This window comes from Ipomoea nil, unplaced genomic scaffold (genome assembly GCF_001879475.1).
Source record: "Ipomoea nil cultivar Tokyo-kokei standard unplaced genomic scaffold, Asagao_1.1 scaffold1770, whole genome shotgun sequence".
NCBI lineage: Eukaryota > Viridiplantae > Streptophyta > Magnoliopsida > Solanales > Convolvulaceae > Ipomoea > Ipomoea nil.
Window position 1 is genome coordinate 1,131,712 of NW_017618198.1, and position 69,815 is coordinate 1,201,526.

At 36.0% G+C, this 69,815-nt stretch overlaps 8 protein-coding genes and 1 long non-coding RNA gene across 10 annotated transcripts; 4 read left to right on the plus strand and 5 right to left on the minus strand.

Moving 5' to 3' along the window:
• The first annotated feature begins 10,111 nt into the window (after window positions 1-10,111).
• LOC109192482 (ras-related protein RABF1) lies at window positions 10,112-13,661 on the plus strand. The gene is made up of 8 exons (XM_019343139.1): window positions 10,112-10,366; window positions 10,585-10,661; window positions 11,513-11,596; window positions 11,774-11,868; window positions 11,947-12,052; window positions 12,770-12,859; window positions 12,945-13,031; window positions 13,302-13,661. The coding sequence occupies exons 1-8, from the start codon at window positions 10,342-10,344 to the stop codon at window positions 13,344-13,346; spliced, it is 609 nt and encodes a 202-aa protein (XP_019198684.1). The 5' UTR covers window positions 10,112-10,341; the 3' UTR covers window positions 13,347-13,661.
• Window positions 13,662-14,654: 993 nt separating this feature from the next.
• On the minus strand, window positions 14,655-21,794 carry LOC109192480 (vacuolar protein-sorting-associated protein 33 homolog). Its single transcript, XM_019343137.1, has 22 exons — window positions 21,642-21,794; window positions 21,511-21,550; window positions 21,232-21,312; window positions 20,730-20,924; window positions 20,533-20,643; window positions 20,375-20,440; window positions 20,124-20,231; window positions 19,982-20,026; window positions 19,693-19,749; window positions 19,467-19,564; window positions 19,104-19,155; window positions 18,886-18,942; window positions 18,476-18,538; window positions 18,271-18,377; window positions 17,539-17,661; window positions 17,319-17,400; window positions 17,159-17,229; window positions 16,587-16,667; window positions 16,116-16,173; window positions 15,964-16,025; window positions 15,510-15,603; window positions 14,655-15,043 (listed from the first exon to the last, which is right to left on the minus strand). Exons 1-22 carry the CDS (start codon window positions 21,692-21,694, stop codon window positions 14,954-14,956), a joined length of 1,794 nt encoding a protein of 597 aa, XP_019198682.1. The 5' UTR covers window positions 21,695-21,794; the 3' UTR covers window positions 14,655-14,953.
• A 1,726-nt stretch (window positions 21,795-23,520) lies between these two features.
• Window positions 23,521-26,119, minus strand: LOC109192481. Its single transcript, XM_019343138.1, has 3 exons — window positions 26,004-26,119; window positions 24,997-25,065; window positions 23,521-24,526 (listed from the first exon to the last, which is right to left on the minus strand). Exons 2-3 carry the CDS (start codon window positions 25,002-25,004, stop codon window positions 23,734-23,736), a joined length of 801 nt encoding a protein of 266 aa, XP_019198683.1. The 5' UTR covers window positions 25,005-25,065; window positions 26,004-26,119; the 3' UTR covers window positions 23,521-23,733.
• Window positions 26,120-27,423: 1,304 nt separating this feature from the next.
• Window positions 27,424-31,036, minus strand: LOC109192485. The gene is made up of 8 exons (XM_019343143.1): window positions 30,782-31,036; window positions 30,071-30,144; window positions 29,800-29,841; window positions 29,514-29,555; window positions 28,447-28,530; window positions 28,109-28,196; window positions 27,913-28,010; window positions 27,424-27,796 (listed from the first exon to the last, which is right to left on the minus strand). The coding sequence occupies exons 1-8, from the start codon at window positions 30,963-30,965 to the stop codon at window positions 27,776-27,778; spliced, it is 633 nt and encodes a 210-aa protein (XP_019198688.1). The 5' UTR covers window positions 30,966-31,036; the 3' UTR covers window positions 27,424-27,775.
• A 1,489-nt stretch (window positions 31,037-32,525) lies between these two features.
• On the minus strand, window positions 32,526-38,130 carry LOC109192483 (serine carboxypeptidase-like). Its single transcript, XM_019343140.1, has 9 exons — window positions 37,708-38,130; window positions 36,403-36,571; window positions 35,874-35,993; window positions 34,446-34,589; window positions 34,221-34,371; window positions 33,707-33,795; window positions 33,152-33,410; window positions 32,925-33,058; window positions 32,526-32,816 (listed from the first exon to the last, which is right to left on the minus strand). The coding sequence occupies exons 1-9, from the start codon at window positions 38,049-38,051 to the stop codon at window positions 32,688-32,690; spliced, it is 1,539 nt and encodes a 512-aa protein (XP_019198685.1). The 5' UTR covers window positions 38,052-38,130; the 3' UTR covers window positions 32,526-32,687.
• A 698-nt stretch (window positions 38,131-38,828) lies between these two features.
• LOC109192486 lies at window positions 38,829-40,688 on the minus strand. The gene is made up of 5 exons (XM_019343144.1): window positions 40,640-40,688; window positions 39,593-39,798; window positions 39,432-39,519; window positions 39,286-39,352; window positions 38,829-39,132 (listed from the first exon to the last, which is right to left on the minus strand). Exons 2-5 carry the CDS (start codon window positions 39,714-39,716, stop codon window positions 39,079-39,081), a joined length of 333 nt encoding a protein of 110 aa, XP_019198689.1. The 5' UTR covers window positions 39,717-39,798; window positions 40,640-40,688; the 3' UTR covers window positions 38,829-39,078.
• A 5,682-nt stretch (window positions 40,689-46,370) lies between these two features.
• Window positions 46,371-49,885, plus strand: LOC109192484 (ACT domain-containing protein ACR10-like). Of its 2 annotated transcripts, none has more exons than XM_019343141.1 (6): window positions 46,371-46,807; window positions 47,412-47,636; window positions 47,827-47,932; window positions 48,272-48,608; window positions 48,693-48,974; window positions 49,196-49,885. In XM_019343141.1, exons 1-6 carry the CDS (start codon window positions 46,654-46,656, stop codon window positions 49,346-49,348), a joined length of 1,257 nt encoding a protein of 418 aa, XP_019198686.1. In that variant the 5' UTR covers window positions 46,371-46,653; the 3' UTR covers window positions 49,349-49,885. The 2 variants fall into 2 exon arrangements, with proteins under 2 accessions (XP_019198686.1, XP_019198687.1); XM_019343142.1 differs by having other exon boundaries at window positions 47,445-47,636.
• A 772-nt stretch (window positions 49,886-50,657) lies between these two features.
• Window positions 50,658-51,456, plus strand: LOC109192595. The gene is made up of 2 exons (XR_002056132.1): window positions 50,658-50,718; window positions 50,960-51,456. It is a non-coding gene; the product is annotated as an uncharacterized LOC109192595 (long non-coding RNA).
• Window positions 51,457-55,573: 4,117 nt separating this feature from the next.
• LOC109192593 (uncharacterized protein ycf45) lies at window positions 55,574-60,169 on the plus strand. The gene is made up of 9 exons (XM_019343294.1): window positions 55,574-56,273; window positions 56,819-57,033; window positions 57,185-57,335; window positions 57,437-57,628; window positions 57,753-57,915; window positions 58,037-58,344; window positions 58,573-58,749; window positions 58,872-59,027; window positions 59,728-60,169. Exons 1-9 carry the CDS (start codon window positions 55,788-55,790, stop codon window positions 60,022-60,024), a joined length of 2,145 nt encoding a protein of 714 aa, XP_019198839.1. The 5' UTR covers window positions 55,574-55,787; the 3' UTR covers window positions 60,025-60,169.
• Window positions 60,170-69,815: the final 9,646 nt, after the last annotated feature.

A 69,815-nucleotide genomic window follows, 5' to 3' on the forward strand; every position in this document is an offset into this window, starting at 1 on the left:
CTACGTAGTAATTCTCACCGAAAGTACTAATGATATTTATCTAGACCTAAGAGGGGAGCTCATACTATGTTAGAAGGAGGTTTAGAGGGTCAAATTTAATCAAGTTTATGTCATTAAAGCGTGACACTGACTATTAAAAAAATATAAGAAAATAAAGTTACACATTTGATCGATCTTGAATTGACAATTGCTACTACATGTTGTGCAGTCTTACATTTTTGTAAAATTGCACATTCATTAGTAATATATAACTTTTGGTATAGTGGTAAGCATTTAATCTCCCCATCCTAAAAAACCAATATATATAATGGGGAATTCTATTTGCACCACCCTAATTGCTATTTACACCACCATTTGATAGGTGTAATATCTTTATAGGTAGTGTAAATAGAAAAATGTTATTTGCACCGCACCACCTTCATTAAGTGTAGTCAAACATTATATTTTTTAAAAAAATATTTATTAATTTTTTTTATTTAAAAATAAAAACATTATTAAAAAAAAAAACAAAACAAAACAAAAAACATCCCCTCGCCTTCTCTGGTGAGAAGGCAGCCCAATGGGTCTCCTTCTCCGGTGAGAAGGCGACCGTACCCACTGGACTGCCTTCTCACCGGAGAATGCGAGAAGTTTTTTTTTTTAATGTTTTAATTAATTTAAAAAATTATTAATACAATCTCGTAAATCATATTTGACCAGAATAGTGTAAATAACAATATGAACACCCATATGGCAATTTACACTACCTATAAGATTGTTGAATTTATTATCATTTTTACAATTCCAATATATTTTATACATACTTTTCATTTAACTAGAGGTGGTACAAATACAAACACCCTATATAATAATCCATTAACAACAAGACAAACGGTTACTAGTAATATTAAAAATCTAAGTTAGATTTGTAATCGATTTGATTTAGAAATTTGATAAATTAGAAGAGGTAGTAGTGTGAACATTGAACAGAGATCGATGGAGATCAATTTTGTTGCTGCTCAAAACCCTAAGTACATAGGAAATCTTTGATTAGCTGGACTTGCAGACGACAAAAAAGATACAATCAAGTTTTTTAAATCTTTATTTCTTTTTTTTTTTTTTTAATTTATATTTACATGACATCCTATGCTTCATTGAGAAAAAAATAAAGTAGCCCACAGTATTTATTACTTCTTTTTAGCGATGAAACAAACTCATAACTATATCTGATGGTATGCATTAATTGTGTAAACCCCATCATTTGTGATCTTAGCCAGAAAAGAACCACAATGAAGTAAACAAACTCATGTTGTCTTTAACTGACTGATTGAAATAAACAAGTTAATAAGTTGCTCTTACTAAAAGTCGAACTAATAATTTTATGGTTACCAACACAATAGTTTGATTACATTTTTATCAATAAAATTATGATACGTGACGAAAGTTTTAATATTCGTTTTTCAATTCAAACTAGGATGACTTTTTCAAGGGATTTAAGAGGTGGATCCATTAAGTATTCCAAACTAGGTTGACCAGTAGGCAACCTGCTACCTACTTTTATGTTACGGATTAATTTATTTGTGTTACATTTTCTTGGCTTAGCTGGCCCATACGATGTTTGAGCGGTTCAATACATGTGCAGCCGTCGAAAGTGTACTGTTCATCATAGTTTATAACTTTTTAGTACAACATTTAACTAATATTGTACATCACGCCAAACTTAAACTTATATTATTTTTCTTTAACTTTTTCCTCCAACATATTGGTTACTACCTTAAAATATGCTAAGGAAATTGTCAGAAAGTATATACTCACACAACAACCATATCTCGTGAGTAATGAGTAATGACTGATTGCCATGTTAGTAATGGGAGTATAATTTTAAAATGTGTAATATAACTCTCTCTCTCTTCTCTCTTCTCTCTTAAAATGTGTGTGTGTATATATATATATATATATATATATATATATATATATATAGGCACGCTTATGTGAGAGCAAATGTCCAAGAAAGAACTGAGAACCAATCGTAATCGTCCATGTGTCCAGACTTAACGGATCATATGTAATTAAAAAAAAAAAAAGATGCAGTGACATTTCCATAAATGACTCAAATTTTGGTGCAAGTAACATGTGTTAAAAGTACAAGTAACTGGTGTAAATGTGCAAGTAAAACGTGCAAGTAAAATCACTTAAAAGTGCAATCATTTTCACTTAATAGTGCAAGTAATTTACCTTTTTAACATTGGTGCACATAATGATAATGTTTGGTGTAACTAATGATAACGTTAGGTGCATCTAATATTGATGCTCAATGTACACTATTTGTTGCACTTTAAATACATTTTACTTGCACTTAGGTGCACTATATGAAACTGTTACATGCATTTTAATTAACACAATTTACTTACTCGGAGTTCAATTATGTACACGCCATCACCATGTTTTTCTTATAAACAAAATAAATAAATTATATTTTTGGTCCATTATATCTGTACACGTGAACAGCTGCGATTGATTCTCAGTTCTCTCTTAGTCATGTATATGGTTCTCACCTGATTTGTACACACACAAAAAGATGGGTGATCAATGGTTGATATTTTAAGTGCATAATACAACTCTATTTTATTATCACAATTTTTTGTATATATCCTTCGATTTGACAATTATTGTTGGGTAGATGCTTAAAAAGTCGAGTCTCTTGTCATTGAAACGTGACAGTTATTGAAATATATTTATATATACACGGATGGAAGAAAAAAATTGGGTCAGAAGGAAGTAAAGAAAACCGGGTATCACAAAAAGTTTTTCAAAAATAAAATGAAGAAGCAAAAAAGAAAATTTAGAAAAAAAATGCCAAGTCATCGTCCACGTCAACATGCAACCTGCTATCAGGTAAAATTACATACATTTAGAGTGTTGAGTGACCTAATTGTACTTTTTTCATTCAGTGACTATATTGCACTTTCACGTTTCGTTCAATGGTCAATTTGAACCTTATTCCAAAAAAAAAAAAAAAAATACAAGATCAAAAATATTTATCACATGTTTTTTTTTAATAAGGATTTTGGGTATGATTTTTGAGAAGATCAAAAAAAAAAATGTGTGAAAAAGAACTCAAAAGCTTAACGGGCATTTCAGAATGGCCGCCAACTATAGTTGTCACACTTGTTTTATGTATTTTCTTTTTGTTTATTTTATTTTCTTTCTCTCTCTTGATTGGCCCTCGAAATCTGACAAACCCTAGCAAAAATCCTTGTGAAAACTACAACTAATGTAATTGCACTAAGTAGTACATCCTCAAATACAAAAATAAATAAATATAAATAGATAAAATAAAAACTCTATCCAAACAACTTCCTATAGCTAGGATTTTTGTCCATAAAAACTGTGGGCTGTTAAGCTGTTAGTTAGAACTTAAATAAACCATTAACTACATTTAATTATGTTTAACAACTTTATTTAGATGGTCGGCGGACACTAATATTAATTAATTATTTTTGTCTAAACTCAAAATAAGATAATTGAGTAATTAACACTTCTTTCACTGGCGTTTATATAAAGTTAGCCCAGAACTGCTCTTCTATTTTCGGCCCAACCTTGGCAGTTCGGCCCGGTAGATTTATCAAGCCCAGCAAAATCGAAAATTAGTGTTGGGATGAGTTCATGAGACGTTATGCTATGGAATCGTGCCCAGCGTGCATCATGGGCACGGTAACGGTGCCTGACGGCACCGTTATCTTTCTCTTTTTTTTTTTCTTTTTTTTTTTTGTAAAAAAAAAAATTATTTTCAGACCGGTTCGTTATAGGAGCATATATTCACAGCTTTGTGTTCATAATTTCATAACTGTACATTCATAATTCCATAACTGTACATTCATAATTCCATAACTGTACATTCATAATTCCGTAATTGTACATTCATAATTCAATAACTGTAAATTCATAACTTTCGAAGCTCTATGTTCATAATTGTAAGTTCATAATGTCAGAGTTCTATGTTCATTATTTCATAACTGTACGTTCATAATTTCATAACTGTACATTCATAATTCCATAACTGTACATTCATAATTTCATACTATATATTCATAATTCCATACCGAACATTCATAATTTTCGAAGCTCTATGTTCATAATTGTAAGTTCATAATTCGATAAATGTACATTCATAATTCTATAACTGTACATTCATAATGTCATAACTGTATATTCATAATGTCATAACTGTATATTCATAATTTCATAACGAATATGCCGTTAACGCCGTTAACGGCGTTTTGAACAATTTTTTTTTTTTTTAGTTCAAACGACATCGTTTTCAGTGAAAACGACGCCGTTTTAGCGCCGTGCGCATAGCATAATTTGCCTGAGTTCATGTAGTTTGGAATATAATTCGGCAAAATCGAAAATTTGTGTTAAAAAAAAAAAAAAAAACATTTAAGGATAAGGAGAGATACGTGGCAGTTGCTTTCCAGATCAGCAGTTCGTAGATGAACATGTTGTAGTTGAAAAGGGAAGATTTTGTGAAGTGGTAGTTGTGATCTTCAATTCATTCATCTTTCGTACGTAGGTGTCAATGGATTCTAGTCCTTCTCTTGTTGGTGAAACTACCGAATCTTTGCTACCTAGATTTGACACGTGGCATGCTGACCTGGCGGCATGATGCTTGAAAATAGGTAAGCTACTTTCTCCTCCACGTGGTCCAATAACATCTCGCCATCTTTACGTTTACGTCGCTGTCAAATGTCAATGAACTAATCACAAGTGAAAAACTGGTTTCTAGTACCTAGTGGGACCTAGCAATTCAAGGTCAAAGTCGGTAATAACTTTGCCCTTGCCAGTTCTAAATTTAAATTTTGATATTGTTTTTTTTTTTTTTTTTTAATCTTTGAATTCAAATTTAATAGACTTGAACCCTTACTTGGGTCGTTTCTTCTAAAATCCTAGTACCAAATAAGCACACGATTCTAACTTTAGATAGCTTTTACTTCAAACTCTTTTATGTTCTTTTTTAGTTGTATCAATTCCAAGCACCATCACTAATGATAAAGACAATTAAATCAAAACTCTGATCTAACTCTAACATAAAACTCAGCTCAAAAGTGCAGATTTAGTCCCAATTAAATATCACTACATAATCTTTTATGAAATCGATATGAGATTGTAAAATCCTCATAAAGGACTAAAGTGATACGTTTTTAATAAAATGTAAGCAATAAAAAAGTTACATTATTTTTAATAATCTATAAATCAAAACATGTTATTTTTCAACACAATGACTAAAAGTAAAAAAAATATAATAGTCAATGGGCTAAATATGTAAAATTTTTGAAAAAAAAAAAGAAAAAGAAAAGAAAAGAGGTACAGTAAACCGATCAGAATAATGTCCAGCTCTAATGACCAAATATGTAATTAATGTACCTTAAAAACACTGAATATAAAAATGTAGAAAATCAAAAATTAGTTAATTATTGAAAATTACTACAAAATAATAACTTACATACATCAAAATATTATTTTTGAAATTGAAGCGCAACAACATATATTTGTAATCTTTCATAAGTAGTTAAATATACACGTTTTATTTTATTTTTAAAATATAACATCTTTATGAACCAACATCAAACATATTATAGCGAGATATATTAGCTATATATAACTACCCATAATTATCCCATATATATACCCAAAAGAGCTAGCAAGTATTGTAGGTTGTGGTTAATATATTAAATGCCATGCATTTAGTAAGCTGAGTTGGTCGAAAGCAATGGGTGAAGCAATCATCCACACAAAATACAACTAATTAATTTATTGTTTGCAATTTGATCTTCAAAGTACTGTACCATGCTACTTAAGGCAATTCAAGTGGCCTGCATTTTTCAATTAAAGTTTTGGAAAAAGTTTATGTAATATATGGCCTTGAGCAAGCTAAGCTTCCTGATGATACTACATTAAATTTGATAATATCATCATGTTTTATAATTTTGTAAAAAATTAAACACAGTTAATCAATGTAGGTGTTTGCATAAAATTAAATGTAGTTAATTAACAGCCCGACCTTATAATAGTTAAAAAATTTAATATAAATTTTGAATACTGAGACTCATATAACGACTGCATGTTAATTAATAATATCAGGCTTATATATATGTAATTAGGTAATGGCATTGCCAAAATGCAACTACCCTATATATATATATATATATATATATATATATATATATATATCCAATTAATTAAGTAGAATATATGGATGAGGTGGAAGCTAAGGAGGATTTATATATCTTTGACTTTTCCAGTATATACACTGCAGATAGTAATGAAATGCACGAGCTTCCTCACCTGCACTTCCAAAAGATACAAAACTAATAATTAATAATATTTCATCAACTCCTCAACATATCATATCCTTAGCTTGCAAGCTTAGCTGGTTATATCTCACTTTAATTTGTTTCCCTCACGAGACCCTATTTAGTATTTAGTATTTAACCCCCTCTCTCTTCCCATTCATTTCCACACCGCCAACATTATATATATTATATTAACCAAAACATAAATCCTCAAACAACAACAACCAAGAAATTAAACTAATGTCTTGTCCTTTGCTTGTCATCCTCCTCCTCCATTTCTTCCTCCTCCTAACTCCCTCCCCTTCCGCCGCTGGCCCCGGAATCACGTCCGGTGTGGCGGCCGCCGCGAGGCTACCGGGGATGAGGTACAAGGGCGGGACTACGACGGTGATGATGAACTCGTTTAAGCCGCCTGGGGTCGGGAGTGAAAAGACGACGACGGGGTTTAAATTCCGTGGCGGGGAGGGTGTGGAGGAGTGCATGCCGAAAGGGTTCCGCCGCTCGTCGGCGCCTAGTCGCTACATAAACTATCACACGCTTGGTTCCTCGGCGGCGTGTTCTTCCGGCGAGAAGAAGGGCAAAGCTCCATGAAAATTTATGTGGTTTTGCATGGCGGTGCTTAATTATATTAGTCTCCCTTGTCATCATTATGTATATTTTTTCTTCTTTAGTTTTTTTTTTTTTTTTAATATTATATCCATATAATGTAATTAATTAACGGCAATAAAATAATATATATCGAATATTTGAATCCATGCAGACACAATGCCCATTACCCACAAAATTTATTAACTTATATATTATGATTGTTTGTTTATTTTTAGATCTATTTTTACATTGACAAGAAACTTGTGATCAGATGACTGTGTGACTCCCCTTAAGAGAAGGTCACATGATCAAATCCCGGCGGTGGGTATATATCTCATCTGTATATAGTGCATGTTATTGCAGTGCACATTCTTGACGAGGCATTGAGAGGATTGGCCGGATTGCACCTGATGATAATAGTTTAGGTCAAGATTGTCATCACTCGACTTAAATTTATATAATTTGGAGTTTTTTCTTTGTATATACACAAAAGAAAGTTTAATTTATATACATGGTGCATGCTGTGTATCACATGTGTAGTGTACACCTAATGTTTGAATATAATTTCTTTTTCTTTTTTTTTTTTTTGTGGTAAAAAAATGATGTATAAATTTTAAAATTTTTGAAATATGTGGATGTAGTCAAAACAACATTTATTTATATATAGTCTTCTTATTCTTCTAGTTCTAGCTACTTCCTTCTTGTCGGATTCACTGTGCCTAATGCCATTATGCCAACACTATCTCGTGAATGTTACATTGCTGCCAAGGTCAATTGAATTTATCAAATGTTTCCATGACGTATTATAATTAATTAATTTTTTAAAAAATCATCTTAAATAAATATATATACTACATCAGATTAACCAAGACTATATGGTCTAATGGTACCCGGGTTAAATTTTCATTTGGAAGGTTGTGTGTTCGAGCCTCAATGGAGGTGTTATTGTGTTATTGGTTCTTGGTGTTTCAGTAGGTTGAGAAAGTATATGAACAGATACATTGAACATTAGATTATATGCACGATAAATTTGTGGTATGCTATAATTATTTATTTACTTTCTATATATAGTCACTTTAAAAAATGTATGTACTATACTTTAATTTTGATATGTTTTATACTTCTAGTATGCTATAATTATTTATTTACTTTCTATATATAGTCACTTTAAAAAATGTATGTACTATACTTTAATTTTGATATGTTTTATACTTTTAGCTTCGTGCATGTCTATAGAAATATTAAATTCGTAGTTTCTTCGTGCTCTGATCGTGTTCGTGTATCGTGCTATTGTATATTAAAAATTTTAATAACAAGTTATTTTACAATCTATCAAAATTGATGTTAAAAAATCTCAATGAAACTCATAGTTTCATTGTCAATGTTTTGTTAGAGTATCACTCCAGCAAAAAATTCATTTATTCAAGTCGAAGGTGACAAAACATGCCAAGGATGTCCCTCTAGAGTGGGAAGTCTCTTGTCATATCGGGTCCATGACATATGGACTATCTTTACATGTATTTTTGTCTTTTTAAAAAAAAATATGTATTGATTTTATTATTACATATATTAAAAAATTAATATTTTAACATCAAAATGTAAAAGTATTACATTTGTCTTTATAAGTGCAACATTACTTATAAAGAAAAATATGATGAGATCAGGAAGTTTGAATTTCAAAATTAATGTCACACAGTTACACCAGGAAGAGACCTATAGAGAGACTTCCACTATAGTCTCCTAAACTCTAGGTAAGACTAAACCAAAGGAAAGAGAGCCACTTATTACAAAGCATATAATAAAACATTATTAAAACATTAATAACACTAACAAATATAATACTTTTGATGAAAAAAGTAATACTTTTACATCAAAATATAAAAGTATTATATTTGTACTCAAAAGTATTATATATGTTTTTCCTATAAGTAACAAATATTTTATTCATGATCTAATATTATATTTGCTAGTATAAGTATTATATTTGCATATTAACTCGACTCGACCCGTTGTAGACTTGTAGGATCCGTGAGACGATTTAATTTTTTGCCTAAAAATTTTGATGTATATGTTATAATGATTTTCTTATGAGGAAAGACAAATAAAAAGGAACACTATATCTTTCTCTTTTTTTTTTTTGGAAAATGACACTTTTTCCTTGATTAATATGCTTATGGCGTTTTTTCCCTTGGTTATTAATGTATCAATATTTGTCCCTTCAATTATATTAAAAATGACGGTTTTTCTCTTTATTGTTAAATGAACATTTTTTACCTTAATTATAAGTATTTTATTTATTTATTTCCCCAACAAATTATTACTTATATGTAGCAATGAGTAGGGTTCGATTCGAACCTAACAAGACACTGTACCAATCGAACCAAAATAGTAGGGACAGATTTAATTTGATTACGGTTTAGAAACGAAATAAAATAAAATAATTATTGAATTTATATTATTTTAAAAATAAGAAATAGAATTTACAAAAATTAATTAATTAATTTTGAATTGGCGGTTCAAAATCAAAACTGGAACCAAACCGAACTGATTTATCATTTACCAATAGTGTTTGATCATTTTCATATTTATTCTAATTCGATATATAATTAAATATGAATGCGATTCGATTTCGATTCACAGTTCTGGGAAATGATGAATTGTAATCGGAACCTTTTAGGAAGGTTCCAATTTTGATTTGAACCGCCAATTAGGTTCCAGTTTACCGTTCTTAGAAATGATAAATCAGAATGGGAACCTTTTAGGAAGGTTTCAGTTTGGGTTTGAACCGACAGTTCAAAATTTATTTATTTTTGTAAATTCTATTTATTATTTTTAAAATGGTCTAAATTCAACAAATTTTTTATTTTATTTTTGTTGCTTCTGAATCGTAACCAGGACTGTCCCTACTATTTCGGTTCGATTGTTACACTGTATGGTTAGGTTCGAATCGAACCGTGATCATCCATTGATATAAATAATAATTTGTTGGGGAATTTAAGGATAAAAATGTCCATCCAACATAAAAAGAAAAAATTACCACTTTTAACCTAACTTAGTGAAAAAATATGAATAAATGAATAACTCATTGGAAAAAAATGTTATAAACATATATCTCGGGGTGGAAATTTACATTCCCCACTTTTTTGTCTTTATTTTTTTTCCCCAACTTCTTCTTAAAAAATTAGAAAAAGAATTTGCGCCTGGAATTCTTTTCCAATTTCCACTAACCGAATTTTCCTCTGAAAAATCAACCAAAAAAAGGAGAAAAGAAAAGAAGAAGTACGGATTAGTTAAGATCGAAAAGGAAGATCATCCCCAAACCCCTTTCTCCTATCTCATAGATCTTCTAAACCTATATCCCAGCTCATCACCGTGTATACATATATCTCTTTATAGATCGACGTACGGAATCGGGTAGGACATGGGTTGCTCCTCTTCGGTTCCAGGTAATTCCAACATCCAAACCCTAAATTCGTTGTCTGGCGTTAAATTTATTGAATTTTAGATGAAAAAATCAAATTTATCAGCTCAATTTATGCTGCAGTATCCTAAATTCCCCTCAAAGGGGGCCACTCACTTAATTCTCTGAGATAATTGAGCCTTCCTTTTATAATCAGTGAATTGTTGTTTATGGTTAAGTGGTTCTCGTTTTTTTGAGGTGCAGATAGGAGTCCGGGACAGAAAGGAGGACTTAATCCTGACAGTGGTGCCACAAATGATCCTAAAAATCTTCGGGTGAAGGTATATTTTGGAGTTTCATAATTTTTTTTTTTGGCATGTTTAACTGTTAGATTATTGATTATGAGAAAGAAGTAAAATAAGAAGAATAAAAAGATTACAGCTTTAATCTTTGCGGATATAGTGTTTACTTGTCAAAAGGTAGATGGTTTCAGAACCATGAAGCTGAGGTATCTTGAGGAGCTTGTGTTGTTTTGCATGCACTATATTGGAGAATTTATTATGTACATCTCAAAAAATTTTGAGAATTTACTAGGCAAATAAAGTAGAAAAAGGTATGGTAATGGTTCACTTGTCAAATAAGCCAGAAAGAATGATTTTGAGAACTAAGAAGCTACGTGGGTGTGGTGAATATTGATTGATAATTGTAAATTAGATGTGATGAAAACTGTTGTCTTATGGAATAGTATTCCTAAGTTATATTAAGTGATAAGTAATGCAACCCTCAGTTTTGTAATTAACGAAATATTAAAAACCATTGCTTACCTTCAAATGGCTATGATGTCGAAAACTAAAAATTAGGGATTGATCTGAGCTTTACTAAAGTTTTTATGTCTTTGTCATAATTATGTTACAAGTTATATTAAACTGTTGTCTCATGGAATAGTATCCCTAAGTTAAATTAAGTGATAAGTAATGCAACTCTCAGTTTTGTGATTACTGAAATATTAAAATCCATTGCTTACCTTCAAATGGCTATGATGGGATAAAACTAAAAATTGGGGATTGATCTGAACTTTACTAAAGTTTTTATGTCTTAGTCATAATTATGTATATACAGACAATCAAAACACAGGCTTACTAATGTTTTTTGCATTGCCACAAGTAATCTTCCCTTATCATGATCTTTGCAGCTCGTACTTTTGGGTGATTCTGGTGTTGGAAAAAGTTGCATTGTTCTGCGTTTTGTCCGTGGTCAATTTGATCCAACATCAAAGGTAAGGCTATCCAGTGATGTATGCCTGTAAGAACCTCCCTTTCTTTCTTTAGCCTCTTTTAATAAATTAGCCCTCTTTTGGTTTGGCCTCTAAATACATATTATGTATCTCTTGTCTTCTAAACACTATGGGATTGAGTAGCAAATGTTTGAACAATAAATGTTTTGATGGTTTTAGGTGACTGTCGGGGCTTCTTTTCTATCTCAGACAATAGCCTTGCAGGATTCTACTACAGTTAAGTTTGAAATTTGGGATACTGCTGGTCAGGAAAGGTAGTGTTTAGACTCTAATCTCTCTTTTAATTTGAATATCTGATAAGGACTACTTATACGTGGTTGCTTTCTTTTTAGGTATGCAGCACTAGCACCACTTTACTACAGGGGTGCTGCTGTTGCAGTTGTTGTTTATGATATTACAAATCCTGATTCATTCACCAAAGCACAATATTGGGTTAAGGTATTACTCTAAGATGATTGTGTCTGCTAAATATTTTCTTTAGTCAAATATAATAATGTGAAAGTTTCTAAGATATATGGTGTAATATTTATGTTCAGGAATCAAAACTTGTTTTTGACCACTTATTAAGTCCTAGAACAAGTACTTGTATTAAGTTTCTTTTCCCCCCTGGTTCTCCTTTGCTTCCGCATCTTCTTCATTTTGAGGCTGTAAAGAGTAAAAAGGCTTTATATTTGTCATTGTATAATTTTGGGCTGCAAACAGGTTGCCGGCAACTAGGCATTTAGACTTTTTAGACTATTTGTAAGTGTTCCATGTTTCTTGATGAAGAAAGCCATCTTCAGGCGATATTATTTTACTGCATAAAACCATTCCGCATAGATTGGTTATATTTTCATGATTTCATGGACACAGTGTACTCTTTCTACCATTTTCCCCTTCAATTTTTCCCTAACTGTGCGGTAATCTACAATGATATCTGCATCACACCTCTTGGCACAGGCAGACTTGAATACGAAGGAAAGATTTACTAATTTTCTTCTAATTACTTTACCATATTATCTTCTTAAGCACTATGACTGCAGCCAAGTCTCTATTAGCATCACCAAAAACGCGAAAGTCATTCTTGAAATGAATTGTTTTGAAACACTCTTCTCAGTTGAAATCAGAACTGTGTTTTTATTAGTAAAAGTAACCGACTTTGGCATTTGTTTATAGGAATTGCAGAAGCATGGAAGCCCTGATATAATCATGGCTCTTGTTGGCAACAAAGCTGATCTCCTGGAAAAACGAGAAGTATCTGTCCAAGTGAGCGAGATAATCCATCTCATCCTTTCTTTCATTCTGATAATTATTGTTCAGTTACCAACACTTACTTTTTGTATTCGTGAAGGATGCAATGGAATATGCTGAAAAGAATGGCATGTTCTTTATCGAAACTTCTGCTAAAACAGCAGATAATATAAACCAACTGTTTGAGGTACGTTCCTTCCCATATCTAGAAGCTCTCTTATTTGCTGAATGTAAATTAGGGGAGTCATATATTAATCACGGTTGCATTTTGAATGACATAAATTCGAAACTCAAATTGGAAAGTTACCATACCTTAGACAGTAACTTTTCATAGTACCATTCTTTATCTCTAACTTTCCATACAATCAATATTGAACGAACCCTTTCATTCCTTGCAAGGACACATTCTCACATAAGAAGCTGATGTGTGTTCTTTTTGGGTAATTTTATTTGACAGGAAATTGCTAAGAGACTTCCTCGTCCACCTGTCTCTGTCTCTTGATTGTCAAGCATGGAATGCGTGATAGATTGCCGCTTACGTCTGTAATATTATGTAAATGAAAGATTTCCAGCTTCTTCAATCTTCTCGCCGAGATTAATTTAAGTTTGACTAGATGCTCTTCAAATATGTCTTGGAGGCACAGCTATTACTTGAATCTTCTGATGGAGGCATATCTAAAATGCCCATTTCTACACATTCTGGACAACATGGATGTGTGTTTTGAAATAGTATTGTGTTTTGTCAACTGCCAAAATTATCATATTTTACATATTCCCATTTAATTTAAGATTAATGTTTGATGAACTATATGAATTTCTCAAATGTCAGTCTTTTATTACAATGCATGATTGCAACCAATTGTTATACCATGGATCAGGGTTCATATTGTATTGTGAACTTTGATACAAAAATTTTGTACCTTCAGTTAATACATTATGTACTTGCCGTTAACAGTCCTGTACATGTAAATAAGTAACTTGATAACTGTTGACACATAATATGATAGCTACAGTTTACGGGTACAAAAATTATCAACTACAAGTACAAAATGTGTTAACTACAGATACAAAATCTAAAGGGTACATAATATGATAGCTACAGGTACAAAAACTATCAATTGTAGGTACAGAATCTGAATGTTATTTTTTGCCGACTGCAACACTAAATTAGGGGTGGCAACAGGAGCAGCCAAAAGAAGTGTTTTGTACCTGTTCCACTAGTTGATACCATTAACTGATAGTCTTCCATCCAATTTATCTATTTCTCTCTTACAGTAAATATTGTCCACAAGATGTAACAGAAAAGACCAACCTAATCTATGGTGTGAAAGAGGACTACATCCATTTTGTTGCTATTTTTTGGGGTGATAGTGGGAGGTTTGGGTTATGTATAGATATATCAAGAACAAAATAGAGTGATTAATTATCATGCAAAAGTATCTATTAAGTTGTGAGCAGTTGAGCACAATATCATTGTCCAACCTTGTCGAAGTTAGTTGCGGTTCACTCTAGTTGGCTCGCACTCTAGATTCTTCTCGCTCACTAACACTAAGTAGTTCTTTCCTATGTCACATTTTTCTTTAGGCTGACACTGGACGAGTGGACGACTTCATTCTGAATAACTTTAACTCTAGACACTTTTCAGTTCCCTATGAACCTTATCAAGCACCGAATAGCCTTCTTTCAGGTAGCCCTTTTCCACCGTGAACCGGCCTCTCAACTAGGATTTCATGGGAGAAAATTTAGTTCTTTGAGCCTCCGTAATAAAAATGCAAATCCAATTCTCCTTGAGGCTCAATACACATACACATAACACATCCGCTTAAACTTGTAATACAGAGTAATAAATAAGAGCAATTTTGCCATTATCTGTGTTCTCTGTTACATAACACAACCAAAATGAACTATTATACATCCAAAACTCATAAAAACTCGCTTTTATTTTATTTGCCAACCCACACACAACACAATGATCATTGTATGAAAGCTCACGCATAAACAATATCACCAAACGTGCCTATGAGAACGAAGCAATCGACAACAAAAAGCCTCGCTTCCAGTCTCTTCCACGGTTTTCTTAGCGAATATCAGGAAGTAGATCTTTAGAAGTCATCCCAATTTCTCCACAAATGTGTCTGTCAATGTGTGCCCGTTAACTATATTTGTAGTCAATACAATCAAATCATATGCCATCCCCTCCTGCAGATTATAAACTGCATCAAGACATTGGAAAATAGACCGAGAAAACGGTGGAAGTTGTTGATGATTTGTAACTTCTGATAAAGTAAAAGTTTCATGTGATTTTTATGAACCTTTGAACATCGTCTTATATGCACACAGAATACATTTGAATAAAAGAACTGTTATGTAAAGTAGAAGTGTTTCACAGAATGCATGAATTGGAACGAAGTCTTGTATATTTTTTTCTATCCAGGATTTGGAGCCACCAATGAAGTCTTGTATATTGGGACAACTCATTAGTGTATGATTTTCATCAAGCAATATAGAATATTTAGTTTGATACTTGTAATAGTTCGAAGCACATGGGCAAGCCATTACTGTATTTTTTTAAAAAAAATCTAGGCATCTTCATAAAATTGAAATGTAATAAAAAGGAAGAAATCAGACGCTGATTCTGTTAATTAATTAAGGAATTAATGTAAACCTGGGAACTGAGGAACCGAAGAGCGTTAATCTCTGCAAAGGTCACCCCACCGATGAAGACGACAAGCACCACCGAGCGCCTTCCATCACCAACTCTGTGAAAAGGGAATACCACAAGATGAAGTTATTGTGAAGAAGCAATGGCCTCACTTATCACCCTCCACCAAAATATATATAAATAAAGAAATAATGAAGATAGATAAACAACAATAAGACTTTTGCTGTCAGAATATCCAACACTACTATGTTTAGCCCCCATCTTCTCTTCTCCCTCTCTCGCATCAAGTCCAAATTACTGTTGCTTTCTATCCGTGTTCAAATTTTAATGATCATATCAAAGATGAACAACACGTGAAATACTCTTATATCTTCTGTTAAAAATTAATCTAAAATCATACGTCTAGACCTTATGAGGATCTATGTGCACATGGTCGAGAACATTGCAAGAACCTTACTTGTCTGAATTATGTACAGACCCCAGTAGATTGTCATAGGATGGACTGCTTGCAAATCCACTCTGTAAAGACAGTTCATAAAAACACATTTCAGATTCTTATGTGGTCCTGCTATATAGAAATTTCAACCATAAACGAAAAATGAAGGTTACCCTCTTGCTATCTGAATGTGGCCCTGGCAGCATTCTTAATATTTCTTCAATGGGACGCCTGTAAGATATTTAATATTAGTTTACCTTTTTTTTTTTTGGGTACAAGCGAGGGGAATAAGGACTGAGACTAAATTGAGTCTCAAGCCAATGCCACTGGATTATAATGTTCATGACATAGGAGTTCACTTTCTACTGCAACTAAATGGAAAAAAGAATGTTGAAAAATAATGCACAAAAATTCTTCATAAATGATTAAATTGTAATCTCCTTCAAGAAGATCAGGTTTTTGAATTTTTCAAACATTAAATCTGCAAACCCAGTTTATACTTTTTTCAGCCTTGATCTCCTAGGCTTCTTCCTCTTACACTATATTACTATCAGATGAATAGAAACCAACTGTGTAGATATAAGTTCATACTGCAGTAATATGGCCAATATTATCCAACAGAGCTCTTCAGAGAAAGAGTTTACCATCCAGACCGGATCGCATGCTGAACAAGGCGAATGCTGAGGGGTGCATATCCAGAAAACACATAGGATATATCATCGGGGCTGTATTACATAAAGAATATTAAGGATCAGATACCAAACAAAGTATCATGAGTAAATTTCCAAAATGATATGATATTCAGATTATAGGCCCACAGAACATTTTGTTTCTTTGACTCATTTTTAATCCTTTAATCTCAAATGAATGCACTAATCACCCTAATTTTAGATAAAAACACTCCCACCCAAGAGTAAAAACTGTCTTTCTGCATATTTCTACTGCTCAAAAACACACATCACAATTGCAACCAAGATGAATAGATGCCCCTAAAAGCTTCATAAAGTAATATAAGTTCACAATTTCTGAAGCTTAATATCTTTACAAAGCTGAAGCTAAGAAGTATCATCTGTGGCAGAGTTTATTTTAATTGAGCCTGTAAAGTGGCTTGAACAATAATATGCAGCTTAAACAAACAAATGCTGGCAATAGATGTGAAGCACATTTGAGAGCAAAATCATCTTCTGAAGAAGTCTGAGATAAGAAAAATGCATACTTGGCAGTGTCAGTATCCTCAACAACAAGCTGGAGAGCACGTTTAATTGTTATCCAGTTGCTTTTTGACTCCTGAGAGGAGGAACAAATGCCAAATTCACCATGATGGAATTAAGTAAATACATCAAGCAGAGAAATGTAACAACAACCAAGCAACAGACCTGTTTCCTGAACAATCCCGCTTTTTCCAAATTATTCAAGGTTGCCATGTGCTCAAAACCATAGCTGTGAAGTAACTCCCGCCTAAACAAAAGACAAGAAAAACTGAAATATGCTTACTTTCCAATGATAGCCAACAGCATAGGGAACAGAGAAATTTAAAATAAAGTGACAGACAGAAAATAAGTAATTTATAGAAGATGTCATTTATATTCCACTTGCCTTAAATAGTCAAAATTCCTTTTTGGTAATCCAGAATTTGTGATTGAAAATAAGATGAGAAGGCGTAGAACATTGAGAAGAGGTTCCTGCTTATGGATCATCTCTTCAATGTACTCCATGCATCTGTATCCACATATAGCATTAGCTTTCATGTTTACCCTCAATAGTTACACAAAAATGCTAGTTTGAAATGCTGCAATTAATATTTAGATGAATTAACACTTGGACGTAAACTGAGACAGATGAAGTTACAAGGATGTCCCATGTATGTCACATATTTTCTGAGTACTAAAATGTTTGTGATGGCAAAAGAAAAACTTAGTTCCGTTTTTCAAAAATAGAAGATGAACCAAAGTAACCAAATATAGAGAATGAACGAGAAACTGTCATAACAAAAGATGTTACGGTAAATTACAAGGAAGAAAAGAAAATCAAAGAAACTCTAGTAGGGTGTTAACACCAAATAGAGAAACTTAAGTGAGGATAACCTTCATGTATACAGTATACATAACTTAATGTGATAGAAGTGCATGCTTAGACATAAAGAGTGGGCTTATTAGTAACACAATTACACAAATATGTCTTTTTTAAAGCAATATGGGAAACAGTCATCACCCCAGACCTTGGAACATTATAAAATATGATAGCCTTTATAGTAAGTAATACTATTGCATAAGACATTTCTTCTTGATTCCCAACCAATAACAGAATGAAAATTAAAATGTAACTTACATATCATAACTTTCAGACTCCACAATAGTGTGTTCCATATCAAGCCGCCCAAGAAATGAAGGTTTAGATGTAAATTTAGTCAAATGCTGAGCAAGATTAATATGCCTCTGAAAAGGAGAGAAAAAGCAATTAGTATCACTATATTTTCACACTACTGAAAATGGATGTTAACTAATCTGGAGTACATATGAACTAATGAACTTACTGTCATTTCAGGCAACGAGTTGAGTTTTTTAACAAAATCTTTCAATTCAGAAACTGATTGGTTCTGCATCAAATACACAACAACGAATTATATATGGACTTCTATAATATAGCACATCCAATGGAAAAAATCTCTTGGTATTGAATATACACAACATAGGTAAAAATGTAAACAAATTATTGAATTAGTTTATTTGGAGCTCATAAAAAGAGAACACCACTGAGGCTGCAGCCTTTGACTTCAAGTTATACATAAAATAAATAACTTAAGCATTCTCTCTTGAATTCATTTTCTAAGTGGGCTAATTAATTTTGTTGCTGGAACCAAAATGACTGCACAAGTCTTAGAAGGTCTAATCAGGTATCAAAAGTCAAAGCATTCCATGCACATTTATGAATATGTGGCCTTACAGTAGACTGCATCTCAGTGTAATCTTGCTTCATGGATGTTGCTCTTTGACGTAGAACCTGCAATTGCACTGCAAATGGCAATTAAAGGACCAAATACAAAAATAGTAGTGATGCTAGTTCAGAACAAGGAAAAAAACAGAAACTTCACAAAAATGACATGGAAAAAGGATGTTCAAATTGCCTAAATGTGTAAAGAAAGCTTAAAAAAATAGATCAACCTGGACAACAACTTCAAAGTTCTGATTCCGTATCTCTTTGAATAGCTTGTCACTGCAAGGACACACTAGGTCAACAGGCCGAAGAGCTAGACATGTATTATGCACCTATAGCATGCATAGCCAAGCATACAAGGGGGTAAAGAAAAAACATTTCTCATTATAGGCCACATTCATAAGTGCAAGTCTAACTTTGACATCCTCTAAACCTAAATACAGTACAATAAAGAGCATCTTAAGAGCTAAAAATGCCTATGAGCATTCAACAAGGTTAGTAAAGACAACTTCATTCCTGAAAGGCATATAGCAGTATCAAATGGAAATTAATACTTCTCTAGCAATTGAAAATTCAAAGAGAAAATTTACCTAGAATTTAGAGGAACCTTCATCTTCTTCCCCTCCTGCTGCTGGGCACCCATTATAGAAGCATCTAACTCCACAGCACCATTATTGATACCAAGAAACTGTATGAAACCCATTAGAGAATTCTCACAAAAGTGTGCTTATCATGTTTTCACTATCGATATAGCAATGTCTAACATTCACCTTAACACATGCAGAATAATAGTACTTTCAAAAAGAACATTTTTACCTCATCTAGTAGCCCTTCATATGTTAACTGGGAACACATAGGAGTAACCATGTCTACCTGCAACATGTTTTGAGTCTTAGAACTAATCTAACAGATTTTGTCATTTCATGCCTTCTATAGGATACTAATCAAACTTCTCTCTACATCATTCACTCAAGTTACATGCATATACAACTTTATACAAAAGAAAAGGAAGTATACTCAATTACTCATGAAGACATGAACTTTCATGGTTGTACACTTGTATGCACTAAACATGAAATATTTTTTCTAAAGAAGAAGTGGATACCTCTCTGTCAATAAGGATGAGAGTGTTAATATCTGGCACAACAACCTGCATTGGAATAATTAAGATAATGTCATTTGTATAAGTTATGGTGTATGATGCACTCAGGTATAATGTTGTTCATAAGGCTTCACGTTCTAATTACATCAGCTGTGTTCACAGGTTCTTCAGCTTGCATCCGATTTAAAATGTCAGCAACACGAACAGATGCTTTCCCTTTGGCCCTCACATTTGGTATGACACCAAAGGAACACTGCATTTATCAATCAACATACAGCAGTCAAAAAGTGAATAAAATTTATTTTGCATAACCAACTTTTCTTTATGTTTATCTCTATCCATGTCATAAAATATGAAGCTTATTCACAATGGGTGATGAAGTTCTAAAAGAAAAACCTCAAGCTTATGAATAGCTTTTGCTATGTGCCAAAGAGAAGTAGTGTCTCCATCAACTGTGAACTCCTGTCATGTAAATTGCAACTACATTTATATGTATATCATAAAGATGTATAAAATACTCTGAAAGCCAAAGACGACACAAGGACCAGACATACTCTGTAAGCAGTGTCAAGTTCAAAAGACAAAACATCGTCATCCAGTGGAAGTAGATACAAGGGATACTCGCCTATAGTCAACAAGTGGTGAACTTTCTCTTCCTCAAGTATCTGTATTGCACACAAAGTTAGGGACAAAATACACCAAGATCTCAAGCGTGAAATAATTCCAACATAAGCTAGGACAGGGAATAAACCTTTTCACATACAACTGCACGACGAGGAACAAAATACAAAAAATACTCTCTTTGAATACCCTTAGAAGTATCATGGTGAATTTGCGAGCAAATGCTCTTCATTAAGTCGAGCTGAGCTCGAACGAGAAAAACAACTTTAGTACAATCTGTTTGAACTGGTTCGCTTGTAAGATGCCGCAATTCAGCCCCAAGTTCCTGTTTATGATCACCAAAATAAAATTTGGAAAATACATATAGAAAAATCTCCATTGTGCTTATTACACATATCGGTCTCTCAACCCCTTTATTTGCACCTAATCATTCCAAGTAGCAATTTTGCAATAACAACCCCCCACCCCCCCAATTAACAAATTTAGCAACGAAAGACTTCATCTTTCTCTCATTTCCATGACTTGAAAGTTGAAATTACTGAAATATCACATTTATACTGGTTAAGAAAATACATAGCTTCAAATGAATGAGAAACAAAAAGGGAGTAGCAGATAGAGATAAAGAATGTTGCCTTGAGAATTGAACTCTGCACAAGAAGTGAGAGTGAGCCACTAAGCTTGGGATCGATAACTAAACACTTCTGCCCTCGAATCTGCAACCCCCCATTAAATTAAAAAAAAAAAAAAATGCATTATTAATTGAGAATTCCAAATTTGAAATAAATTCATCGAGCACTGCCAAACTCTAACAGGAAACTCAGAAATTAGGCAATGCATCAGTATAAAGCAAGCACAAGTGAAATCCATATAATAAAAATAATGATAATTTTTAAAATTGGAATTGAACTTACGTTCTTCAAGATCATCACCAGCTCCTTCTGCGATTGATCTCTGTAATATCAATACAGCAATGAGTTATCATCAAGAACAACACAGACATAAAGAAAAGTAGTAAAATTAATGATTTTTCAGATAAGTGCACCTTATGGAAGCGAGGTTTATGGGAGCATTGTCGAGGCTAGGAATTTGCGCCATTTTCCGTTTCCTCCTCTTCTCTCCGGTGTCGTTCGTTCTAAATTCTCTGTCCAGTGCACATCTTTTTGCTTGTAAAGGTGCCTACACCGGGTTCAGATTCGGGTATCCACTTTTCCCATTACGGGTCTTGTTTTGAAACCGGATTTGAGTCATTTGACCAAATTTAAAATAATATTATTTGTATTAATTAAAATTTGGGTGTGTGATTTTTATGTCACTTTTATGGTTGCAGTAGGCGCTAGGCGCTAGGCGGGCACCAAAAAAATTAAAAAAAATAGTAACAGACTTGTAGTTTGACAATTTTAATGAGGTTGTTTTCAACGTTCACTCAAATAACACATCTAAATAAATGAAATAATGATAATTTATAAGTCATAATGTCATAATAATATTAAAATCAATAATTAATGAAAGACGACATCGGTCAAAATCGAACAAAATCGGTCAAAATCGGACAAAATCGATCGACTCGGCCGAGTTGGCCGAGTTTGGCCGCCCAGGCCGCCTAGGCGGCCGGCCGAGTTTTGGCCAAAACTCCAAGGCTCGGGGCCGCCTAGCGCCTAGGCGGCTAGGCGGCCGAGTTTTGCAACCTTGCTTTTATCAAACAAATTAATTCATTAACCAATTTTGTTTGATACTTTGATTCATGGGAAAGTTCATAGTTACTAAAAGTGCGCTTTATACGAAATCATCTTTAAATTACTTTTATAACTACTAATTAAAATTAATAAGAATAGTTCTTACATAATTAAATGGTGTGGAATTTAAAACATTATGATTACTAAACCCTTTAATTAATTCTGTACTAAAGTATTGTATTATTTTGAAAAACATTTCTAACATTTATTATTATATTGACAATTCAAATAAATGTCTAAATATTATTTAGACTTGATATAATCTTGAGGCTAGGGTGTCCAAATAGGTGGGCATAATGATTCGGATCGAAGTCTAAGTAATTCAAGCTTCATAGGCTTCGCTAATCATGATTCATAAGTCAATTCATGATTGATGATGATCCAAGTTTAAGTAATCATAGCTTCATAAGCTTCACTAATCATGACTCATAAGTCAATTCATGGATGATTATCTTGTACCGACATATAAATCATCCTTATTTAATGTTGAATTTAGATCATGTGTTCATTTATAGATGTATATAATGAACAAGGAAAATAAATAGAACAACTTATACATTGAATTGAAGTGGTCATTTAATATAATCACTAAGGTGCACCCAACTTTATATGAGTTTGATGAAGCATGATTTGTTACAAAACACAACTTAACTAGTGATATACCTCAAAATTAAGTCTATAAGTTTTTGTTTTGCTAGCCCGTAGAGGTATGGAAGTTTTGATAATTTTGCTTTACCATCAATTACAAAGTGTAGGACAAGTAAATCTTTCACCGATGATCTTTAAGACAAGAAAATAGCTTTGTGCGCTTACACGAATAACAATATAACATTTACATCATGCTGTTATTGGTCAGGTTAAGTTGACGCAATTTATAGAGTTAGACTAATATTATATATACTTTTTTTTTTTGGAGTTAGAGTAATATTATATACTTCTTTTTTTAGTGTAAACCATGAGGTGTTCTCGGTCTATCTTCGTCTGTCTTACAGTCCGAGTTTACCTGACTAATTCTCGTTCGCTTCGGGAGGTATGAGAGCTAGTCAAAGGGGACGCCACAAAAAACTCATTTGCCACTTAAGCTACCCCTTTGAGTTAATATTATATATACTTCGACAATACAAATGTTAATTCATATTACACTAATTAATGCCATTATTTGAACATCAATTTGGTAGTAGCACAGAATTGAAAAACAATAATAACAAAATCTGGGAAATTTATTATTGGAAATTTACAGTCACTCTAAATTTAACCATTATTGATTCCCATCTTTCTTTCTCCGACATTTATTCCAGTAGTACAAGGATTCCCCAACAAAGATACAGGGAATCAGGGATAGAGAGACTCTTCACAAGAAACTACAATTATAACACATCTGCATCTGCAAATTTCAAGCAATTAATCAGCACTGGGATTAGATGTCCCTTCCAACCAATGTTCCAATCTCGCTTCTGAATTCAACTCCTCATAGCTCTTCGAGGACGAAAGAATCCGGTGATCCCGAAACAGGCTTCTATCCACCCGCACCTCATGTCCATCCTCGCCTATCTGACTCGACACGGGCAGGTCATCGCTGTCTGCATCTGCAACAGTCGACGAGGAGCTCGCGTCTAAAGCCGATGGTGTGTGGGCCCGAAAGGTAAAAGAAGGCTCACCCGCCTTTTCTCTGGGTTCGAGCTGAGGCCACTTGATACTGCTCGGTTTTTCTCTAACTGATCTAAACACGTTTGACAGATACCCGCCTCTCTCAACATCGGGTTTGGGAGATGAACGGCCCCAAGAAGTACTACCTCTCCCGACCCGAAAACTTGAACTTCGCATATTTATCAACCCTTTCTTCCCGTTCCCGTTCCCGTCTCTTGCTGACAGGACGGTGAGGGAATGTCGGATGTCCTTAATCATCCCTTCAGCAATCGGGAAGCCACAGTCCTTCATCGATCTAGCCATGGCGATAGAATCCTCCAAATCTTCTGCATGTAAAGTTGTCCCGTGAGATTTCTCCGCAACCTTACTTTTGAGATTGACGAGGTTGGGCACCGCGTTACGGACGTGCTGTTGAACGTAGAAAAGCCCCACACACGGTTCGTTTGCCACGAATTTTACCATGTCTGCCAAGTTATCAGCTATCTCCACGAAACCATCTGTCGTGGAAAATTCGTGCATCTTTTTGAAGGACAACGGCTCATCATCACTGGCGGTATGCAAATTTAATGACAGAAAGCGAGATCAACAAAGTTTCATAAGGATTGACATAGAAGTTGAGAATACAGTCTATATCAGATAGCAAAACTGAGAAGTAATATATCTATGTCAGATGTATCTAAGCATTTACCAAGACTAGGATGTTGTCAAGGTTGTCTTTAGAATTCTTGCTATCGCAAACAGGTAAGTTCAGTGTTGCAAAAATCGCACCTAGGCGCTCTAGGCGCCCGCCTAGGCACTCTAGGCGCCCTAGGCGGTCCCCAGGCGCCTAGAGGGGTTTTTTGCAACATTGGGTAAGTTTATGCTATTAAAGTCTCCCAAGACAATTAAGACGGGGGGCGTCAAGTTTATGCTATTAAAGTCCCAAGACAATTAAGACGTGGGGGGGAGGGGGGAGGGGGGGTCAAAGTATTATATTCAAGTGAAAAGAGAACATTTAGATATCGAATAGTATCTTACTTGAACATAGATCATATGCACAATGAGGAGCTTATTCGTAGTCGATAGATAATATAAAAATGTGCAAACCTGCAGATATTTTAGAAGCAGCCATTAGTCGTCATTGATGCTCATTTGCTAAATTGCTCGAAATTAAACCGTCTTGACAGCATGGAGAGGAAGATGCTTATAGCTTCAGCCGAAGCAGAAGCACCTTCTCATTTCACGATTCATATAGGCACCGAAACACAAAACTAATCCATACATATTGCATCTAGGGATCATATCATAACTTAAGCCAATGCATTTCCACCCAAACCATTTTGACGAAAAGAGATGTTCACTTCAAAAAGCCCTTCATGACATTTTAGTACCTGGCATTAACACATTGGGAACAACATTCCCCACAACTATTGAACAATTTACAAAACTAAAAAACACAACCAAAAAACAAAGAACTTTTAATAATTCACAAGACAAGAAAAGAAGGGGCCCCCCTTCAACAAGTTGGTCTGGCAAACTGTTCGCTTGGTAACCACAAAGTTCCTAGTTTAACTCCCCGTGGAAGCGGCCCATTGGCCTTCTTGATTTGAACTGCTCAATGGATAACCTAAACTGGTTTACATGGTCCTTTACCGGGACACAAGGCGAGGTTTACCCGGTGCACGTGACTCTGGTTTCCTCTTCACCAAAAAAGAAGGGGAGACAAAATCATACTACAGGAGTACAGGGCTAATGGAAAAATTAAAAATTGTTGAACAAGAAAACACATGAAAGGGAGACCAATTGCATAGTAAACAGTGAAACCTCAATTACATCAATAAATGGAACTCCAGGAAGTAAATCAATCAATTCCCACTATAATTCATGAAAAGCCCATTAATCAAAATGCAATTTTACCTCAATTTCACAAACAATTATGCCAGCAAGCAAGATAAACACTAAAAGCTGCTATCTTTCCCTCTCTAGCTTTGTGTGCTTGGGCATTAGTATAAAGATGAAATGGATGAGAGGAGAAATTGACTTACAGATCAAAATAAAACCCTTTTCGAATGGCGAGCTGAAATGGAGTTCCCTGATTTTTCCCACTGTATACTTGCAGATATATACACCCGTACATAAAATAAAATGTATATATATATATATATATATATATATATATATATATATATATGTACGTGTATGTATAGGCTATCTTTTTGTCTGTTTCACGCGGTGATTATTTTAGTTGTGTTGGGTAGAGCACATTATCAAGATCGGGTTAGTCAACTAACGACAGACACAGACAACGATAGTCTTCCTTCAATCCTTCTTCACTTTGTGGTTTGAGCTTCGAGGAGGATAATGATTTTGCCTTATAAATCCCACCGTCCATTGGGTAGTCGCTATCCAGCTAGTAACTTAAAAAAAATTATGATCATGGAGCAATTTCAGTCAAGTTAGTTAATTATTGATTTAATAACTACATTTTTTTATCTTATTTTATTTATCAGTCAAACCAATTATTTCTTCAATTCTTATTTTCTTTAGTAAATTTTTATTATTTTTAAATTATATTTTTTTGTGTTTAATATTTTAAATATATAAATTTTATATATTAATATTAAATTTAATATTGTTAAAATTAATTTTTATCAAGACTCATTAATCAAACCAGGCAAACAAAATAGAATAGAAAGTCTTATAACAAGACTATATTTATATTATGTGGTAAATTATCTTAATTTCTTATATCTAAAAGAGCTTTTTTAAATATATATATATATATATATATATATATATATATATACCTTATTTCCTTTATATTTTAAAATAACTTTTTGGGGTTAAATTTCAAGAGACAAATTAAATTTTTTGAAATGGCAAAAAGGTTAATTTAGTCCTTATTTTAACAAACTTCTCCTATATTTTATATGTCAATGTTTATTTAGATAAGCATAATTTGATTATTGTCAACACTCTCTTAATCGAACTTGTTGCATACAGGCCCTGTTTGGTAAATAATTGGTCTATAGGTCAATTTTGGCTTATTTGATCACTATTAATTGTTTGATTTAGTTAAAATATTAATATAAATGTTTGGTTAATTAGCTTTTTACAATTCCAAAAGGTTAAAATTCAAAATGCTAATCCAAGCAACTTTTTCAATTAGCTTTTTGAGAAAAGAAATTATACCAAACAGCTATCAGCTAACAGCTAATTTACCAAACACTTTTCTACAATCAGCTAATGTTATCAACTATTTATACCATTTAATTAACACAATCAGCTAACAACTAACAACTATCAGCTCACAGCCATTTTACCAAACAGGGCCACAATCTTTTTAGGGTGACTTATTTTTTTTACCTGTTTTGCTGACTATTACACATAAGCGAAATTTATCCAATATACACCCCTAATAGTTGTTAAGAGTTTTCCTCCTCACCTAAAAGCAATGCAAGAATGTGCCTCAAAAAGGGCAACTGAGTGGATAGAACATGATTGTCGTACCTGAAGATCACAAGTTCAATTCTTATCAACACGTCGAGTCTAGCAATATTTACGTAATGCACACTGCAAAAATAATACAACATTTTCTAGTTTTGGCTATCAACACTGGTGCTAATCGATACTATAGAAAATCCAATATATAATACATATACTAGGTAACATGGACCTATACATTAGAGACAACTTCAACCATGTTTCAACTTTTGAACCTCCCAGTAGTCCAGAATGCAGTTTATTGCAACAGCTGGGCAGGATTATAAAGGCTGTGTAGCGGTTTAACATAACGCGATATGCGACGACTACTGGCCTAGCTTTGTCGTTTTCCAGACTACGAGAAACCAGACAGATGGTATTAGTCGAGAGCACAACCAGATCGATGATAGATCATAGATGCAGAGTGTGTGGTTCATGAAAGGAAATTAAAGTTGGGTTCGTTTAACTTACCAGCGTTTCATGGTCCCCCATGATCTCATCGATTAGCTCTTCGAGTGGCTTATCGGCTGCATTAGGAACGAGAGCTGCAAAGACGGGTTGTTCTAGTCCTGCAATCACCACCAGAAACAATTGAGAATGAAGCAACTAAGCAATCTTTATTGGCAACGTGAGAATGGAAATCATCCAAATTACTCCTATTGTTTACCGCTTTCTGGAAAGGCATCTATGAACATCATCATCTCCTCTCCAGTTAGACCAGACAGGAAGCAAATCCTTGGAAGTGGTTTCGCAATCTGTAAAAGCAGAAAAATGTTTCTCGATCCCAGTAATTATATCATCGGTGTATCCACAGGACCACAACTATGCGTGAAGGGGACAATAAATACGGTCTTGGAATTGTTGCATTGTACAACTATCACTCCATCAGTAAAGAACCAAGACTCGTACGATTTCAAACCTTATCACTAGCATAGAACTTGCTAAAGAAAATTCATGTCAGGAGTTTAAAAAGAAACAAGCTTCTAAAACGTTGAGTAATTTAACCTTCAGAGCTTTCAAATCTCGTTGTTTTGTATTCACTGCTTCCCAAAGCGAGCGAGATATCATGTCTTCAGTGCAGAATATGATCTGCATTATGAACCCTAAATCAGGAAAAAGTGAAAGAAAAAGAAATTCACCTTCATAGACTAATTGTTCATTTAGCCTGCATGCAATGAGTAACGAAAAAACAAAATAACCAGCAGCAGTGAATGTCCTGTTGAAAAATGAGGCGAATACCCGAGGGTGCTTTCTGACTCTAGTCGGCAAACCAACCAAGAAGGCCAATAAAGGACCTCTAGTCGGCAAACCAGCCTAGGTTGCCCATAGCTAATTGACTCAAACCAAGAAGGACAACAGGCTGCTCCAACTGGGAGTCGAACTTGTAATCTTGTGGTTGGCAAACCAGCCAAGAAGGTCAATAAAGGACCTCTAGTCGGCAAACCAGCCTAGGTTGCCCATAGTTGACTGACTCAAACCAAGAAAGACAACAAGCTGCTCCAATTGGGAGTCGAACTTATAATCTTGTGGTCGGCAAACCAACCAAGAAGGCCAATAAAGCACCTCTAGTCGGCAAATCAACTTAGGTTGCCCATAGCTGACTGGCTCAAATCAAGAAGGACAACAGGCTGCTCAAACTGGGGGTTGAACTTGTAATCTTGTAGTTACTGGGCATAAAATGTCTACAAGAATATACAGCTAAACACAGTAGCACCCAATATGCGAGGCTTCTGCATATACAGGTCTGTCAAAGAAAGATGTACACAGTGGTAGTAGATCGCTATTCCTGTATTTGACGTTAGTTCTTTTAGGGGTCTTTTGGGACAAATTATTTGGTAGACCTATGAGTATCACACTCGGTACCCCCAGGCTTACATGGCTGATGGCTCTCATTATTTGAGTTCATCGGCCACGTAGACAAGTGATATGCAACTGAAAGGATGACGTGGCAAAACTAGGTGTATGAATCACGATAGTCCCCAGTGGCGTCCAAATACAACATAAAGACAAAGCACGAGAGGAACAAAAGGCTAGCAGAACTGTATTAAAAATCGAAAACAAATACGCATTACCTCTAGGAATTCACCATCCATTTCCTTCAGAAGTTGTTTTATCTGCAGATGAACATATTTGAATATCAGTAATGGCGGTTAAGAATTAAATTGGCCACAAATGTAAGTGTTTTCTTTCAAATCTTTGAAGACTCCACTTTCAAAAAGCTGATTGAGAGGCTCGTATAGATTTAAGGCAGATGTTCTTGAAACCTCAAGTTTTCCATTTATAGATATTCTAGTGATCTTCAAACAAAAATTTAAAAGCATTCAACTAGATCGTAATGCAATTAGAAAACGCAATTACCTTTACAGCATCCTCCAATTCAAAGCCCAGCAGCAACAAAGCCTGTTCATCCAAGTAATTTCAAAAGTTCTCTATGGATGAGTAACTAACAGAAATAAGCTAAAGAAGCATCAAAGATCGAAAAAAAATGCCAGTACGTTGAGCAAAATCATGGATTTCGCATATCAAACTACATGTTAACAATACATATCAAATTGAGAGGTCAAATCACAGTTTCTTGGAGACAAGTACTCGAGAATTTCAATTCAGAAGATAGGTGATCAGAACTTACTGGTGGGCCATATCTTGGATCTTCAGCATTTAAAGGAACAAACTTGGAATCTTCAATCAACTCAGTGGGAATGCCTGAAAAATGACATTGCGAAGAACATAATTGAAATATGTGTTTCATCACAACTAAAAGTTTAAACTGAAAAATAAGGCATTTTGCCTACTCATATGAAATTGAAGGGCGTGTAACTTAAACTGGCAATGAGACTGCACATTTATTGTTTTATATATAGGGGTGGGCTCAAATGAGAACAATCCATCCGGTAAAAAGTGAGGACCAATGTAAGCCGTCCGAGGATTCATCAATTGTTGAGAGTTTTAGTATAAAAAAATATGGGATCAAATTTATAATTATTGCAAACTTGGAATTTTGCAATATTTATATCATTTTTCCTTTATTTTTTAGGGACACTCAACTGTTAATCTACTCAAATTGATGGATGAATTTGAAAACAAAGCTCATTTCAAGTCATTAACTGAAACAAAGCTCATTGAACACTAGGAGTCTAGGACTCTAAATCGGTTTGAAAACAAAGCTCATTTCAAGTCATTAACTGAAAAGTATAATCCAACCCATATGCATACCATTAACTAATTCAACATATCAACAACCAGTTACACATTTACTGAAATTAGGGAGGAAACTAACGAATTTTAAGAATATTTCAGAAAAGAGAAAGGGAAATGATGAAAATAGGAAGAAAGAAAAGACCTTCCTCAGAGCTGGTTGCTCGTATAGAGTTGTTTTTCTTGAGATTTTGGAATTGGGTATTTTTGGCTGACAAAATTCTGGAGAAATGGGGATTACTTGACGGGTTTGACAAAAAGACTCCATTTTTACTGTGGAATCTCAGGCACGAGCTCGTGCTGCTTAAGCTCAATACTGCGGAAGCCATGAAGCCTGCCTGTCTTCCTCCCTCAACTTCCTTTATCTTAAACCTTTGCCTATCTTTTTCGCTACAATATTTTTATTTTAAGAAATGCTAAGCAACTTTACAATTACTATTCACAAAATAAAGAGGTAAAATATTATACACTATATTCTTTTTTAAAAAAACAAACTTAATATGATAGAAAATAATTGCTTGCGAGATATGGGTCCGTTTGAAAATTCAAAAAATGACTTTTGGAAAATGTTTTCTGAGTTTTCAGTGTTTGGAAGCAATAGAAAAATTCAGTCAATGGAAAATATTTTTCATTGACTGGGAAAAATGAAGCCATTTTGGGGGAAGTCATTTTCCGCCAAAATGTTTAAACATACAACTCTAGTCATTTTTTCAGAAAATAAAATAACACACCAAATTTTTCAAAAAATATTTTTCAGAAGTCATTTTTATACTTTCCAAACGGACCCTAAAAGTAGAAGTGTGTAACATGATCCTTTTATTTTAGGTTGTTTTACTTTTAATTTTAATAGGGGTTGTCATCAGTAATTATACACAAGATGCAAATTTCACTTGTGACATTGTTAAATAATAATAATAATAATAATAATAATAATAATAATAATAAATTACTCATCATCAATTGTAACAATATTGTTCTTAGGAATCAAACCCCGGCGTATGGGTTAAAAGTTAAGACCACAAGCCAAAGAACATGTTGTGGTTTAAGAAATGATGTCTAAGGAGAGAATAATGGTGCTTATTTAATATTTATATTGTGCAGGGATTGTAGATAAATGTACAGCTAATTTTCAATCTTGGTTATACACATGTTTTCTCACTACATGGATGATATAGTGTATATGAGTAAATAGAACATCCTACATAAAATGTGTGATAGTTTGATGGATTGGAACTTGTATTGTTATGCTTAAGGTTGTGGGTTTGATACCCTTTGATAACAAATCCTTACATTATGCTTAGGATTGCAATCCATGGAAATTTCAAAGGTGTGCATGAGGGTGCCTTAGGAGCGCTCCAAACCTGTCAACTGACCCCGTCACTCGTTCAGGCTTTATATCTCGCCCTGCTCTATTTTCTTGTAGGTTGCTTTGCTTGTCTTGCTATTATTCACCTACTCCAAACTGCTATTAAACTTCAGCACTACTTCATACCACATTCATCTTCTTGTTCGACCCATCCATGGCTACCTTATACCATATTCATGTCCATCCTCTTATTTGAGCTCAATGTCAACTTCAAAAAGGCTCCAAGAACTAATACTATCATGTTTTTTCCTTTCACAAAAGCAAGATAGACCGCACAAAGAAGATCTTGTACAACATACCCGATCAAAAAGATATTGGTAAGAATTGAATTTCTAACATTTAAGTACAACAATCATATTTCACTCACTCGATTTTAGATTTTTTTTTTCTTTGACATGCTTTATTGTATATTTGTATATCTGTATTATAGTTTGTTAACTTGACGATGCAGACTCATTAGAAGAGGGGATCTGCATTTATTTGATCATGGAACGCATCAAGAACAGCTTGAAAAGAACGTAAAAACATCACAGAATAGCAGGCAGCATAAACTTAATTAGTTGTCTTTAATCATGAACTACGGCTAGATTGTGTCATTTTTTAGTTTTAGTCGCATGGTAGAGAATAAGACTGGCATGCATATTTACAGATAACTTCATGAAATTAGTGAAATGCTTCCCGGAAATCACATCGAGGAGACTAAGCTTTCTGGTTTGGTAATGTTCACAGAAAGCGTGCCAGCAGTCCACCTCTGTAGCATCTCCAGTGCAGCTTTCGGCTGATCCATTGGAACCATGTGTCCTGCATCGTGGACCTGTTTGCAATAAATGAGGAACCAGGCAAAGAACTTCTTAGGCTTCAATTATCATTTATCACAGCTAGAGACTTGACAAAAACATGGAGGAAGGAAAGAAAAGAGGACCTTGAGGAAATTGAGAGGCCCATAGCTTTTTAATAACCCTGCTTCTGAGCCATCAACTTCAAACGGTACTTCTGAAGATGCTACAAAATCATCCTGGCCCGACCATTCCATAGCCTGTACCCATCTTGAGTTACCTAATCATTTGAAATAAAATTTCATTCGGAGGAAAATATAGATTTCAACCATTGGCCCAAGATGAACTGAAATTATTTTAAAGAATAACTCACCAAGCCAGTTGCAGATAAGATCGTACTCTCCTGCATATATAAGCATCTGTATTCCATCCTCGAGCAATGCAGGAATGCCTACTTCAAGATTTCTCATCCAGTCAACAAGCATGGCCTGATACACCGTAGTACTACAAGATACAAAATCTATATCACCAACTCCAAGAGCTTCCTTAACAGATTTATCATCCAGAAAGGTCTCCATGTTTGAGAAGTCATAGCAGAGACTCCCCTCACACTGCTTCCTGATGTCATAGTACTGCATGCAAAAACATCAATTCTTTAGATCCTCAATGATGTATCCCCAAAAAGGTTGCCACCAAAATACAAACTTTCTTATCCAGTTGGTATCAGAAACTGAAACTTGGGCCTCGGAAAGAGTTCTATAGATTTTGAAATGAAGTAAAAATTCATAATGTGAACATTAGATCATAAATGCTTCCTTCTATATCATGTGGGTTTTTAGCAGACATATAACTAGATGACTGTACCATGAAAGTGCAATCACAAGGCAAAACATTGGCAGGCTAAAATATATAGACTTAATTTCCTTACATTTATGCCATTAGCACGTAAGAGGATAGCTTCAAATACAGCTTCACAAACATAATAGGCAGCAATGCAAGAGAGTGTCCCTTTAGTTCCTGAATTATTAAAAAAAAAAAACAAAAAAACAAAAACATTTAGGGTGTGAAATAGCATGAGATCTTAGTGGAAAAAGTAATCTTGCCATTTTTTATGTAAAACAAACTCAAATCAGACTCCCCCCCACCACCACCAAAAAAAATGAAGAAAAGAAAACCTCCCTTTATTTTAGGTTGACCAAAATTAAAAGAGAAAAGGATATTGCTGCCTAGACCTTTACAGCTTTACCGAGGTGTTATGATAAGACACTGAAATTATTATCATGTCCAATGCATATTCAGGGTAAGCCTTATCAAGGAAATAGTTCCCTCCCCCGCAACCTCAAAAAAAAAAAAAAAAAAAAAAAAAAAAAACTCCCTTTGTTTTATTAGGTTGACCAAGAAAAAAGTGAAAAGGAAATTAGCATGAAAATTGCATTCTTTACCACATAGCTTTATTGCTGCCTCACAAACTGGAAGCACCTTTACCAAGGTCTTATGGTAAGACTCTGAAATTATTCCCATGTCCAATGCATAATCAGGATAAGCTTTATACTGGATTGCTGGATCAGTAAGTCCATTACCAATGGCAAATCCCTGTACACTCATTTCTAGTTAGGTTAAACAATCCATTAATAAAAGTACAACAAATAGTTTCTGACCCATATTACCTTTAGATTTATGTGAATTCCTTCATTAGCCTTGTATCCCTTGTGGACTCTTGAAGCAAAAGCAGGTATATAGTGCCCAGCATATGATTCTCCAGTGATGTAGAAGTCATTCTTAGCATACTCAGAATGCTCAGTAAAGAAAGCCTAAACCATGAATATATTGTTAATGTGCATAATTCATCAAATCAGGGGGAAAACTGGCAAAAAGTTCAGACCAATAACAGTCAACTAAAACATAGGAGAGAAAGGGGCAGATGAAGTGCAAATGAATTAGAGATCCTTGCCCATTCTGATGCACAGAACACAGTGGTTGCGAGGGAACAAATTACATGAGAGGTGGGATTTATTTAAGTATTCACAAGCAAGAGACCAGTACATGCCATCCAGTTAGGCCAGGAAAAATCTAGACCTCCTCCATAAACAAAATAACCCGACTATGAAGGATAACTCAAGCAAAACCAGAGAACTGGTCTCAGAAGGGGGGGAATTTCTTAAGGCCATTACGAATAAACCTGTTGAGGACTCCAGCCCTAGATTCACGAATGCAAAAGCATAAGATGAAGGAGAGGATGCCATGCTCTGTGAAAGAAACTTTGGACCTTCAAGACCCTCACCTTGAGCCACCCCAGGAAACAATAGTTAATAATTAATATGTACCCCAATGGAGCATATGCTCAGCATGGAGAGGAGGATCTCCAGCTCAACACTTCCCAGTTTGTTTATTCATGAGATGGATAGCATGTAACTGTAGGGGTGTTAAAAACCTCACTGACCATTAAGAATCTACAATTATTCTTTCATGTGTGAACAGGAAACTTGACTTCTTCCTACCTCCACACCTCAAAGAAAATGGAGAGAGAATGGCAACACATTGGTTGAGTACTTGAGTCACATTGATCAAATATGCAAAGGTATACAGCAAATGCCATTTTCCAATTACCAGAACTCGTACCAGTGTAAAGGAACTATGCATGTGTGCATACATACATATGTGAATGTGATTATATTTATTTAAGGCACTATACATGCATGCATGCATACATACATAGTTTCGTACATGTGTGTATGTATGTATTTAAAAAAAAAAAAAAAAACCATTAAGCATTGATCTGAGAGTTGAATTTGTAATTAATTAAGTTTTAATAACACTGATTAGGCATTGAAACACAAATTAAAGTTCAGTAATTCAGTACTATGCATAACACTTGAGCATCAAATAAACAAGTTTTAACTGCAAATAAAAACCAAAAGCAATGAAGGAAAACAATTTCTATGTAACTAATTATATACAACATTATCAAGTTTAAAATACAAATTACAGATTAAAAAAACTTATTATACCGTAGTAAACAACATATGGCACTAAATTAGTAGAGTAAAAAGATGGCCTGATTTTCAGAACAAACTTTAAGCGGTAAAGAAACTAACCTGCAAAAACTCATACAAGTCATTGCTAACACCATCTTCATTGTGGCGAATATCACGACTGTCAGAGCTGTAACTGAAGCCAGTTCCAGTAGGTTGGTCAACATATATAAGGTTTGAGATCTGCAGAAAAAAACATAGAGAGGTAATGTGTCTTTTCGAAAGAGCAGTTTCCTTCAAGGGGTAACATATAGTTAACAGTCAGAAGTTATTGAAAAATGAAAACATATATTCACATGTCAATAGAATTCATTAAGTACAGTTTGCAGTGCACACTACATGGTTTAATGGAGTAAAGCACTAAAGCCAAATACAAAACACTATCAACATGGCAATTATATGCATTCATCATTGAATTCCATTGTCAACTTCCAAGTGACAGTTTAGACCTATCAAGTATTTTGGAAGAGGGTGACAGCAAAATGTATAAGCACTACTGCACAAGCAGTTGTGCTTATCCACCAAAAAACACTACCCACTTGCTTCAGAACATCATTGAACTGATAGACAATTTTGAAAAGAAACATATTACCTTGTCCCAGCCATAATCATTCCATACAAGTGACATGTTATTTGCAATTTTGAAAGGTCCATTCTCATAGAAAAGTGCCAACTCGCTGCTGCACCCAGGCCCTCCAGTCAACCAGATAACAACAGGGTCATTCTTGCTGTTGCGTGATTCAAAGAAAAAGTAGAACATGCTACACAAATGAAGAAACTGCACTCAGTATTTCAGTTTAATCAGGGCAAAGGTAACATTGGCAGGAATTGAGACCCCAAGGAAATAAAAGTTATACAAGGCAGGGCAAGTACTGGATGTCTGGATTAAATTCAACATAGTGGACCTCCAATACTTGTAAAACCAACTACATTTTTATACTTTGGCCCTGTTTAGTAAATGGTTGTTAGCTGTTAGCTGATTGGGTTAATTAGAGGGTATAACTAGTTGATAACATTAGATGATTGTAGAAATGTGTTTGGTAAATTAACTGTTTGTTGATATCTGTTTGATATAATTTCTTTTCTCAAAAAGCTAATTGAAAAAGTAGCTTTGAGTAGCTTTTTGAATTTTAGCATTTTGGAGTACAAAAAGCTAATTAACCAAACACTTATATTAATTTTTAAACCAAGTCAAACAACTAATAGTGGTCAAATAAGCCAAAATTGGCCTATAGGCTAACTATTTTACCAAACAGGGCCTTAATGTTTTAGGCAATGGGCACAATGTTGCAGCTTAAGCTACTCAACTTTAAGAAATATATTATGCAGATCGAAAAGGCGCTTGTCAGTCACTGTCTCATTGACAACAGAAAAAATTAGTGCAGCAAACAAAGATTCTATCAAATAGAAGGCCAAACTTTTCCCATTTTTCATCCTGGTGAAAATCAGTAGCAATTATGTAGACTATAACACTATCCAAATGAAGATAATAAGCAGGTCTGTATGTACATACACACACATGACTAACAGTGCAAAAAAGCGGATTAAATGAACTGCTAACTTCATGACTCATGAGTCAGCAATATAAAAGCTTAACACACATTTGAGGTATATCAGCCATCCATTTCAGGTATTTCCACAGTCAATTAGAACACAAATTCACATAAGCTTTCCAAGTCAAATGACAGAGAGTGCATTGCACAAGCATATGCATATGATTCACTTTTTAACACACAGTTATCCCAAACAACGCGGTGTCAATATATTCTCAGCCAAACAAAAAATAAACTCAATAAATGAAATGGAAATGATAATTAAAAAAAAAAAAAAACAAAACAAAACAAAACAAAAAAAAACTACAGTATTAAAAAAACTCAGAGGATTGAAAAGTATTTACTTAGCAGCATAAGAGCTTTCGATCTTATAGTAACCGGCATGGTGGCCTAAATTCTCAATGGAAGCGCTAGGATCGGCAAGGTTGGGGAACGTGAACCGCTTCTCGACGAGCCTGGGGCTCCGAGAGGCGGCAGACGGAGAGATCCGGTCGACGATGTTGACGGACTCCCTTGGAAACAGATTCAGCTCTCTGATCAGCTTCTCCGCGCGCGACGACTGAAACCTCGAAGTCGAAGGAAGGTGGATCTTCGCGAAGCAAGATGAAGCCGAAAGAACAACGAGACAGAGAAGAGATTGAGCTATGGAATACTTGAATTGCTTCATTTTGATCGACGCAGACGACATGGGCGAGAGCTTTGGGAGTATAAAGTTTGACTCCTCCGAGTAGAATAACTACTCTTTTCTGTAGTTCTGTACTATTAGAGACGTGGAGTCCGTAACGTCCGTTCATTACTTGATTCCGTAAGTACGGAGAGATAACGGCTTCCGATAATGACGGCGTTAAATAAACGGAGGAACGTTGACGGTGGTATCATTGAGATATTGAGTGCCTGAGTGGACTGTTTGACGAAATGTGCAGATTTAAAAAAAAAAAAAAAAAATTGCATTTTGCTTTCAAAAAAAAAAAAAAAAAGTGACTTACCACTTTTGAACTGAAAATAGATTTGTATAAATACTCAAATTCTTTTAAAAAGTAAAATAATTAACATTTTTATTCTTCCAAAAGTTGAACCCTAACCTTAAGGGCCCTACACTCCGACCCGACAGAGTATTTAGGAGGATATAATTAACATTTTAATAAATTATCATTTGGCAAACCCCGAACCTGAGACCTCATATACTTCCTCGAAACACAAAAAAGTAAAGGCCCCCAAACACCAGAGTTCGAACCTGAGATCTTTCATTTGAAGGGTCACAACTATGTTGCCCAACCACAAAGCCTTTGACAGAAAATAAACAACTTAGATTTTATAAATCAAATCATAAAGACTTAAACCAAGAAGACTCATTCAAAGTCGAACTTAAAATCATATAATTACCAAACCAACCGCCGGTCAGGCTGACGTTTTAATCCTTAAGATTTTTAGGAACCAAATCTGATTAGATCAATACTACCACAACTGGAAAATAAAACAATAAAGCTTAAATTATATCATATAGGCCATTGTGCCATAGTCCCCAGCTAGAAACCATACATTAAGGCTTGTAAGATGATCATAAACAGAAGAATCTGATAATAAAAATTTATGTAATCTAAATTTGATTGGGTTAAATTTGACAGATGCCTATGTTACTGTCAAACAGCAATATCTGCAATGCTATCCTGAATGACTATAGACTCCCTGCTCACAACAGCTCTTCCAAACATCTTTTAGTCGAAAAGCCCCTCATCGTACCAAACATCAACCAAAAAATCGACCATCTCCTGTGTAATGCAGAAACCAATTCGGTTTTTAGTTTTTTTGCAGTGGGCATTAGTATCAGAATGCAATCACAATGGCAAAAACGTGTGGATTTATATAAGAGATTGCAGTAGCAGAAAACATGGTTTAGGATCTATGTTTTCTTGATTGCTTACAGGTAAAGAAATTCGCTCAGAGAAAGGCTCGTTGGTTGACAGCAAGTCCTCGTAGGTCATCGACCAACTGCAGGCAAGAAACAGCTCCCGGTCACGACCAATGCCACAAAACCGACACTTGGTACTATGCAAAGAGAGCGTTTTACCTTATGATCGGATCTTTTGCAATCCTTTGAGTCTTCTGGGAAGCGTCTCCAACCCATTTTCTTCGGCTTTCCTCCCATGCAATGGCAGCTGGAACATCATATGCAAACATAATTTAGTCGGGGCGACTCAAATTAAAGCTAACGCTGTAACTATGGCTCACCGTGATTGATAAATACGGGAGTTGTTGCAACGTTCTCTGAAGCCTTCTTAGTTTCTCTGTCAGTTTTGCATCCTTCCATCGGTTGCTTCTCCTTTGCCTGGGGAATTCCAGTATTTATTTCCATGCCTGGTGTTACGAAAAATCATTACCTTTTGCAGTGCAAGAGGATCTCGCAACAAAATGAGTTTAATAACCGGTCTTCAACACTGCAGAAACAATCAAACGGGAAACGTATGAACAGAATTTCTTTCCCTTCTAAAAGAATCCCAAATTGAATTAGCTTATTACCATCCAACTAATATCATTTTAGCTCAAAACTAATAAATTTATCATCTCTTCCCTCAAAATCAGCCCAGGCCTCCGCTCGCCCCTCAAAAGCCCCCATACGCTAAATTCTAGATTCGCGATGTGGGATTGGCAAAACTACATCAATCTTCCCCCAAAACGAACCCGAATACATAGTATCAATCAAGTACCCTAACTTAACCTTCAGCATTCAATGGACTGACCATCTATAAAAAGACTAAGCGCCCGCAATTCAGATCCTAAAATGGTAAACCAAACATCATTAAATAAATCGCTAACAGATCAACAATAACCCTGCATTTCTGTAATAATATGGCTCTTCCTCACCCATAAAGGATAAACAATACCTTAATTTTTACAGATTTACTTAGGGTGAAACAAAGATTACAGCTTTATACTCCATATCAAACCAAACTTTCCCTTTCAATTCACCACCTCAAAGATTACTCTCCAGAACCCAAAAAAATAATCTGAAACTAAATTAAGCTAACAGCCCTGCTCAAAGTTACAGGAGGCAAATGGTATCTTAGACAACAACATAAATGCAACAATGTTTGAGAATATTACACATTGTATATACAGAAAACAATATCCAAGATACAAGAAATAAATGCTGCAGAGTATTATTGTTACTGTTACAAAAAAAATTAAATAAATAAAAGCAAAAAAATAAAAATAAAAATAAAAATAAAAACATAAATACAGAGGAAAATGAAATGACAAAGAGAAAGTGAATAGTACCTTATTGGGGCTCACAGAAGGAGGAGAGAAGAAAGAAATAAGTAGGCAGGTGAGGGGGTATTTATAGGGGAAATTTCTTGTGCCCCACTTAAAATCCAAAAAATAATTTTTTTTTTTTAAATTTATTTTCTTGATGTTGTTCACACTTCACAGTTTTCTTACCATCTGTGTCCCTGTCTCTCCCTCTCTGTGTGCTGTCTCTTTCTAGCTGATGTGGATGAGGGCCCTCCTTCACATAAGCTGCTAGATTGACTAAAATGCCCACTCACAAAACTCCTTGTGAACTGTTGTTACTGGATTGTCGTGGAAAACGTGTTTAGCCTTCCCAAGTTTTGTTGTGGTTTTCATAAATTTTTAGTTATGTGAAATAGAAACACAAGATTTTTATTTTTTAATATTATAGTTACCAAGTCCACTATCTAATCCAATTTAGTTAGAGTTATTTTTATAAAGAGTTTATTTGGATATATCATTTTTAGTGATGTGGAATATAAATACGGAATTTTTTTTTGCTAAATGAGGTTTTTTGTTGGATATGGGGAAAAACATGTTGGTGACCATTTGACTTGCGGACGTTTAATTTGAAACCTTATGACTATCAAGTCAACTGTCCGACTAATTTTGTTGGGGTCACCTCATAAAAGTTTATTTGCATATATCATTTTTAGTGACGTAGAATAAAAGTACATGATTTTTTTCTGTTAATAAATGAGGTTTTTTTTACTTTTTTTTGTTGGATATGGGAAGAAACAAGTTGGTGACCATCTGCCTTAGCTCCCACAGAGAATTAAATTTGGAATATTGTGATTACCAGTTCAACTTTTCTACCAACTTGATTTGTATGACATTATTTGTATATATCATTTTCCCTAAGCTAATAAAAGTTGACTAGGTTTAGAAGATGTGTTAGTTTGGTTCTTTTAGAATGTTACTTTGATGCATTGTAGTTAAATTTATTGAATTGGTTCATTTTTTTAATCACATAAATTTTAAGTAAAGGGATTAAGAGTTTACTAAAAGGGTGGTCTTGTCTTTTCTCATTTCTCTTTCAAACACGCCCTTAAGCCACTTTAGATGAGTTGACGAGAGTTGAATTAAATACTTGATTGCTGATTTAACGGAATGGGCGGTGTAACTGCTTGCAAAATAAATAGGGTAATTTGAATCATAACAAATTAGCTGCCACCTAATATCAGCGGTTTGGAGCAAATTCATTGCTTCAAACTATGGTGAATTCGTCAAAATTTTGATGATCCGTCATTTATCAAACAAAACCACACACTTTTTTGTCATTTAATTAATACTATAATATGATTTTGCATCTCCCCGATTAACAGGTTCCCTATAAACATTACCAAGATGAAAATAGGGATTCTCATTGTTCATCTTTATTCTCACAACTGGAAATTATTGAATTTCCGACCACCTGAAAGTGATCTTAAATCAAGTCGAAAGCCTTATTTTGACCACTTTTGGTATCCGGAAAAACCTTTGTTGCTATTTCCGACCACTTTTTGCTTTCGATTTTTTAAACTTCATGGGAACTGGTGACGGGCGGTGAAAATCTAAGTGCTCTAATGTGCCGTTACTTTGATCAGTTGTTTACGTCTAGCCAAGGAAGCATGGACACATATTTGGCATGCATTTCGAGTGGTGTTTCCAATGCACAAAACGAGCTGCTGGTAAGGCCGGTCGTCCATGATGAAGTCTGGAAAGTAGTGAAGGATATGTATCCTGATAAGGCGTCGGGACCGGACGGGATGTCTCCAGGCTTCTATCAGGCTTTTTGGGAGGTGGTGGGGGGAGATGTGGTGCACTTATGTAGAGACTTCATGATAAGCGGTGAGCTGCCGGAGGGGATAACTAAAACCAATATAGCTCTCGTTCCCAATAAGCTACATCCTGATTCCATGAAAGACCTACGACCGATCTCGCTGTGCAATGTTATATATAAGGTGGTGGCTAAGGTCCTAGCTAATCGCTTTAAAGGGCTGTTGAATGGTTTGATATCTCCGAACCAAAGTGCCGTCGTCCCGGGGAGATACATTACAGATAACACCATAGTGGCGTTTGAAACTCACCACTATCTGAAAAGGAAGAGGCATGGCCGGGAAGGATTTGCAGCGCTAAAGCTCGACATGAGCAAAGCTTACGATAGGGTGGAATGGGCGTTTCTGGAGGGCGCTATGCTCCGGATGGGATTCAACGAGAGATGGGTGAATCTAGTCATGCATTGTGTTTCCTTGGTTGAATACAGTGTTCTGCTAGATGGTGATAGGTATGGTCCTATCCAGCCGGGCAGGGGACTACGCCAAGGCGACCCATTATCTTCGTACCTGTTCATCATTGTGGGCGAGGGGCTAAGCGCGATGATTAGGAGGCATGAGGAGTGCGGGAATATTCATGGGGGTGGCGGTGGCACGGGGAGCACCTAAAGTTTCACATATGCTGTTTGCAGATGACTGCTTTGTGTTCTTTCGTGCCAACCTAATCGAAGTGGGAGCTATAGCAAAGACACTTCAGGGATACGCGGAGGCTTCGGGGCAACAGTTAAATTTTGATAAGTCCTCCATATCTTTTAGTGTGAATGTCGAAGCTGAAGATAGAGTTTCAGTGTGTGAGTTGCTGGGGGTAACATAGGGGGAGAGGGGAGGGAGGTACCTAGGACTACCATCGTTGGTAGGGCGGAATAAGAGGGAGGTCCTGGGGTTCGTGCGCGAGCGGATTGTCTCGAGGATCAATGGATGGAACAACAGATTTCTATCTCGAGCTGGGAGAGAGGTGATGATTAAAACTGTTCTGCAAGCCCTACCGACATACACCATGAATGTGTTCCTTCTTCCTCAGGAACTATGCACTGAGGTTGAACGACTCATGAATGGCATTTGGTGGGTGGGGGGAATCGAGGAAGGGGGGGGGGGATACGATGGATGAGATGGGACAGGTTGTGTGTTCCGAAGAAGATGGGTAGCTTAGGTTTTAGGAGAGTGAGGGAGTTTAATCTTGCCATGTTGAGTAAGCAGGGCTGAAGATTGATGCAATACCCTTAGTCCTTGGCTGCGAAGGTATTAAAAGCCAGATACTACCCAACGTCGTCATTTCTGGATGCTGACATTGGATCCTCGCCGTCGTTTGTTTGGCGGAGCTTGTGGCAAACGCAATCGATCTTACGGAGGGGTAGCGCATGGCGGGTGGGAAATGGGAAGAGTATTCGGGTGTGGACGGATGCGTGGTTACCCGATAAGCAAAATCGGTGTTGGAGACTGCGATGCCTGCACAGTTAGAAGGAATTAAGGTATGTGGTTTCCTCAATAGCTCTGGCAGGGGTTAGGACGTGGAAGTGATAAGCGATATTCTGAATGAGCGTGATGCTAGCTTGGTCCTCAAGATCCCTTTGGCGCGAACGGAGCGTGACGATACCCTTTTCTGGGTTGATGAGAGTAGAGGGAGGTTCACTGTTAAGAGCTGTTATCGTTTCATAGTGGGGGATTGTGGGAGTAACGGGTGGTTGGGGTGGACGACAATCTGGGCGATGAAAATTCCACCGAAGGTTAAGACTCTAGTTTGGCAGGCTTGCACTGGTTGCCTTCCAACGGCTGATGTTCTGAGAAGTAGAAGGGTGGCATGCTCAACGCTGTGCGCCTTATGCGGGGAGGAAGACGAATCAGGGGCACATGTCTTTTTTACGTGTGCTGTAGCAAGAGCCTGCTGGAGGCGAATCGGAGTGGAGTTGGAGGGGTACGATATTCCATCTTTCTGCATGGGAATAAAGACACTGTTCAATGTGTTGGAAGAGGAGCAGCGACGATTTGGCCTGCTGTTGTGTTGGGGAATATGGCAATGTCGTAATTAAGTAGTGTGGAATGCGGAGTCAGTGTGGGAAATATCTTATCTCTAACTCAAAGCTATTGGCATGGATGGTGTCATGCAAATGTGCTAGGCAGGGCTGAGGAGGCTGGTAACGGAGGGGAGGTGCAGCGGTGGCGAAAGCCGGAAAGGGGTCGGTGCAAACTCAATATTGATGCTGCCTTCAGTGCTAGCAGCGGTAAGGCGGGGTTTGGGTGGGTGCTGCGGGATGAACAAGGATCCTTTATGGTAGCCATGGCGTACCCGGGGGGAGTAGCGGAGAATGCGTGTATGGCGGAGGCTTCGGGAGTGAGGGAGGCGTTGAGTTGGCTGAAGGACATTGGCGCCAGGCAAGTGGATGTCGAAATGGACGCCCAGGTAGTCTACCACGCGCTGCAGGGTGAACCGGGAGAGTCTTATTTCGACCTTGTTATCGATGATATAAAAGACATTGCAGATTTAGTTGATGATTTGCAGTTCTTGTTTGTTAAACGAACAGCGAACCACGTCGCCCATCGCCTTGCGAGGGAGGCTGGTTCTTTGTCTGGTTGTGTTACTTGGTTTTATATTCCGCCTTTGTTTCTTGTAAACTTGTTGATTGAAGATAATGAAAGTTGATTGTTTTGGTTTCAAAAAAAAAAAAAAAAACTAAAATAATGTATTCAAAATCATCCCCTACAAAAGATTGATCCATAATTCTATTTATATCTTTGAAATACTTATTCACTTTTAAAATTAAAATATAAAATTAACATATAATATAGTAATATGGAAAATATACCATACTTATAAGCACCAATACCATTTGTATTGAGTATACAATAAAAAGTTGTACAAAAAGTTTTGAATATGTAACATGTACCATGAGTATGCAGTACAAACATAAAATCTTTTCTATTATATTCACTTTGAGATTGTACCGGATATCCGGATGCAAGAATCACAAATAATGCATAAGAGGAAAATAGGAGATGCTTAATAGACGAGAAAAAGTAGCAACCACTACTTAATAGTGTGCACTCGGTAAACCTAACATTGTGACCTTAGCAGCCACTGATCGGCTCAAACCAATAAGACCAATAAATAGACGAAGTTTAATTTCAAAGGAGAAAAGGGTTCAAAGAGTAAAAGATTTTTTTTTTTTTTTTTAAAAAATGGTCAAATAGATTCCTAAGCTTTATACGAAAAAACAATTAGACACATAAAGTTTAAAAAGTTGCGATTAAACATTCTAACTTTATTAAAATTGATCAAATAAGATTGTTTATCTGTAACCAACAAGTTAATGGTAAGATTACGATGACGTGGCATGATAATCTTCATATTGCGCCATTGATAACAAGCTTGTCGCCGTTCACCCAAAATGGCAACTAATTGGTTGCCTTCTTTGGATTGACAAAGATGGCGACCGACAAATGTTCACCGGTTTTATTATCAAAGCCCTAATGGCTGGTCAATTATTCTATGTGGATAACTGGCTATTAGGCCTATATACACCAAAATAACAAGTTATAATGTTTAATTGTACATTTTTAAAGTTTATGGACCAAATTTGTTTCGCCTATAAAGTTAAAGTGCATAATCGACCATTTTTCCTAAATAATACTTCGTACCACATACTAGAGTCTAGAGTAATGTTACATATCTCTTCTAAAATTTACCTCATTACTTTTATTTTGATGTGACAATAATATCTTCTCCCAAAAGGTTGAATTCTCAATTCTAAGGCCCCCACACTTCGACCAGACAAAGTATTTGGAATGATGTAAATCAAGGTGTAGTTTAGTGTTTAATTAAAAGCATGTAAAGTTTAATAATTATAGAGCATATGGAAGAAAAAAGATGGAGGGGAAAATAGGATTAGGATTTTCCATAATACTATGTTACAAGTTACAAGGTGTGGGCTCTCATTGACGGAATCCCCGATCTTCCCTCCAGTCTCATCACCGTCACCATTGAAATATAGAGAGTAGAGACACAATGAAATCAGAATTGTTCTCCTTCTCGCCTCTGCGCTCAAACTCCTCCTTCTCCTTCTCCTTCCAATCTATCACACAACAAATACTACCATATCTTTACATCATAACAATACATACATACATACACAGCGAGAGGGAGAGGGAGAAAGAAAGAGAGGGAGGGAGAAAGAGAGGGAGGAGTTAGCGCGAATGGGAATAATATCCGAAGATGCAGTTGTGATCAAGGAAGCAGAGGGATTAGGGGGTGAGACAATAATCACGATTAGTTGCCCTGACAAGACTGGCCTCGGATGCGACCTCTCCAGGGTCATCTTGTTAGGTGGCCTCAACATTGCCAGGGGAGGTACCCATTATTACCCACCAATGTTTTCTCTTTCTCCTAATGTCATGAATTTCCCTTTTTTCGTTTTATCCTTGTTTTCATTTCTAGTCTGATGAAGAGCATAATGTTGGTGAAATTGGGATTGTCTTGAATAAAACTGTGCATCTTAACATCTTTCTCCATTGATTGGACGTTTGGTAATTAGAAAAAAGTTTAAACTTTATTGGGAATTGAAGCACGTGGACCTGGGGTGTCGTAGAGATTCGAACCATGACTTTTGATCAGGCTCTGATACCAAATTAAATCATGTGCTCCATATCAACTAAAAGCCTAAGCTGATAGTTATTGTATCAACATTGGAAAAATTATTTGTATGCAATCTTTTACTTAGAAAAGTTTGGGTAATGGGAATCAATTTCATAATATCAGATCCCCATCAATGTCTCTGGCAACTAAATAGCTGAAATTAAAGTTAGGATTGTTATGCTGTCAATGAATCATGAGGCTTAGAATTACATGTTTTGTGAGACATTGATGTTTGGTGGGATCTCTTTATGTTTTTGTTTCTTAAGTGGACATTAGGATTTTGGGCTAATGGATTTGTTCTTGACTGTTTGGATAGCAGATATTCAAACTGATGTTAAATGGTGTTTCGTAGTTTTCTGGGTGACTGGGAAGCCAATAATAAGTTGGAATTTGCTGCGGCAAAGGCTTCTTCAAGTCTGCCCACTATGTACTCCGGCAGCATCTGGTATTTACTATTATCGACCTGAGGTTCAGGAGCCCAAGCCAATGGAGATCTTCTTGTTGAAGTTTGGGTGCTCTTATGGCTGGACGGGGCTCTTACATGGTAAGCTTTGTCCCGCAATTAAGTTCAAGTCGATATGGTTGAGTGTGAGTGTAATTTTCTATGATATGAAGTGATAATAGTTATTTATTTAAAACCGGTCATTGGTTTGGTTAGCCACTAGAAAACATTCTTCTTTGAAGGAATATTCTTGCCTAGACTTAAATATTCTTTGTTTGGACCATTTCCTTAGATGTTGCCAAAGCACTTTGTAAGTTGGAGCTCGGAATCAAAATAGTGAAAGAATATGCTGCACCAGGCGGGAAGCTAATGAACTTCTTCTATTTGTATGACACAAGGTTTGTTGTTGGCTTGTTTCCCTTTTACGAGTAGCTTTTATTCAAATGCAATCTATTGCTTGGAATTTACCATTTTTCTTCTTCGATGTTGCCTCCTCAATTGTTGCAGTTCCCCTTCTGTTTAAGTAAAAAAAGATTGTTGTTGGGAGATGTAAATGCCCGCGATGTGAACTAGGATTTTAGTTTTATACCGATGCTTTATGACTCCCGAACTTTGTTTCTTCACTAGGAGTTGTTAAGTAATCAAAATTTGCAGGTGACAAAAAAAAATCGTGTGAGACTAAGTTCTTTGATCTTGTTGGGGGGTTCAGTTTAAATAGTCTGCTTTATATTTCCCAGGAAACTTCTTCACACTGATATGAGACAAGAGGAAACGATTAACCGTTTGAAATCTGTGTTGGGGGACGCCATGATTAGCTCCGAGACTGAGCTGGCTCCTGCTGAAGTAACCGCGTGTTTACCAACTCCTCTTCCATCCCCGCTTACAGAAAGCACGTTTAGCTTCGAGATGTATGATGGTGAGTCGAGCGGGGTTGGGGTTCCTTCTGCAGACACTGTTTCTGTGTTGGTTGACAACAATCTCAGCCGCTCCCACACGTTGCTTCAAATATCGTGCCGGGATCAGAAAGGTCTCATCTATGATATCATGCGTACGCTCAAAGGTTACAACTACCAGGTTAGAGTGTTAGACAGACATTCTTTGTTATAATCCGTGGTTAATTTGGTCATACGAATAATTTATCAGATCGTTTTTAATCAGGTCTCTTACGGGCGATTCTTTACGAATGGAAAAGGATCTTGTGAGGTGGACCTATTTATAATGCAAGATAAGAAGAAGATACTTGACCCCGAGAAGCAAAACACTATGTGTGCTCGATTGCGCACAGAGCTTGCCTGTCCGCTCAGGGTGGACGTGTTTAGCAGGGATAATGCGACCGAGATCTTAGTAGCCAACCCAGTTGAATTGACTCGTAAAGGGCGCCCCCTCTTGTTCTATGACATCACCTTGGTTCTCAAGAGGCTTGACATCTACATCTCTTCGGTACCATTGCCCTACTCCTTCCTCTCTTGCCTACTCGTCTCAACAAAACACTTTTATGCTTTCTGTATAACTCGTGCAGTGTATTATAACAGTGACAGTCTAGTTCGATCTGTGTGTGATTTGTCTCGGTCTAGTCAATTACATGAGTTTCAAACTTCAATTTGGATGAATAATCCGTTTTATAACCAAAAACACTAACACTTTCCAATCTCATTTCCCAGGTGGAGACGGGCAGACATTGGGTTCACGACCGCGAGTGGGAAGTGTTCAGGATGGTGCTCGATGAATCAGACAGCTCCACCTTGCCAAGGGACAAGATCAAAGAATGTGTGAGGAACAAGTTGATGGGCTGGGACGCCTGGGAGCAACCTTAAAAACCGAGATAACCTTAAAAACTGAGGTAACCTTAAAAACCAAGGTCAGAATCCCGTCCACCCGCACCAACACCCACACCCAACATAGGATCATCCCCAAGTTTAGCATACAATTTCTTTAATCTCTCCTCCATTCCCTCTTCTCCTTGTACATTTCTCATTTTCCCACCATTAGCACTCCCTTCCTGGCTTCGGGCGATTAGTGACTGAACCCGCTATCGCGGATTTTGTACACGCTAAGCGTCTGCCCTGGCCTGCTGTTAGTGTGTTGCATCCTGCAAACGTCTGTAGCCATCTCTAGCTGGGCACAGAATATGTTCACAGATGTTATAATGTGTAAAGTCATCTATGAAAAGTGACTTTATACTTTATAGTTTGGCATTTGTTATCTTCAGAGTAATATAGCAGCTAGCAAGTATTGGAAATATCATTTCCTTTTACTAAAATGTAACTCATGTCAAATCATTGAATCATGTATCATGACTTGTATAAATGTGTTACATATCTAAGATCTTTATATTTATTGTTTACTTTTTATGACTGTGGGTTTTACAACTGCAATAGTTGAGTTAGGTTGAAATAACCACTTTGTTAATAATCAAGAAGAGTTAATTCCAGCAATAGTCCTCCGACTATTGCAATTTTCCAAAATTAGTCCTCGAGTTTTAATTTGGACAAAAAAGACACTTGACTTTTTAATTTGTTCCAGCAATGGTCCTTCTGTTATCCCTCCATCACTTAGCCGTTAGTTTTGAGGGTAAAATGGTCTTTTTGTCCAAATCCCTCGCATACCACTGGGTTCCATCAGGTAGATACTTCGTTGGAAAGAAGAGGCTGCAAAATCCTCGTTTCTTCCTCAATGAACCTCCTATACAGTTGCTGCTCGTGGTTATGCAACTCCATAAACAAATCCCTTAACTGCTGGGCGCATTTGTAAGCTTCAGTTCCAGAACGGACCACCTTTAGTTCAATATCAAGGTAAATGTATTCGTGTTTTTCCTAAGGAAGAAGCCACATGAAAAGCCTTAACAGCGAAAATCCAAATAAGTTTTGCACAATGGTATGAGAGGTGTTCAGTTACTAAGAAACCATGTCGATGCAGACAAATCATATTTCATCACATATTCACATAAACAATAAATGGTCTGGAACTTACCTGAATTTTGCGGACTACACTCCCGAGTGACGTCCGATGCATTCCATGCTTTGAAACACTTTCAATTACAACCCATGGTCTGCAAAAACAGTTGAACAAAAAGAAGATAATCACAGATATTCGGGATGACTATGATTCTATAAATGTGCAAGGGAATTTGGCATCTAAATGGTGGCATGATCAGCAAAGATTTAGAAGAAAGTAAGTAGTCCAGGTCTTGAAATCCTTCGTATTACAAAGGAATTCAAAACAACATTCGCACTAATTAAGACAGAAGTAGCCATTAGCTTTAACAATACCTTACAATTTTTTCAAAACATATACAATTCGAACTTTTTATTCAAATGATTAATATACAGAACCAAATTTCAACATCAAAATCTTTACAGGACGCAATTAACATTTAACAAATTTAGGCACATGTGCAACTACCATATACAAGACTATACGGCCAGTCTCACACACATGCCAACATATTTAGAAGCTTGTGGCTTAAAACAAATGGCAATGTTCAGGCACTAATGGTGGTACTGTAGTACAACAACACTTCAGTTTCTCCCAATTAGATTTGTCTATTCATTCAAACCACTCATTGTTCACTGGAGAGAGAGACAGAATGAGCGGCGGAGCTAAGAAAGCGGTGTGGATGGCGTGCATGGCTGCCGTGGAGGTGCTGAAGGACCAGGGCTTCGCGCGGTGGAATTATCCGATGAGGACGCTGCACCAGCACGCGAAGAGCAAGGTGGCAGCGTCCTACCAGGCCCGGAGATCCTCGTTGGCGCTACCGTCGTCGACGGTGGTGTCTGGGAAGGTGATGCGACTATGCGAGAAGCGAAGATGAGAAAAACTGAGAGGAATTTCAACAGAGTCATGGACGTTAGCTGCTTCGGTCCTAGTACTGTTAGATTCTAGTTCCCGGCCGGCGATCATACGCAGATTAATGTATGAACATACGATGAAATTTTTTCAGCTTCTCAACGGTATCATGCACACTGTCAGAATCTTCCTCTGCGACTTGAAGCCCGACAACGTTCTCGTCTTCCTTGGAAAGTACAACGGCGGGCACCACCTCAAGCTCTGCAACCTCGGGCTCGCCATGTTTCCCGGCGAGGAGAATGTTTACGGCGATTCCCATCGCTGGACGTTGCGGTACGCGTCGCCGAAGTCTTTAACCTGGAAATCGTACACTGAACAAATGATATCCGGGCGCTGGGCTGCATCTTCGTCCAGATGCTCACCGGGAAATCCATGTGGCAAGGCGGCAACAAACACGAAAATAGCGCTAACCAGCCCGGAAATACAAGACCATCTCTCCCCTGCGGCCAAGAATTTCTTGAAAATGTGTTTAGTGAGAGACCCACGACAAATATGGATTGCGGAGAAGCTAGGCAAGGGAGGAAGAAGAAAGTTAGTTAATAAAAAGACTATTTTGCCCCCTAAACAAACGGTTAAGTGACAGATAGATAACAGAAGGACCATTTATGGAATAAATTAGAAAGTCAAGTGTCTTTTTTGTCCAAATTAAAAGTCAAGGACTAATTTTGAAAAATCGCAATAGTCAGGGGACCTGGAATTAACTCTAATCAAGAATAATAAGCCAAGAAATATTTTATTGCTTTTAGAGAGCTATAAAATCGAACCCCGAGTACCCCTTTTTTAAAGGTTTTATACATGCTTACTCTACCAATAATTGAGCTAATAAATTCTCTTAATCATTCTGTACAAATCTAGGAGAGTAACCTTGACATTAAAGCTCCCATAAATAGTGATAAGGATTATACGTGCACGACCAGATGTATGCAAGACAAACCGATCTAAATCGAACAACGCTGAGCCCCTCAAACCTATTAGGTATACCCTTGAACTAAAGAAGTAGTCAAGTCACGTCCAATCATCTTTTTAATCTTCTCAAGACACTTGGCACATTCTCCCTAATGATATGCCAGAACCACGACATGTGTCCCAAATCCGTCTATATAAGGCGCATTTATTGCTCAAAGGAGGAGACTTTTGGCACTTTTTAACTACCCTAGACACTCTCGACCTAACTGCATCTATTACCGGCCTTTATCTCCCCAAGCCCAAAGAACTTGTCGTAGAACCACTAGATTGAAAGGACATTTCACAAACCATACACTATAGAATTAACCATATCAAATATGAGATGAACCCTAGCATTAACTCTATGACAAATAAGCCACGTTTATGTCTGTTTGACTGTTTGACTCTTTTTGTCCTATAGAGGCCGAGCACTTTGTAGTCAGAGTCTGGCCATATGTTATAGCTTGATTTGAGAATTTTTTAAAGTGTAAACAAAATAGGAAAGGTTTTGAGGAGTGGACAAAAAGAAGGAAAAATTACAATGAGAGTACCAAATTAAACCAAATTCAAGCACTAATCCAGCTACCCTAACCTATGAGATTATGGGACTGCAAATATCACTATCCTTAGTCTTCATCATCAACACTCAGCAAGATATATACACATTACACAAACACAAACTTTGACGAAAGAAATTTCAGAAGCTTTGACCATAGAAATTTCAGCAAAACAAAAAAATTCATCCTCTTCTGATTTTGCTTGCGTGCACGCCTTACGTCCCACATTACACCATTCCACACGTTTGGAATTCTGTCTTAAATAATTAAATATTCAGTGCATTCAAAAAAAAAAATTAAATATTCAGTATTTTTGATAAAACTAATCCAAATTCAGTTCACTCACTTGAGTTAAAATGCACAATTTTTTATTTTAATTATTGAATTAATTAAAAATGTAAAGTTAATTGCCTTAAAAATGAGGACATCTTTAATAGTATTGGGTTTTTTTTTTTTTTTTTTTTTTTTTTTTTTTGAGGTGTCAATTAAGAGGGAGAGGAGGACAAAAAAATGAAAAAAGAAAAAAGGAAAAAAAAGGCGAGCAACAATTTTATTATTTTTTTAAAAGAAAAACGAAAAAGCTTAAAATAAGCGCCTACTGGGCACGATCCTTGCGCTCCACGCGGCTTGAACTGCATTTGTTTCCCCTTTTCTCTGCCTTGGCGGGTTCCCCCAAAACTAAAAATTGCAAGAGAAAAAATAAAACCAACCCTTTAATTTTTTACTGTTTCAAAAATTCATGAAAAAACTCATATTACGGATGCTCTGATAAATTAGATGTTAAATAAAATTGATTTTAAAAACAACAAAATAATGGCGGCCCCTTGTCTCAATGTACGTGTGTCCGTTGATGGCAAAAATTATAGCTTACAAGGAGGCACTCACATAACTTAAAGGGAGGGAGGTGCATTCCGTTCAACTCCAATCAGATTGCACAAAGCTTTGCTACAATTTTACATCGATATCATCCACAGTCGAGTTGAGATCGTATATCAGCATTTCTACTTTGGATTGTTGGAATCTTATGGCTTCTTTTCTTTTATGTTCTATTAATTTTATTCCTTATTCGTCTAATAGTATGTTGGAATTTTTAGCTAAAAATGGCATTTTGAGTGATTATTTTGTGGTACAAATATATGTGGGATCTACTTCTGATTTGGGTCGGGTTAAAGTGGATTCGAGTTCTTCGTAGTGAGACGAAGAATTTGATATAATGTACGCTCAAAATGGATAATAGGTGAATGAGAAATTGATTCTCAAAGTGAACCTTTTGAGGGAAGTCAACAACTTAAACCTATTGTTTAGTGGCTAATTAGGATTAGCACTAATCTTGATGCTAATTACTTAGCATTCACGAAAGAATGCTTGTAATTAAGCTTTGGAAAAAGGTTAAGTTGCAATTAAGCTATTGAAAGCTTGATTAGTGAATTGGGAAATGAACTTTCGTGCTATGCTTTGTGCATGGACGAAAGTTGTGCATGAATTGAGCTTAAGCTTTGGATTCCAAAGTAGCTCATTTCGTGCTGTGGATTCGGAGTGCACGAATCAAATGCTATATGCATTGATTCGTGCTGCACCGTTTCGGTGCTTGCGGACCACTCGGGTGTGGTTTCCAGTTCCAATTCGTTAAACCTTCGGGTTTGTACGGACTTCTCAGTCACTCAGATATTTTGAAACGGATCGTTATGGTCGGTACGAATTAATCGTGTATTAAGTTCGTGACCGTTGATATTATTTCGATAATAAGTACGACCGTTTCAAACGTTATTATCCAATTATTAAATTTTGAATTTATGTTGGTTAATGGCCATGAATATGCTTTAATTCCCTTCTCCTACAAATAGCTTGGTGGTTGGCAGAATGTTTTGCTGCGAGCTTTGAATCAATCAAAATTCTTTTGTTTTCTCTCAACTCTCATCTAGTTTACAAAAGAAAAGAAATTCTGGCAAACATCTTCTGTAAAACATCGGAGTGCTCAGCTTGTGTTCTAGTTCGCCGGGCTTTGGGTTGGAGTGCTCGAATGCCAAAGTCGTAGTCCGTTTTATCCTGGGAGACTGACGCCACAACGATCCTAGCACCCTCGGGAGGTGGCGAATCGGTTTTAAGGAGAGTGTGTGTACACACGACTCGGGCTTCCTATACTTCTTCTTGTTTCTTCGCGTTGGGTTGAAACCTCAGATTAGAAACCCGTTCTTATTTTATTTTGTTCTTGGTTTTGGAACAAGTGGTGGGATTAATCTTAGAAAGATTAAATCCTTGTACTAGTTTCGTGCTAGTTGTGGTGGGATTAATTTCGTGAAAATTAAGTCCCGTGTACTAGTCTCGTACTAGTTGTGGTGGGATTATTTTGATAAAATAAATCCCAATTTGGTTAATATATATACGCTGTATATATATGTAATTTTGGTTTCGAACCAAAATTTGTTGGAATTAATTTTCTATAAATTAAATTCCATTTTTCGGGACAAATATATATTTTATATATATTTTGTGTATCCATTTATTCACCATTTTTCAACATAGTATTCTCAAGCTAGCTCTCTGTATTGAGATTCTAATTCTCCCGACTTTATCTCAGTTCTTCTTCCTCTTCTTCATAATATACCTTTGATATTTTTTTTTTTAAAAGACAAAAAAATAAAAATTATAGGGACTAGTCGCAGGAGTGGGGGTAATACCATCGTCATCGAACACAAAAATGTAGGCAGCCAACCACGTGGCGGCCTCCGGTGTCGCATGTGGATAGCAGATTCCCGTTCCGATTTCTTCTCCTTGGTGGACCCCACCGGTTTTCCAATCACAGAGGAGATTCCCGACGAATCTTCCATTTCCCCTGATCTTCGCACCCATATAAAGTTGTTGTACAGTTTACAGAGCTAACTGAAAGAGAAGAAGTTCAGATAATATGAGAGCTTTGAATTCGCAATTTGTTTTGATTAACGTTCAGAGCTCATGGAGCTCGGCTAAGCAAATACCCATCTCAGCTTTTGCATACCTGGACAGCTCTCGGGCTGGCTCCTCCGCATTCTCTGCGGAATTCCGTCGAAAATGTGGTGGGCGGAACAGGAACACAATCTCGTCGTCGATTCAGTCGCCGGAAATTAGGAGGCCGAGGGACCGGACCACCCGCGCGAATTGGTTGAAGTCGATTTCGACGAGCTCGCCGTCGACGTCGAGTTCTCCGGATGCGCCCGTCTCGGACATGGACTTGTTCCTTCAGATTGTGCCCTCGAGGATGAGAAATGAGCTCGTTAGGCATGAAGAAATCGGGGAGTTAATTGAGATAGTCATGGATTTGGGTAGGAAGCCGCTTGCACGGTTTCCGTCGGGAGATTGGGTGGTTTCGGATCAGCCTGTGAAGCTTGAGGATCTACGTCATGCCATCTCAAAGGTCATTTTTACACTAAAATATATGCAATTAGCAGCTAGTGCTTTCTTAAATGATTTTCTAATCAATAAAGCCCTGCAATTTGTTTGAGATCAACCAATCATGAAAATAATAACACGAAGATATTGCTTTTGAAGAAGCAACAAATCGAATTTCTTGCCCAAAAGGCGAAATTCCTTGCCCTACACCCTGGCTTGTGGAGACGTAAATTACGGTGACTTAGAACCCCATTAGATGGGAGACCGTGCCCATGCACACAAGAAGCTCACCATTGGGTGTAACTCTCACACTACAGTTGTCAGACTTAATCCTTAATCCTTACCTACAATTTACCACCAAGAACCAGCTGAGCTGCCCGTGCTGAATTTCTTGGTTATATTTCTGATGTATGCTTGATAGAGACTTTAGAGTAAAATAATAAGAAGTCTCTTGGTTATATTACATGGATACATGTTGATCATTCACACATATTAAATATACATATTATGGATGGATGCTTGTAAGTAATTTTCATACAGAGTTTACTTAAAAAATAGTTAACTCTTTAGGTTGGTGATTTCTCTGATGACAACCGTTCGGGTATTGACAACTCCCTGCATCGTATAAGTGCTATCCGTAACCGTAAATTGCAAATCATTGGCCTTACATGCCGAGTTGGTCGAGCTGTATCAGGAAGTGCTGAGATCATACGGGACTTGATTGAAGGAGGAGGTTCCATATTAGTTATAGGGCCTCCAGGAGTTGGCAAGACTACGTTAATCAGGCATGAATATTCTAATGGTTTGCTTTTTTCTATCTGTAATGCATTTCGTCACAGATTTCTGCAGCCTTATCATTTTACCTATTTTTCTAAACTGAGGGAATGAGGTACTAGCCTACGAATAGTAATTGATGGTGAGGCTCTATAAGTGCAGAGAAATAGCTCGGATGCTGGCAGATGACCAAAAGAAACGTGTTGTTATTGTTGACACATCGAATGAGATTGGGGGTGATGGAGATGTTCCTCATTGTGGAATTGGTCTTGCAAGAAGGATGCAGGTTCCAAATGTGAACATGCAGCACAATGTGAGTTGTGAACTTAGTATTTTGGCTTTTGCTTTGTGCAGCTTGAATCTGTACCAATCTTATTCTGCCGAATATTTATTCATCTGGTTATGTCCAAGCAGGTGATGATTGAGGCAGTTGAAAATCATATGCCTCAAGCTATTATAATTGACGAAATTGGAACGGAGCTTGAAGCATTGGCTGCCAGCACAATTGCTCAGAGAGGCGTGCAGCTTGTTGGAACTGCTCATGGAACCACTATTGAGAGCATTATAAAAAATCCCTCTTTACAGCTTCTTGTTGGTGGCATAGAGGTGCATGTCCTGTTTGTTTTGTTTTAACTTCGTCTCTGTTTATTTTTAACTGCAATAAGCCAATAACATGTGATATCAATACCATTGTTCCTGTTGTATTAACTTTTTTCTAATTTGGAAACAGAGTGTTACTCTTGGTGATGAAGAAGCAAGGAAAAGAAAAGTGCAGAAAACAATTCTTGAGAGAAAAGGACCGCCTACATTTACATGTGCTGTTGAAATGATATCAAGAACTGAGTGCCGTGTTCACCATAGATTAGATGCAACTGTGGATGCCATTCTTGCAGGTAAATTGGGTACTTATTGTCCTGTTGAAAATTTTCCCAGTTTATTCTTAAAGTTTTTCCAATGTGGGTTGTACTTCTCAAACTTATCGTGACCAGTGGCTTGATTCTTTTCTGGACCTAGGGAAATCTCCACTCTTTGAAATCCGCCAGGTGGAAGCTGAGTTGAATACGTCAATGAAGTCTTCTTCATCTACTCGTGAGGACCATGCTGATGTATCTAAGCTAACTACTGACCATAAAGTAGACAAAGAAGATAGCAGAATACTTGATACAGTTAATAAAGATTATTATCTGCACTTTGATAATGATAACAAAAATGTTAAATTTGAGTCTGATGATGAAGACGAAGATAATCCCAAGTCCAAGAAATCTGGTACAAATGGACCTCTTAGTAAGAGGACCTCCCCTCTGTATGTATACACTCACAAGGTAAATATTATGCACTTTTTGTACATTAATTTACAAGAACGGATATGATTCTACTTTTCTCATTCTCTGTGATTCATACTTTTGGGAATAAAGCGTAAGTAAATCTATGTGTTCTTTTTCTTCTTTGCATTTATTATTTGAATCTGCTGTTAGAAAATTGTAAGCTGTTGCTAATTATGGTTAGAGTTTTAATGGAAATTGAATCCATCTTTCCATGGCTGCTTTCAGATTCAAGAAGCTGATTTATTAGAAGTGACCACTGCTATGGGGCTTGAAGATGAAATAGACGCAACTGATGATATAGGTGCTGCAGATGCTATACTGGCTACTAGTACTGAAATGAAGCAGAATCCTTGGATCCGCAGTGTTGCCAAATTTCACCAAGTGCCTGTGTTTGTAATCAAGGTGCCTTTTCTTCCTCCTTCCTTCTATTACTTTTCTTTGTTTCCCATTATTCGTTGTGCATCTCTCTGGGAAAGTAGGATGGTGTTGCATTTCACAATTTCCTGCTTGTTGGTTAATTGCAGTCAAATACAATGGCACAAATGGTGAAGGCGGCCCGTATGATTCTTGGAATGGATTCATATAGCTCAAAACAACCACTCAAAAATGCCTTCGATATTGAAATTGAAGACGATGCACCAAAAAGAAAACCAACTCTGGAGGAGATTGATGCCTTGGAGGTGCACCTCTTTAACCTTTCAGCACATTATAATATTAAATTTGCATTCAACTTATCACCGCTTTAACTATTTCATTTGATTTTACACTTGGTGATATTAGAAATAACTGCTATTGGGGGCAATCCAGCCAAGTTGGTCGGGCTGTTGGCTTGGTAACCACAAGGTTCCAAGTTCGACTCCCTGTGGGAGTGGCCTATTAGCCTTCTTGGTTTGAACTGATCAACTATGGTCAACCTAGTCTGGTTCACCTCCTTGTGATCCTTTGCTGGCCAAGGTCACAAGGCGGTGTTTACATAGTGTACACCCTCAGGTAGTGGTTGCGAATTTCCTTCATCACTCAAAAAAAAAAAAAAAAAAGAAGAAGAAATAACTGCTATTTTAAACATGTTGAACCATTAGAAAACACTCAATCCAACAGTAGTTGCATACTGCCTTTCTCGCGTGATTGTAGAAACACAATATTAATTTTCTTTTTGGGGTGCAAAATGAAAGTAAAAAATGCAACAAGGTGATGATTGTGGATTGTGGAATTGATCAACCTCAAAGCAGCCATTTGCCTCAGTGTTTACATACTCAGTGTTCAAACCTGAAGCTAAAGTATTTGATGCTCCGGGGCTTGAATTAGCTTAGATTATAGCGACATATATAACATTATCCGTGCTCAAAGTCAGCTAGTTTAAATTGTGTCGTCACGTCACAGGAAGTTCGGCTTGCAATCGAGTACATAGTGATACCTGGTGGCGAGCCAGTGGAGCTCCTTCCAAGGCGTTCCGAGATAGTAGCCCAGCAAGTTAAGCTGGTAGAGAGCTACCAGTTGGCTGTAGAGAATTCAGGTACTGAACTCAACCCCAGGCTGCAAATCCTTCCTCAAAAACTAAACAAGGCTTCAGAGAAGCACTCTAAATCTCATTCAAGCCGGACTATAAGTTCCGGCATCTCATTCACTACCGGCACCGGAGGCGCTACCGTTGCTCGGCTGCCATTGTTACCGGAATAAGTCAAGTCTCTAATTGTGAGACAATTCCATATTCAATGACATGTTTGAAACAGTGTACAGTTGTATATGTAAATGTGTATGTCTCATGTAAACTTAACATTTATTTGATGATCAAGTGTAAATCATTCTCTTGTTGTTTTTTTTTTTTTTTTTTTTTTTTTTTTTTTTAATAATACCAGAATTAAAAGTATATAGTGTATATATAAAATGGTTAACTAGATACTGCATAACATTTGCCTTTCTGGAAAATTGAATTGCAATATACATTCTTAACTTCTTTATTTTTTTTAAATGCAGTTATGGTATGATATATTAATATTTTAATAATTATCTTTTTTTATAGTATTTTTAGTCTCCGTATTTCATTTACAAAATAGAAAACTCTTCAATTATGGTACATCATAATGATATGAGATGTTTAACTTTTTTACATCCTCTTCACTATTTTTAGTGAGTGTATAGTAAATTTATAGGGTATTGTTATTTTTGCCTAACAATATGTTAGCTACATAATCTCCCTATTTTCTATGGCTCTCTCTTTTTTGACATCTTACTTTTGATAATATAATGAAATATTATTTTATCACCTCTACACAAATATGTTAAAATTAAATTAGATAAAATAATAAATTTTAAATAATTTTTCTGAACGGCTTATTTTTGAGTAACAATTACAAACTTTTACATACATCAAACTTATGTAATGAAATAAATTAATATTGATAGATCATAGATATATTCAAGTAGATTAGTGGTAGGTAATGATGGTGGTGGATAATTGTAGTAATATAAATATATAATGGTTGTAGTAATAAAGGGAGAAATATGTTTAGTCAGTGTAGGGTGATATCGTCTGATATTTATTAGGTGTTTACACATTGGGGGGGGGGGTGGGGGGGTGGGGGATGGGGGGGCGATTTTAAAATATAGATTTTAATAAATTTTAAAGAATTTCTATAGAATCTTCTTTAGAATTATGTAGATTATGCAAGAGTTTATAAAACTTTTATATCATAAACATTTATAAATATTTAATTATTTTTTTAGATAAAATTTCACTTTTAATCCTCGACTATTATAATCTTGTCATATTTAGTTCTACTTTTTAAATTGTGCTACATTACATCTTTAATTTTTATTTATTTGCCACAATTGGTCATTTAGTCCTTTTAATTTTTATTTTTATTTTACCATTTAAAAATATTGTGAATATGTAATTTAATTATTCAATTAAAAAAATTTACAAGAAAGTGAGAGAAATTACATATTGGGGCAAGAAGTTTGAATGATAAAATTACATGTTAGTTGTATTTATTAAATGGTAAAATGATAATTTTTATACTGATGACTAATTGTGACAAAAAATAAAAGTTCCTGATGTAATGTGACAAAAAAAAAAAAAAAAAAAAAAGAAGACAAAATAACAATATCACAATAGTCCGATGACTAAAAATGATATTTTTCAGTTTTTTATTAATTCTAAAAAGTTATTAAAGCTCTCAAATGAATACGCCTTTACAAATTTTTATTAATATTTATTATTTATATTTTACTTTTCTTACAAATTTTTTTATGATATATCATATATTTTTATAGATCTTAAATAAATTTATGTATTGCAATAGGAAAAAATAAATAAATTTAGTTGTCGCAAAAATAATTTATTACCAATTTAAATAGAATATCAAATTTTAATAATAAATAATATAATGTTAAGAAAAAAATATATATACAATATTCTTCAAAACTAGAATACTCAAATGTGTAGCTGGGAAGGATAGGAGAACTCTATAAATTAGAGAGGAAAAGTCTACAAAAATTATAATATCAAAGAGCATATAAAATGTCCATGACTTGCTGAACACCAATAGAATTTTAAGCTTTTAAAATTTTTTAAAAGTATAAATCAAACCCAAATTAAATATGTTTAAAATTTTAAAATTCATAAAAATCTTGGTCGAATACACTTTATGGACCGGCTGCCCTACTTGAGTAGAACCAAATACACAACAAAATTGAAGTAGAATGTTGACACACAAACATCATATCAGTGTTGGGCAATAACCAATACTATTTATTCCATATGGGCATGGAACATGTTTTGGTGCTTTTTACGTTTTTCCTAAGTGCCCATTTTCTACTTAGTCTATATATAGTCTATACCTTTTATGATTATATATATGTTGTTTTCACTGTTTACTAAGTGGCCACATTTTAGTGATGGATATGATAATGCCATTTGCATTAAATTTATTCATCAAAATTGATCAAGTTAGTTTTTACATACCATGGATTAATTAAATGAGGATAATGTTATATTACTTATATGGACAAAAAAAAATTTTAACAACCACAATATGTATTTGATTAATAAGTAGATTAATTTTTTAAATTTAAGTAGAGTCCGCCTATTCATGGTAACCAATGGACAAAAATTAGTTTTTTTTTTTTTTTTTTTTTTTTTTTTTTTTTTTTGGGTTAGAACACGAGGTGTCCTGACCCTAACTGTAAGAGGTACTTTTAAGTCCGTACCATACTCAGACTAATAATTCTCGTTTGCATCGGGCCGGTCTAATTAAAGAGCAAAGTGTTAGTCAGATTGGTTTTTTCATACGAGAAGATATTCGAACTTCCGACCTTTCTTAAGGGACAAGAGTGCACGGTCATTCATGCCAACCAAACTTATTTATATTGGGTATATTTTTGTGATGTTCTTCACTTTTCACTGGGTGGTTGGTAGTTAGTACTTAGTTTATGATGACGTACGGGGACATAAATCACATAATGTAATAAAGTTGACGTCATAAGTGTTGCTATCATGGCTAGGAACCTAAAAGCTAAGGTTGCAAAGGAATCTATGCTATGGTCCAAGGATGAATTATACCCTAATCCATTGCACCTTACTTCAATTTTGGGTTTGAGTTTGTATTCATTTGGTAAAAGATGCAAATGTTTACTTGTAATAATATTCCACTATTTTCATATATTACGCTAGTATGCGATAGGGATATAATTAAAATGCAAAATTTAAACATATTGAAAAGGAATGGGTATAAGTTATTCTTAATTTATACTTTAAATTTTTTTTTACCAACTAGTTTATAATTATGAAATCTAACTAGATTATGGACATGTAAGATGTACACACTCATCTTTGAATTGTGACAATTAGAATACATACTATTTTAGGTCAATTTCGCTATAATTTTTATTTTTTTTAAAAAAATTACATGCAAAAATATCACAATTCCTTCTATTACTTAAGTGTCACTACTGGAAATTCTGAAATTTCCGACCACCTGAAAGTGATCTTAAATCAAGTTGAAAGTCTTGTTCCGACCACTTTTGGTATCCGAAAAAACCTTTGTTGCTATTTCCGACCACTTTTTGGACTTTTTGATATCAACTTAATTTAAGATCATTTTCAGGTGGTCGGAAATTTCAGAATTTCCAGTAGTGTGTTCATCACTCATTAATAAATGAACGAGTTTTAAGTACGCATAATCTTGACATCTTTAGTCCATAAACTCGCCAGTTATATTTAAAACTAATCATTATTTGCCATGTAATTTATTCCATACTAAACAATTGTTTTTTTGAGGAAATACTAAACAATTGTTACTTAATTTGTATTTCACAATATGTCTAGGATTGAAAGAGGGAGAGAGAGAATATTTTTATTCTTTTGTTAATTTAAATTTGTTTTCCAGCCGCCCACTTACATAAGAAATGCACAACAAAGTGACTTTTCTACTCGAATTGAGGGGAACCAAATGTGACCTTCTGCATGGAATAAAGGAATAATACATTTATATCATTTATTAGGTTACATATATGATAGGCATTTTTCAAGTGTGACCAGCTGATCTTGTAATATAAAACACTTTTTTTTTTAAATATTTACCGTCAATGATATCTAAAAATGCTCTTTGATTGAAGGACACAAGGAGGTAAACCAATTTAAATTGTTTATAGTTAATCGATTCAAACCAAAAATATCAATAAGCAACTCTTATAAATAGTCAAACTTGAGTCTTATGATTATCAAGCGAATTACCCAACCAACTTGGCTTGGAGTTGCACATATTAAACACTTTTTTTTTTATTTGGTACTTATACTCCTATTGTTGTTGTTATTAATATGTATTTACACCTTAGAGTTCCACCCACTACTTGATCAGTGATCACCATTTTCAGGACACAAAATACCATATTTGATAAGGGCATCCCCAATAAAAGTTTTGGGATGGTTTTTGACGATGCTAAAAATTGATGAAGTGATTTTTCACAAATGGGATGCTTGGTTTTTTTTTTTTTTTTTTTTCCTCCTGCAAAAAAACATTGAAGGCAGCACGCTTGGAGCGCATTGCACACCCCAGCGGGTGCTTCGGCCGCCAGCTGACGGCCACTCTGAACCCACAACCCTTTAAAAAAAAATCTGCCAATTTTTTTTTCCTTTTCTTTTTCTCTTTCATTTTTTTCTCTATCCTCTTATTAAGACTCTATTATCCATATTAGACTAGGACTATATTATCCATATTAGACTATGACTATATTATTCGTGTTAGACTAGGATTATATCTAGCATCTCTATATATTCGCTCCATGTACTCTCAGACATCATTATTGAATACAACACAATTATATTCCCATCTGGTATCAGTTAGCCAGGGTTTTCTTTTCCAACATCCATGTTCCTCACTTCGTAGCAGTAGCCGATGGCATCAAACCAAGATACATTGTATCAGAAGCGGTCCGGTCAACGACGTGACGTTGATGATCCGTGTCAAATTTGTAACGGTTTCGGCCACACGGGAGCTAATTGTGTTTGGCATTATGATGATCCGTGTCAAATTTGTGACCGTTTTGGTCACATGGGAGCCAATTGTTTTTGGCGCTATGATGATCCGTGTCAAATTTGTGACCGTTTTGGTCACACGGGAGCCAACTGTTTTCGGCGTTATTCAGGGGCTCAGGGTTTTCAGGCTAATGTGGCCGTCTCTGGTGATAATGGTGATTCCAACAGTCCTCATCAGTGGTTCCCTGACACTGGTGCTACAAATCATGCAATGCCTGATTCTTCTTTGATGACTTCTGTGACAAGTTATGATGGCCCGGAGACTCTGCGAGTCGGCAATGGTACAGGTTTGCCTATTGTTAATGTTGGTTCTGCTTCGTTACCCACTGATTCTATGTCTTTTAAGTTACATGATGTTTTGCATGTCCCTGGTCTCTCTTCTTCTCTATTATCTGTCCAGCGTTTTGCAAAGGACAATAGTGTTTTCTTTGAGTTCCACCCTCTTTGTTTCTATGTGAAAGACATTTTGACCAAGAAGGTTCTTTTGCACATGGCCTGCACATGGCTTGCGTCTTCTGCTTCCCCTGCTGCATTTGTTGCTGCACGGTCCTCTTACGTTTGGCACATGCGGTTGGGGCATCCTCATTCTCAAGTCTTACGTAAAATTTTAGCGTCTTCGTCTGTTGGTACATTTAATTCTAGTGATCTTCCCAATGTCTGTTCCTCTTGTCAATTAGGAAAATCTTCTCGTTTTCCTTTGTCTCGTGTCGAAACCACTAGTACGCATCCTTTGGAATTAATTTATTCAGATATTTGGGGCCCTGCGCCATTACTTTCTGCGTCTGGCTTTAAATATTTTGTGTTGTTTGTGGATGATTACACTCGTTATATGTGGTAGTATCCCATGCGTGCTAAATCTGATTTGTATGCTATATTTGATAAGTTTCGGTCACTAGTTGAACGTTCATTTTCTCGCAAGATTATTTCTTTTCAATCTGATTTAGGGGGAGAATATAAAAAGCTTGGTTCCACTCTTGCGTCCTTAGGTATTCGTCACAGGCAATCATGTGCGTATACTCATGAACAAAATGGCCGGGTAGAACGTAGGCATAGGCATGTTGTTGAAATAGGACTAGCATTAATGGCTCAATCCTCTGTTCCCTCTCGTTTTTGGAATTATGCTTTTGAAACTGCGATTTATCTAATCAATAAAATGCCCACTCCTGTCTTATCTGATAAATCTCCTCATTATCTTTTGCATCGGTCTCCTCCATCTTATTCATATCTGCGTATTTTTGGGTGTTTATGCTTTTCAAATCTGCGTCCCTATAATCGCAACAAACTACAGTTTCGGTCATCCCCTTGTGTCTTTCTAGGATATCCTCCATCTTTTCGTGGCTATCGTTGTTTAGACACTAACACTAACAAGGTTTTTATCTGTCGCCATGTGCGATTCGATGAGGCTGTCTTTCCTTTTGTTGCTTCTGTGGATTCGCAGGTTCCAAAACCACGCCTGGAGCCGTGGGGTGTTGCACCAATTGTTTCTGGTGGTGATCCAACTATTGTCACGACTTGTGACCCTCCTGCCGCGCCCATAGCCGCTTCTGACCACCACCGCCAGCAGCCTGCTACTGCCGAGCTCGTGACCGAGTCCGAGCGGACAGTCACGGACCAACCGGCTCCTCGGCCAAGAGGTCGGCCTCGTGGTCGTTCTCGTCACGCGCCCTCACCCGTTCGCTCTCATGAAATGAATACGAGAAGTTCGGGACCACATGATCATGTTGCTTTATCTGCTGCTGCTGTTACTCATGAACCTACATGTTTTACTCAAGCGGTTAAATTTCCTGAATGGCGGGATGCAATGGATTTGGAATTTAATGCCTTGGTGCACAACAATACATGGAGGCTTGTTCCCTTTAAATCAGGTATGAATGTAGTTGGATGTAAGTGGGTGTTTAGAACCAAGAGAAAGGTTGATGGTTCAATTGAGCGTTACAAGGCTCGGTTAGTTGCCAAGGGATTCAATCAAATTGCAGGCGAGGATTTCTTTGAGACCTTTAGTCCCGTTGTTAAACCGACTATGGTACGTCTTCTTTTATCCTTAGTTATTTCTCGTGGATGGACTATTCGACAGTTGGACATACACAATGCTTTTCTAAATGGCAATCTCGCTGAGACGGTTTATATGCGCCAGCCCCCTGGTTATGAAGACAAAACGATGTCCGGGCACGTTTGTCTCCTTCAACATTCTTTATATGGGCTTAAGCAAGCTCCCCGTGTTTGGTTCACTCGTTTGCATGATTTTCTGGTTTCTGCTGGTTTCTCACCTTCCAAGACGGATGTCTCTCTATTTATATATTCACATGGCAATACTCGCTTATATTTTTTGGTTTATGTGGATGATATTTTGGTTATGGGATCTGATCCGGCTCATGTGACTGCTCTTATTGACAAGTTGGCTCTTGAGTTTAAAGTTCGTGATATGGGTGTGCCCTCATTCTTTCTGGGTATTGAGACCATTCTGTTGTCTGATGGCATGCTTCTGTCTCAACAACGGTACATGAAGGATATTCTAAAACGAGCAGGTATGGTTGATTGCAAGCCCGTGGCTACTCCGGTTTTAACCACGAAGGCCAAGACTGATGCCGTGGTACCATACGCTGATCCCACTCAGTATTGCACTTTGCAGGTGCTCTGCAATATCTTACGGTAACTCGGCCTGATCTTTCCTATGCAGTCAATCGTTTGTGTCAACACATGCACTCTCCCTCTACTGCGGATTGGGCGGCTCTCAAGAGGGTGTTACGGTGTGTAAATGGGACACTACATCTTGGTCTTAAGATTACGTCTTCTCCTTCTCTAGATATTCATGCATATTCTTATTCGGATTGGGCTGGCAATCCTGATGTCACAAATCTACTAGTGGTTTTGCTGTATTTTTGGGGACCAATCTTGTCTCATGGGTTTGTCAAAAACAACATACTGTGGCTCGTTCATCAACTGAGGCTAAATACAAAGGACTGGCTGATGTCTCTGCACAAGTTACTTGGCTCGTCTCTCTGATGAAGGAAATCGGGTTTGGGCCACCTTCTGTGCCCAAACTCTGGTGTGACAATCTGGGAGCTACTTATCTGTGTGCTAATCCGGTGTTTCATGCTCGCACCAAGCACATTGAGATCGACTACCACTTTGTTCGTGATAAAGTCGCGAAGAAGGAATTACAAGTCAATTTTATTTCTAACAAAGATCAGATAGCGGATGTTTTTACTAAGTCTCTTTCGTCTGTACGTTTTAATTTACTCCGTTGCAAGCTCAATGTTTTGGCTGACCAACCTTGTGCTTGAGGGGGAGTATTAGGACTCTATTATCCATATTAGACTAGGACTATATTATCCATATTAGACTAGGACTATATTATTCGTGTTAGACTAGGATTATATCTAACATCTCTATATATTCGCTCCATGTACTCTCAGACATCATTATTGAATACAACACAATTATATTCTCATCCCTCTCTCTCTTATTTGACTTCCTAAAAATCAACAAAAAACCTTTACTATTGAGGATGCTCTGTCAAATTTATGAATTAAATATGATGAAATTATTTATCAAGATCAGTACAAGTAATAAAATCGTTAACCAATTCAATAATTAAGGCTAATCAAGACCTATACCCTTGTCTTCCAGTGATGATAAAGTAAAAAAAAAAAAAAAAAAAAAAAAAAAAAAAAGAAACCTTAAAATAAAGAAAGAAGTGTTAATGTACAATGCACGTATGAATCGGATCCGGTATCCGGCCGACAATAAGTATCGGATTTGTAAGTGTGAACAAACATCATTGAAGATCGATGTATATATTCTTGGAGAAGCGCACATTTCTATATACGTGCTTGAAAATGGTGTTTTTTTTTTTTCTTTCTTCCTAGCTTTTTTTTTTTTTTTGGTGGAATTAATACTTTTCTTGGATTCATTTTAATCATAATTAGAATAATGTTTGGATGATACAACGCCATCAATAGATGGGTATTGACTGAAAAAGAGTAATGCTTTTTTAGCTAACTTCTTCCATCTTTCTTCCCACAATAATTATATATGCCGCCCAAAGAAATTCTTTCCATGGCTACAATGTGTTTAAAGTTTCTTCACCATAGAAATTTCAAATTCCTCTTTGGATAAGATGGAGTGCATTATATTTTGTTCAAATGATCACATTCTATAAAGGATACGGTTATTTTCTCTCTTGATTTTATCTCATATATATAATATTTACCTCATGACATCAATAAAAAAAAATCACTTATTAATTAAATATAAAAGGAACTTATTAAATATTGTCATGTAATAGGGATGTGTAGCGTTACTCTTCTAGAATAATATAATGGAGCAAATACCAATTTTGGTTTCATGAGTATTAGCAAAATGACAGTTTTGGTCCACATGTTTAATTCCTATCAATTTTCATTCACAGCTATTGTTTCAGTACCAAAGCTCATTACGCCGGTCACCCATCCATTTAGGACATGCCGGAATATGAAATTATAAAGGTATTTTCCTCCTTTCATAATTAAGATCTCAATTCAAACATGAATAAAGGGATTTAAGCCTTATGATTCCAATTCATCGTTCTCATCATCTTCATCCTTCTTTTTTTTTTTTTTTTTTTAAATGAATAAGGAGAAGAACCCTGAGACTCCTGAGAGTAGAACTACTTTAAAACCCCATTTTACCGACAGGGGTGCCGATGAGATTGTGTAGGTCTCTTCTAGTTGTCAAGGGGTAAACCCTGAGAATGCAACTACTTTAAAACATATTAAGGATTGGTTTGTCCACATTTAAGGTCTTATTAGTGTGGGGTCTTAGTATGTCATGACTGAGGAAATTTACGTTCTCATCCAAAAAAAATAAAAAAGTATTTATGATGGGATCCACTTAAACTAATTGAAAACAACCTTAATCATAAAAATTTAACACACACACAAAACAAAACTCA

Excerpts from the sequence above, each read along its gene's own strand:
- LOC109192482 (XM_019343139.1), top strand. The coding sequence starts at position 10,342 with ATGGGTTGCTCCTCTTCGGTTCCAG. Across the intron at positions 10,662-11,512 it reads CTAAAAATCTTCGGGTGAAG|CTCGTACTTTTGGGTGATTC; the intron begins GTATATTTTGGA and ends TGATCTTTGCAG. Across the intron at positions 13,032-13,301 it reads ATATAAACCAACTGTTTGAG|GAAATTGCTAAGAGACTTCC; the intron begins GTACGTTCCTTC and ends TTTATTTGACAG.
- LOC109192480 (XM_019343137.1), bottom strand. The coding sequence starts at position 21,694 with ATGGCGCAAATTCCTAGCCTCGACAATGCTCCCATAAACCTCGCTTCC. Across the intron at positions 21,551-21,641 it reads ATAAACCTCGCTTCCATAAG|AGATCAATCGCAGAAGGAGC; the intron begins GTGCACTTATCT and ends TTGATATTACAG. Across the intron at positions 20,027-20,123 it reads AACCTGTGAACACAGCTGAT|GTTGTTGTGCCAGATATTAA; the intron begins GTAATTAGAACG and ends ATTCCAATGCAG.
- LOC109192485 (XM_019343143.1), bottom strand. The coding sequence starts at position 30,965 with ATGGCTTCCGCAGTATTGAGCTTAAGCAGCACGAGCTCGTGCCTGAGA. Across the intron at positions 30,145-30,781 it reads AGCAACCAGCTCTGAGGAAG|GCATTCCCACTGAGTTGATT; the intron begins GTCTTTTCTTTC and ends GTCATTTTTCAG. Across the intron at positions 27,797-27,912 it reads TGGGGGACCATGAAACGCTG|TCTGGAAAACGACAAAGCTA; the intron begins GTAAGTTAAACG and ends GGTTTCTCGTAG.
- LOC109192483 (XM_019343140.1), bottom strand. The coding sequence starts at position 38,051 with ATGTCGTCTGCGTCGATCAAAATGAAGCAATTCAAGTATTCCATAGCT. Across the intron at positions 33,411-33,706 it reads TACGTGCTAATGGCATAAAT|TACTATGACATCAGGAAGCA; the intron begins GTAAGGAAATTA and ends TTTTGCATGCAG. Across the intron at positions 32,817-32,924 it reads GGCCTCTCAATTTCCTCAAG|GTCCACGATGCAGGACACAT; the intron begins GTCCTCTTTTCT and ends TATTGCAAACAG.
- LOC109192486 (XM_019343144.1), bottom strand. The coding sequence starts at position 39,716 with ATGGAAATAAATACTGGAATTCCCCAGGCAAAGGAGAAGCAACCGATG. Across the intron at positions 39,520-39,592 it reads TCCCGTATTTATCAATCACG|CTGCCATTGCATGGGAGGAA; the intron begins GTGAGCCATAGT and ends ATGATGTTCCAG. Across the intron at positions 39,133-39,285 it reads CTGAGCGAATTTCTTTACCT|GAGATGGTCGATTTTTTGGT; the intron begins GTAAGCAATCAA and ends TGCATTACACAG.
- LOC109192484 (XM_019343141.1), top strand. The coding sequence starts at position 46,654 with ATGGGAATAATATCCGAAGATGCAGTTGTGATCAAGGAAGCAGAGGGA. Across the intron at positions 46,808-47,411 it reads CCTCAACATTGCCAGGGGAG|ATATTCAAACTGATGTTAAA; the intron begins GTACCCATTATT and ends TTTGGATAGCAG. Across the intron at positions 48,975-49,195 it reads TTGACATCTACATCTCTTCG|GTGGAGACGGGCAGACATTG; the intron begins GTACCATTGCCC and ends CTCATTTCCCAG.
- LOC109192593 (XM_019343294.1), top strand. The coding sequence starts at position 55,788 with ATGAGAGCTTTGAATTCGCAATTTGTTTTGATTAACGTTCAGAGCTCA. Across the intron at positions 57,336-57,436 it reads ATGTGAACATGCAGCACAAT|GTGATGATTGAGGCAGTTGA; the intron begins GTGAGTTGTGAA and ends ATGTCCAAGCAG. Across the intron at positions 59,028-59,727 it reads AGGAGATTGATGCCTTGGAG|GAAGTTCGGCTTGCAATCGA; the intron begins GTGCACCTCTTT and ends GTCACGTCACAG.